We start from the raw sequence: 72,089 nt of genomic DNA on the forward strand, positions 1-72,089 counted from the left end.
TTCATGGTAAGTCTTACTTTTTTTTTTTTTTTTGAAACAGAGTATCTTGCTGTCCCCCCAGGTAGAGTGCAGTGATATCATCTTAGCTCACTGCAGTCTCAAACTCCTGGGCTCAAGTGATCCTCCTGACTCAACCTCCTGAATAGCTGGGACTATAGGTGTGCCCCACAACACTTGGCTACTTTTTCTATTTTTAGTAGAGACGGAGTCTGACTCTTGCTCAGGCTGAACTAAAATCCTAACCTTAAGCGATCCTCCTGCCTCGGCCTCCCAGAGTGCTAAGATTATTAGTGTGAGCCACCGTGCCTGGCCCTAAATCTTATTTATTAAACTTTCCTTTTAGTACTGATATTGCTGCATCTCATAGGTTTTGGTACTTTGAATTTTTGTCTGTCTCCATATATTTTCTAAGTTCTCTTTTGATTTCTTCTTTGATCCATTGATTGTTGAAGAGGATGTTGTTTAATTTCCACATATTTGTGAATTTTCCTATTTTCTTTCAACTATTGATTTCTAGTTTTTCATTCTTTTTTTCTAGTCCTCTTATTGAATAATTTACAATGACCTGCCTTCAAGTTTGCTGACCCCTTCTTCTGCCAGATCTAGTATGTTGCTGAACTTCTCTAGTCAGTTTTTCAGTTTAGTTATTCTACTCTTTATCTCCAAGGTCTCTGTACTTTTTAGAATATTATCTATCCTTTTGTTGGAATTTTTACTTTCTTTGTCTATGCAACATTCTCCTGACCTCATTCAGCATCTTTATGACTTGCATTTTGGATTCTCTGTCAAGTAAGCCATATACCTCTGTTTCATTAGTGTCGGTTTCTGGAGATTTATTTTGCTCCTTTTTTGAAACATATTTCCCTATTTCTTCATTTTCTTTGACTTTTTAGTGGTATGTGTGCACTAGATAACAGAGCTACCTCTCCTGGTCTTCACAGACTGGCTTCCTATAGGAGAAGACTCTTACCTATTAGCCCCATCAGGGATTCTAGGGACCTCTCAAACCTTCCAATCTAACCAACTTTCTTTGCTTTTGGTACCTCCCAGGTGTCTAGAGTATACCAGCTCTCATCACACCTCCACCACAAGTGACACTGAAGCCAATCCCCTCAGGCAGCTTTTAGACAAGCTGGGTTTTTGGTGTTCTTTCCAATTCTGTCTCCCCAGAAAAAGGCAAGGATCTGGGGTTTTTCATCTGTATTTTTTCTACACTGAACTGAGAAGAAGGGCTCTGGTAACTAACTGAGTACTAGATCAAACCACCATCTTTGTTCTCACTGGCGCCCAGTCATCTACAGTATGCCAGTCCCCATCAGCTGAAACAGGCAAAATAGAAACTAGTGCTTTGGGAAGCCCCTGGGATATGGCATCCACCATTTTCTCTCCCTAGGGAGAAGCTTGGAGTTCATATGACACTGTGTATGGAAGAGGAATTACAGTGAGATGATGTCTTGAATTATCCCCTCTGCTCCATGTAGCTGGTTTTGTGCTTGCTTGGAGTATGGGACCCCCTAAACTAGTTGGGTGTATTTTTTTATGAGAAATCAGCCTTCATTTCTTTCATCATGTTTCTCCCTCACATGCACCTGAACCCAGCTTTATGAAATGTTTCTTCTTCTCCACCCTGCTTCTTTTTCCTTCTCCTTTTTGAATGCCATGAATACATGTATTAGTATGTTTGACCACAATGTATGTAATCATGTCTCACCACTCTTCAATGTTCTGTCCTTCTTTTTACATTCTTCTCTTCTTTTTCTTTTTGTGTTTCACTCCATAATCTTTTGACCTATTTTCAAGTTCACGGATTCTTTCTCTGCTGTGATCTGTCTGCTAATAACTCTGTGAACAGTATTCTTCATCTCTGATGTGCTTTTATTCTAGTTTTTCTTTTTGACTTTTGTTTCTAGTTATATATCTGATGGTATTTTTCATTTTTATATGTTATTTTACCCTTGTCACAAAATCCTTTAACATATTATTTATAGCTATTTTAAAGATCCTGTTTAATAGTTGCAATGCTTTGTCTATCTGTGGGTCTGGTTCTGCTGACTGCTGTGTGTTCTGACAAAATGTCTTTTGCTTTCCTCCTTGCCTCATAATGTTTTACTGAATGCCAGAAATTGTGTCTAAAAGAACAGTAGAAAGTGAAGTAGATATTTTTTCTAAAAACTAGGTCTACATTTTCTCTGTCAGAATGTTAGTGTGTCAGGATGAATCAATCTAGCCAATAATGTCCTACTTTGGTGCTATTATTTTTGCCAACAGGGCACCACCATGGTGGGCTCATGTTCCTCCAATAGTAGACTGTTGATACCTCATTCTCCGTATTAGCTCTTTAATACCAAAGAGTTTTTCTAATCTACTCTACTCTCAGCTATCTTTTCCAGGATTGACATGTCTATGACACAAAAAGTGTTTCATTCTTCACTCTTACTTTTCCCCTGTCAACGGATATTACTCATTATTTGGTGGAAGGCAAGTGGTAGGAGCAATGGAATCTCTTACTTCTCCTGCCTCACACTTAATCTTAAGCCCATCTAAACCTCATTGTTTGAGCTTTCTCAGAATTTCTGGCCCTCCTTAACATGGCCAAACTCAGCCTGTATCAGTGGAGGGTGTTGGATAGGAGTGGGTTTCCTGTGCATCTCCTAGTGATTACAGACCTCTGCTAGGATTAAATGCAGGATTCTTGGCATTAATGGGATTCTTGTCCTTCCTCCATAGGTAGATGGTGTTTGCTTCTACCCCTTCCCAGGTGATAATACATCTTTTCTTTTAGCCCCCCGCCCCCACTTATTGAAACAAGTATTCAATAAGTAGATGGATTTTAAGGATTATATGCTCCAAGGAGAGCTTTCTCAGTTCTTTTGACCTGACTGCAATCTTTATTATGTCAATCTGCCAAAGAGCTGTAGAAAAGAGCTGACAAATGACTGCAGATTTTTCTTGTGTTTGGGGCTCTCAAGGATTCTAAATTGTCAACTTAACTCACACTTGACTTTTAAGAAGTCTTTCCAATTTCAGTTATTTCCTTCATGCCTACTATGGCTCCCAACACTTTCTCCTATGCTTAGCCAAATGTACACCAGGCCATGTTTCCCAAGGAGTTTTTCATCCTTTGAGATCTAGTTCACCTCATTGCCCTGTGACCTCTGCTGTCTGATGACATTATACCCCACCTCCCCCCCAAAAAAATTTGGTTGTGATTACATAGGTTATGCACACTTTCTCGCATTTTCTCAGTTGGAGTGACATTCTTCTGAGAATTGCTACATTTTGTGCAGAAACAGAATTTACCTATTCATTCTTTAAAAATACATTTCTGTTGTATAGTGTCAGTGCCAATACTCTGCTAGGTGATTTATTTATTGTCTAACATTTATCTAATAAGTTAGAAAATTTTGATAGCAAGTAGCACAAATAAATTATGCCCATAGTTTTAGAAAAATAACTTACTGGAAAGATATGGAACAGTTCCTCAAACTGAAGGAAACTGTAAAGCCATACAGACAGGAAAGAGAACAGCCTCGGGGCTCTTATTAGACGGAATTAAAGGATAGGATTCTTGGTACATGCATACTCTTTATCAAGGAGAAGATAAAATTCACTGAGCGACAGTCCTCACAAACTGCAATTGTGAAAAACAAGGTAATACTGTCAAGAAAAAGTATAATGAAGCAATGTGCAGACAAATACAGCCATGATCACATTAATTATTTTAAACATTTTCTATTTTGTACTAAAAGTATACAGCTTTTGGGTCATTCATAAATTTAAAATTTTATTTCTTCATTTTGAATAATAGATTAATAAGTCAGATAATCCACTATTCAAATAACAAGGGTAAAAAACAATAAATAAATGCATAGTTCAAAAGTATATAAAATGTGCATAGTTCTCTAATATTTTTATGACTTGACAGGGTTATTCATTAATTATTTCAAGAAAACACCACTCATTAAGCTAATATTTGGAAGACTGAATTATGAAATTGATCTTAGTACTTTATGTACAAGTACAATTTAAATAAGCTAGAGATTGTCATCAATTTTAACTCACCTCTACACATGTTTTGAAAACTATTGCTGGTTATCTGCTGGTTACATGCGAATGGACACATTGAAATTATGAGGATTATGGCGAAATTAATTAGTGAGAATGATGTATAACAAAAAAATTCTTGGTTTTAAGTTCCAGGTTACCGAGATGCTGGTGATTTATTTACCTTTAATATTGATCTATATGTATGTTTCCTACAGGCCACTTCATTATATACATACATAGGCCTGAGTAAGATTTTTCCATTGAAAGGGATGTTTAGCTGTTTCAAAGAATTTCTTTAGACAATTCGGGTTGCATGATTGCTATGAATATTTGCCACTAGGGTTTCAGAGATAAGGAGTAGATTCCATTCAACAGTGCTCACAGTACAGGGAGAGTGATGGATAAATCAGTAAATAATTACAAAATGAATGATGTCCTACATGACACCGGGTGCTGTGGTTGATCAGTAGGTGCAAGGTAGCAAGAGAAAGGAGTGAAAGGCATGAATAGGATGTGCAAAGGCACAGCAATAAGGAGACAGAGGGCTCTAAATCTGAGAACTGCTCTTTGTTTTGTGCAGCTGAACTGCAGAGTGGACATGGCAAGTGATGTGTGCTGAGACCTGAGATGTAGGCAGGGACAAGATGAAATAAGATCTTGAACAACATCCCAAGAAAATGGCCTTTTACCTTGACAGGAGTGAGTATTCCAGGTCAGGGAATGGCATAATAAAATTTATATTTGGGAAGAATTACTCTAGTACTTACATAAAGGACAATTTGAAAAGAGTCAATGAAATAGAAGTAGAGGGAACAATTAGAAAGCTTTGGCCAAAATCCAGATGAAAAATGATTAAACATTTAAATAAGGCAATGGAAATAAGAATAGAAACATAGAGATAATTATTTTAAAACAATAGGAGTGGCTATTGGCTGAGAATGAAACGTACAGGATTAGAACTCTAGAAGTTTTATCACGTACTAGCTTGGTGCACATTCTGTACCTCAGTTCCCATCATCTGTAAAATGGAGTCAGAATTTTTCATTCTCCAGATTATTGTCAGGATGAAAAACATATTGATAATTTATGTGGCTTAGCATAGTTCCTGAAAACTCTTTTAAAAATTCTATTACAAATTTTAAGAAATAAAGGAATATGAAACACTCTCTTATTATCCTTTGATATAAAAATGAATATATAAATTATTGTAATCTTGAGTACAATCAATTTAAAGACATAAATTCTAAGATAGATACAGGAAAGAAATGTTTCAGAAGTATGAAAATTAGATCTTTTAAACTAAACTTTAGAATTAAAGATTTTAAATGATCATATCAACTTGAATTTCTCTTAATATAAAATAAATTAAATGTTTAAAAGACCTTTCATTTAGAAATGTTCTATATATAAATTTTGTAATCCAAAACCCTAAACTTTAATTCTCAACAAGTTTTTCAGTTCTTGGGCAAAGAAAGTATATAGTTTAAAAGTTTTTTCCAAGGTCTAGATTTATTTCAGGGCTTATAAATAATTATTCTTCATGTTTGATAGTGAGTTGCGTGATTTTCTCTGTACAGTACTTTATTGAATTATATAAGTAAGGATAATTGAAAAAGGAAAAACTTCATTCAATAAATATGACCAGGACCCAGAAAAAGGCTGGCAAATTATAGCCACAAAATAAAGTAGGTTTTGCTTGCATACTTGCATACTGATAGAATTAAATTATGGGTATCTTACAACACTGAGTATCTGTATATTAATACCAGATTATATTGAGAATAGCAGGGCAGACATGAAATTGCTAAAGATGACATTTGATATTATAGCAGGCTTTCCAAGCAAACTATAATTCTGATGAGTTCAACAGTGTTGAAAGCGATTGAGAAGACTACGGTAACCAGAGGATTCATTATAAATCAGAAAAACTGATTAACAAGCATTCCATAAATTACAAATGTATGAATGATTGGTAAGTTTTCTTTTCTCAATCTTCTCAGTGACATTTTGATGAAAAGTAAGATTAAAAAAGACACGGAGGTTGATAGTTATTAGTGTTTATGTGTTAGATTGTATCAGTTCTTTCCTTCAAAAGGAGTCAAATTGTTATCCTGACATGCAGTGGAGAAAACAGTCTCATAAGCAAAGAGTAGACCCCTCTTCCTCACCAATTCACTATGGCAATGCTTATTCTTATTAGGAAATTCATATCGCTTTTTCATCACTAACAGTATAGGAACTTCTATCTAGCTATTAAAAGTCACACTACAAAAATGTCCATTTATATAATCCCTCCTGGTGAAGGTTTGCATTAAATAGAGAAATTTAGTAGGTGGCACTCAGTTTACTAAATGGACACCTGACTGATGCTCTTTCAAGCATTTTAGAAAAAGTGTCATAGAAAATTGGGGCCTTTTTATTAGGGTATTTAAATAATGATTTTGCTCAATAGTGGGAGCATTAAGTATTAACCTCAAAAATTTTGTCAAAAAGGAAAACTTATCCTGCCTATTGCCTTGTTCTTCCCCACAAATAATGAAGTAGTGTAAATTGTTTCACTGTTGTTTCTTCCATTATGATAATTTGTCAGTGAAATGAAGTTTCAGGTTTATACAGTTAGTAACATCATGTGGGGTTCACACAATGCACAAGAAAGAAGGATTTGGTTATTATTTGATTAACTTAAGTTTTATAGTAAATCAAATAACATATTTTCTTAATGCTAAATTATTTCAATTGTTTCTAAAGTTTCTACTGATCCGGCATACACATATTTATGTATGCAAATATTTTCCAACAATTTAATTTTTAGCTTGACAATGCCTTTAAATAAAGGTGGTACAATATTCAGTTCATAAATTGTCATGAATTTTTAAGTTAATTCAAATATGACTGTTAATACATTTAATTTTAATGTTTTTAATGATTAGTCCTTTCTTTCTCCATATCAAATATCATGAGATACTTTTTAAATGCATTTGAAAATAAGTTAAATTTCAGAAAGAAAACATTGCTCATTAAGAGTCTTGTTACTATGCATTAATCTTTTACACTGTGAGTGAAAATTGCATTCATAAAAGTGTAGGTATTCTTTCTCTCAGAAAATTTGCCCCTTGGCTCTTGTAATTATTGTTTGCCTTATAGCAACAACTCAGCCCTCCTTGTATTCCACACCCTTGATTTTTCAGTTGTAACTATATTTCATACTTTTTCTTAAGACTGTTTATTGACTAGAGACCCCCTGTTCACATTTGATTCAATACTCATTTATTAAGCAACCACTGTGAATACGTGTTGTTTTATATATTTATATATTTAATGAGTTTAGAAGTATTACAGGTAGATTACTTCTCAGAGAACTTATGATTTCATAGAATAGCAGGACATTCATATATTTGATATATTTAATATTCATTTAGATGACAAATTAATACTAACTAATATGTTTAACATTCCTAATAAACAGGGTTATCTTGAGAAAAATATGCATAGAATAGAGGACTTGAAATTGGTCTGGAAAAATAGATATAGGGGTAAAATAGCCAAATAACAGTGAGCAGCATTCTAGACAGGGGGATTATTATTATTCGTGTGCTCATTGGTTTGGTCATATTCTGTGATAGGACCAGTGGGCATAAACATTTCGACCCTGTGGAGCCTGTGACAATGTGCTGTTCGGATCTCCTGCTACAGGGAACATAATCGACTGATGACCCCAGCTGCTGCCATTCTGGATCTGCCAGCACATTCGTTCCTGGGTGATACTTCCCACAAGCTGCTCCCACTAATTACTGAGTACAGTGAACTTATAATGCAGGTCCACTGCTGGGAGACACTAGGCTCCTTTAAATGACTCCTTTGACATAAAGGACAAGGGAGTCCTGTTGTGTCAGTTGGTCCAGTTGGCACTTTCTTGGAACTACTATGAAATCTGTGATTCTTTTTACTCAATGCTCCCTCCTTCCCCTCACCTTTAAAGGGTCACCTCTGCATTGTGGTCTGAAGGCTCTCCAAGTCCTCTCTGGCTCACTCCTTGTCTTTCGCAGGCATTTCCCCAAATAAACCTCTTGTCCTTCTAATGCCATCTTGTCATATGTTTCTTCTATAACCTAAACTAAAGCAATCCCTACCCTCAAGAATCACACATTTTTTAGTTTTTCTTTTTAAATATGCAAACAAATACTTGCAATACAATAAAATCATTGCTCCAGTGAAGGTATGATTCACTCAGTTAACAAATATTACACTAAACATAGGTCCACTGTGGATCAGAGATAATTCTGGGTCCTCTGGATACAGCAATGAAACAAAATGCCTGGTACCAAAAGATTTATAGTACAGTGAGAGACAGATAAAAGTAAACATATAACTAATGTGTCAGATGTGGATAAATTCTAAGAATTCACCTACGGTCATCGAGAGAGAAAGCTACGCACATATCTGAAGGAACATTGTCCAAATAAAGGGAATAGCAATTGCAAGGCTTTGAGAAGTTCGTTTGAAGTCATGGACAAATAGCAAAGAACACAGTAAGGATGGAGTGAAAGGGAAAAAGGGGGAGGAAGCGTGTAAAAAGTAGAGGATGATATCAGAAAACCAACTATGAGTAACTTCATGTAGGATGTGTAGGGCATGGAAAGGACTTTGGATTTTGTTCTAAATAAAAGAAAACCCCTTGGTGAGTTTGAGCAGAAGAGAATATGATCTGGATTATACTTTGCACAAAAACTAGGGGATGGGGGGGCGGAGCAAGATGGCGGACGAATAACACCGCCAGACAGAGGGTCTCTGCAGAAAAGACCGATTCTAGCAGAAACTAGAGGAAAGAAGCAAGAAGACGAGCATACAGCGGACAAGGGCCGGAAGGAGGGGTACCTGAGACCCCGGGAGACTCCACGGGAGGAGGCTGCGGAGGAGAACTGGAGGCGGAGACCACCGGAGCAGCCCGGAGACCAGCGGCAAGGGTAGGTGGAATTGCCGTTTCCCCTCCCCTGCATTCGGGACTGCTGGTGGGCTCCCCAGCGGGTGGAGAGACCTGCGGACATCAGCCCAGAGACTGCCGCCGCCTGCCAACGGTGAGCCTGTAGCAGACGTGGCACCAGGTTCCCAACTGCCTCCGGGCACCTCCGTGTGCACGGACCCGAGCCGCGCGGCAGGCGCCATATTGCCTCCTCCCCTCCGCCGACCCTACCCGCGGCTGCCCAGAGAGACAATACAGCCACCAGCCGGAGGCACCTCCAGGGAACGGGACCTTCCCGTTTGGGATCCCGCCCGCCCTCCCAGGTGCTGCTGGCACCGTGTTCCCAGGAAAACGGTGCCGACTCAGAGGCTGAGAGACATAGACCCAGCTTGGGCTCCCTGTGGGTGAATTAGGACCGGAAATCCTCTCCCTGGTGGGAATGCAGTTTGAACTCTGGGACCCAGAGGTCGGACCTGCAGACCAGATCCCCTGCACCGAGGGCTAGCATTGCCCAGGGCACAGAAGGGTTATATGTGAACAGCCTACTGAGGTCTGTGTGCCTCCAGGGGCGGATCGGGTCCTAGAGGGCAACCCTCCTCCCAGGAGGAGGCCGTGCGCCCAACCCAGGTGGCGTTCCTGTGCAGGGAATCTCCCCGCCGGCATCACAGTCCGGGGAGGCCTGGTGGATTGTGGTCTGGCCTGCTGGCAGAGGCCCAGGAGTAGCTGCGGAGTTGGGGAGGGTGGAAAGAAGCGAGGCCTGCTGCAGACTGCGGGTCTCAGACAGCCCCACCCCCACACCCAGACTTTCTGGCTGAGCAGGATCATTCCAGCCCCGCCCTGACAGCTCTCCCTGGAAGCAGAGAACAGAACTTTGACCCCTGCTAACGGCCTGAGGGCAGGCTTACCCAACCCAGCTCCGCCCAGAACAAGAGCTGATAACAGGACTCAAAATCAACACCATAGCCTGTTCCTCCAAGCAAACGCCACCTACTGACAGGGACGGCATCTTGCACAGCCTTTCCACGGCACTCACTGACTCAATATACAGGGAGTGGTCCAATTTCACCCACAGGCACCACCTAACGCCTCAGAAACTAAACAAGGTGTGTGAATACCCAAACAATAACCTAAGGAAAGAAACAACAACTGATCGACATGGGAAGAAATCAGAGAAAGAACTCAGGAAATATGAAGAACCAAACGGAAAACACACCCCCAAAGAGGAGCACCAGCCCCCTAGAAACGGACACCGACCAAAATCAGGCAACCAATATGACAGAAGAGGAATTTCGTATGTGGAACATAAGAACACTCACCCAGCTGCAACAACAACTCAATAACCAACACCAAGAAACCACAAAAAATCTCCAGGATATGAGAAAAGAAATAGACACATTGAAGAAAAGTGTAGCCGAACTCCTGGAAATGAAGAATCAATTCAAGGAACTACAAAATACAGTGGAAAGTCTCAAGAACAGGGTAGATGAAACAGAAGAAAGAATCTCAGAGCTTGAAGATAACTCCCTCCAATTAAATAAATCAGTCACAGAAATAGAGCAGAAAAACAAGAGAAAAGAGCAAAGCCTACAAGAGCTGTGGGATTATGTGAAGAAACCTAATGTGAGGGTCATAGGGTTACAAGAAGGGGAAGAAGACAACACTCAAGGGTTGGACAAGCTGTTTGAAGATATAGTAGAGGAAAATTTCCCAGGCCTTGCTCAAAATCTCGATATACAAGTTCAAGAAGCCCAGAGGACCCCTGGGAGATTCAATGCAAACAGGAAGACGTCACGTCATGCAGTGATCAGACTGACCAAAGTATCAACTAAAGAGGCCCTTCTAAGAGCTGTAAAACAAAAGAAGCAAGTGACATACAAGGGAAAGCCAATTCGAATAACATCAGACTTCTCTAATGAGACTTTACAAGCAAGGAGAGACTGGGGCCCCATTCTCACTCTTTTGAAACAAAACAATGCCCAGCCTAGAATATTATTCCCTGCAAAACTAAGCTTCATATATGAAGGAGAAATAAAAACATTCTCAGACAAGCAAAGGCTCAGAGAATTCACCAAGACAAGACCAGCCCTACAAGAAGTACTTAAAACAGCGTTATGCACGGAACATCATAATAATAACCCACGAATATAAAAACAACCAAAACCCAAAGATATTAAAGGCCAGATATTACAATGGCTCAAAACAGAAATCATAGCAACAACATCCAACCCAACAGAATGATCAGTAATCTACCTTACCTATCAGTTCTCTCAATAAATGTGAATGGCTTAAACTCTCCACTCAAGAGACATAGGCTGGCTGAATGGATAAGAAAATACAGGCCAAGTATATGCTGTCTTCAGGAAACACATTTAACCTGCAAGGATGCACATAGACTAAAAATAAAAGGGTGGAGATCAATATTCCAAGCAAATAGAAGCCAAAAGAAGGCTGGTGTGGCAGTTCTAATTTCAGACGATTTAGTTTTTAAACCAACAAAAGTAGTAAAAGACAAAGAGGGTCATTATATAATGGTGAAGGGCACAGTCCAACAAGAAGAGATAACAATTTTAAATATATATGCACCCAACTTAGGTGCACCCAGATTCATAAAGCAAACCTTACTGGAGCTAAGCAAATGGATTAATAGCAACTCCATAATAGCCGGGGATTTCAACACCCCACTGACGGCACGAGACAGATCCTCCAAACAGAAAATTAATAAAGAAATAATGGACTTAAACAAAACTCTAGAACAATTGGGTCTGACAGACATCTACAGAACATTCTACCCAAAATCCACTGAATATACATTCTTCTCATCAGCTCACGGGACATTCTCTAAGATTGACCATATCCTAGGACACAAAGAAAATCTCAAGAAATTTAAAAAAATAGAAATCATACCATGTACCTTCTCAGATCACAGTGGAATAAAACTAGAAATCAACCCTAACAGAAACTCACATTTCTACACAAAAACGTGGAAATTAAACAACCTCCTACTAAATGATTACTTCGTAAATGAAGAAATCAAGACGGAAATAAAAAACTTCTATGAAGAAAACGACAATGGAGAGACAAGTTATCAACTCCTCTGGGACACAGCTAAAGCAGTTATAAGAGGAAAGTTTATCTCCATAAATGCCTATAACCAAAAGGCAAGAAGATCACAAATAGACAATCTAATGAAACGACTCAAAGAGCTGGAAATAGAAGAACAGACCAACCCCAAACCCAGCAGAAGAAGTGAAATCAACAAGATCAAATCAGAACTAAACGAAATTGAAAACAGGAAAGCTATTCAGGAGATTAATAAAACAAAAAGTTGGTTCTTTGAAAAAATAAACAAGATTGACACGCCGTTGGCTAAGCTAACGAAAAGCAGAAAAGAGAAATCTCTAATAAGCTCCATCAGGAATAAAAAAGGAGATATCACAACTGATCCCAAAGAGATACAAGATACAATTTATGAATACTACAAAAATCTTTATGCACACAAACTGGAAAATGTGGAGGAAATGGACAAATTTCTAGAAACACACAGCCTCCCTAGGCTCAACCAGGAAGAAATAGATTCCCTGAACAGACCAATCTCAACAGCTGAAATAGAAACAGCAATTAAAAATCTCCCTAAAAAGAAAAGTCCCGGTCCAGATGGCTTCACACCTGAATTTTACCATACCTATAAAGAAGAACTAGTACCTATCTTGCAGAAACTATTCCACAACATCGAGAAGAACGGAAACCTCCCCGACACCTTTTATGAAGCGAATATTACTCTGATACCAAAACCAGGAAAGGATGCAACAAAAAAAGAAAACTACAGACCAATATCCCTAATGAATATAGATGCAAAAATTTTCAACAAAATCTTAGCTAACCGGATCCAGACACTTATCAAAAAAATAATCCACCACGACCAAGTGGGCTTCATCCCAGGGATGCAGGGATGGTTCAACATACGTAAATCTATAAATGCAATTCACCACATAAACAGAAGCAAAAACAAAGACCACATGATTCTTTCAATAGATGCAGAAAAAGCTTTTGACAAAATTCAACACCCTTTCATGATACGAACACTTAAGAAAATCGGCATAGAAGGGACATACCTAAAAATGATACAAGCCATATATGACAGACCCATAGCCAACATCATACTGAATGGGGAAAGATTGAAATCATTCCCACTTAGAACTGGAACCAGACAAGGCTGCCCACTATCTCCACTTCTGTTCAACATAGTGCTGGAAGTCTTGGCTACAGCAATCAGACAGGAAAATGGAATCAAAGGTATCCAAATAGGGGCAGAAGAGATCAAACTTTCACTGTTTGCTGATGATATGATATTGTATCTAGAAAACCCCAAGGAGTCAACCAAGAAACTCCTGGAACTGATCAATGAATTTAGTAAAGTCTCAGGATACAAAATCAATACACAGAAATCAGAGGCATTCATATACGCCGACAACAATCTAATTGAGAACCAAATCAAAGACTCAATTCCCTTCACAATAGCAACAAAGAAATTAAAGTACCTAGGAATATATTTAACCAAAGAGGTAAAAGACCTCTACAGGGAGAACTATGAAACACTGAGGAAGGAAATAGCAGAGGATGTAAACAGATGGAAATCCATACCATGCTCGTGGATCGGCAGACTCAATATCATCAAAATGTCTATACTACCCAAACTGATCTACAGATTCAATGCAATACCTATTAAAATCCCATCAGCATTCTTCACAGATATAGAAAAAATAATTTTACGCTTCGTATGGAACCAAAGAAGACCCCGAATATCAAGAGCAATTCTAGGCAACAAAAACAAAATGGGAGGCATTAATATGCCAGATATCAAACTATACTACAAAGCTGTAGTAATTAAAACAATATGGTATTGGCACAAAAACAGGAATATTGACCAGTGGAACAGATGTGAGAATCCTGATATAAATCCATCCTCATATAGCCATCTCATCTTTGACAAAGCAGACAAAAACATACGCTGGGGAAAAGAATCCCTCTTCAATAAATGGTGCTGGGAAAACTGGATAGCCACCTGTAGAAGGCTAAAACAGGACCCACACCTTTCACCTCTCACAAAAACCAACTCACGCTGGATAACAGACTTAAACCTAAGATATGAAACTATTAGAACTCTAGAGGAAAAAGTTGGAAACACTCTCCTAGACATCGGCCTGGGCAAAGAGTTTATGAAGAAGTCCCCAAAGGCAATCACAGCAGCAACAAAAATAAATAAATGGGACATGATCAAACTACAAAGCTTCTGCACAGCCAAAGAAATAGTCATGAAAGTAAACAGACAACCTACAGAATGGGAGAAAATTTTTGCATCCTATGCATCCGATAAGGGACTGATAACTAGAATATACTTAGAACTCACGAAAATTAGGAAGAAAAAATCAAATAACCCCATTAAAAAGTGGGCAAAGGACTTGAACAGAAATTTTTCTAAAGAAGACAGAAGAATGGCCAACAAACATATGAAGAAATGCTCAACATCTCTAATCATCAGGGAAATGCAAATCAAAACCACAATGAGATATCACTTAACCCCAGTGAGAATGGCCTTTATCAAAAAATCTCCAAACAATAAATGCTGGCGTGGTTGCGGAGAGAGAGGAACACTCCTACACTGCTGGTGGGACTGCAAACTAGTTCAACCTCTGTGGAAAGCAATATGGAGATACCTTAAAGCGATACAAGTGAATCTACCATTTGATCCAGCAATCCCATTGCTGGGCATCTACCCAAATGATCCAGTGACACTCTACAAAAAAGACACCTGCACTCGAATGTTTATAGCAGCACAATTCATAATCGCAAGGCTGTGGAAACAGCCCAAGTGCCCATCTATCAAACAATGGATTAATAAAATGTGGTATATGTACACCATGGAGTACTATTCAGCTCTAAGAAACAATGGTGATATAGCACACCTTATATTTTCCTGGTTAGAGCTGGAACCCATACTACTAAGTGAAGTATCCCAAGAATGGAAAAACAAGCACCAGATATATTCTCCAGCAAACTGGTATTAACTGAGTAGCACCTAAGTGGACACATAGGTGCTACAGTAATAGGGTATTGGGCAGGTGGGAGGGGGGAGGGGGGCGGGTATATACATACATAGTGTGTGAGATGTGCACCATCTGGGGGATGGTCATGATGGAGACTCAGACCTTTGGGGGGAGGGGGGGAAATGGGCATTTATTGAAACCTTAAAATCTGTACCCCCATAATATGCCAAAATAAAAAAAATAATTAAAAAAAAAAAAAAAAAAAAAAAACTAGGGGATGGACACACTTGAAGCTCTGACTTGAGGGGGGCAAGGGCAATATATGTAACATTAACATTTGTACCCCCATAATATGCTGAAAAATGAAAGAAAGAAAGAGAGAAAGAAAGAAAGAGAGGAAGGAAGGAAGGAAGGAAGGAAGGAAGGAAGGAAGGAAGGAAGGAAGGAAGGAAGGAAGGAAGGAAGGAAGGAAGGAAGGAAGGAAGGAAGGAAGGAAGGAAGGAAGGAAGGAAGGAAGGAAGGAAGGAAGGAAGGAAGGAAGGAAGGAAGGAAGGAAGGAAGGAAGGAAGGAAGGAAGGAAGGAAGGAAGGAAGGAAGGAAGGAAGGAAGGAAGGAAGGAAGGAAGGAAGGAAGGAAGGAAGGAAGGAAGGAAGGAAGGAAGGAAGGAAGGAAGGAAGGAAGGAAGGAAGGAAGGAAGGAAGGAAGGAAGGAAGGAAGGAAGGAAGGAAGGAAGGAAGGAAGGAAGGAAGGAAGGAAGGAAGGAAGGAAGGAAGGAAGGAAGGAAGGAAGGAAGGAAGGAAGGAAGGAAGGAAGGAAGGAAGGAAGGAAGGAAGGAAGGAAGGAAGGAAGGAAGGAAGGAAGGAAGGAAGGAAGGAAGGAAGGAAGGAAGGAAGGAAGGAAGGAAGGAAGGAAGGAAGGAAGGAAGGAAGGAAGGAAGGAAGGAAGGAAGGAAGGAAGGAAGGAAGGAAGGAAGGAAGGAAGGAAGGAAGGAAGGAAGGAAGGAAGGAAGGAAGGAAGGAAGGAAGGAAGGAAGGAAGGAAGGAAGGAAGGAAGGAAGGAAGAATCCCTTTGACAACTGTGCCAGGGCAAGGATAGAAGTTACAGCACCAAGTAAGAAGCTATAGCAATGCTCCAAGCAAGAGGTGATGGTGTATAGGTAGTAAGAAATGGTTAAATTTTAGGTATACAATAAAAATATACAGAGTATATTATGTTTTTTTGGTAAATTTAACATGGAATGTGAGAAAAACAGTCAAGGATGATTTCGTGTATTTTGGTCTGTGTAATTGGTAAAAATGAGTCATTTACTGAAATAATTAAAACAAGAAAAGGGAAAGGAAAAGGTTGGCGATAGAAATCAAGACTTTGGTTTTAGACTTGTAAAGTTCTAGATACCAATTAGTTACCCCGACGGCCTTAGAGAGATATACATGGATAGTCAGGAGGGACCAGGTAATGCTGGTGCTGTACTGAGATGCCCTCAGGGGTTACAGCATGCTCACATTTCCCTGGGTATCTCCAAGGTCTTATCCAACTGCTATTGGCCCTTTGGGGTTCAGTTAATCTAAAATCCTGTCTCCCCTTTCTCTCTCTGGCCACTCACATGTGCATTTTCTCCTGACTGACATTCTGTTTGGATCACCAAATCTTTCTCCATCTCTTTATTTTGTTTTTCCATAGCAGACATAGGAAGTGGGTGACATGAAGGCCCAGGGTTTCCACCATAGAGCAGCATTAAAAATGGAAAAAATTTCTTTTCATCCCTCAAAAGCATTAAAAGGGACATGATTCGTATCCCGTAGCAATACAACCCCAAATCCCATCTTCACAGACCGATTCTCTGGTACCATCAACCTACTCTGAAGACTATCGCGTGCCAACCCCTAAACCTATTCCTCCTCTGACCTATTGTAAATTGTTACTATTTTCTTTCAGATTTCTGTCAGAAATATTTGTGTGTTTTGTTTTTTTCAACGCAGCCCCTCTACTTAAATCCTCTTCCTCATAGATTCTGCAGTGTCTACCAAAAATAAGTGGCCCTACAAAATTCTTTTCTTCAGTGGGTAGTGACACATATGAAAGAGAATGATGTGGTGTTTATGAAAAGGTTCTAGGGGGTAGGAGAAAGGGAGAAACCATTGCAATCATACATCTTGTCTCTTTCCCATAATAAATTATATTCTTATATGGATATATATAGATTGGTGATAAACAGGTGATAGACAGTTGGAGAGGGGGAATTCTGCTAACATTTAGCACAGTTATTCAAAGTGCCAGTACCCAACAAGGTAATAATGTTTTGCTATAAATGTAATGTCAGTGGAAATAGCATTCTTAACGAAACGTCATCGTAGACAAGAATATGTGGGATCAGGCAGTCAGTCCGTTTACCACACCTTATGTCAAAAGGGGCACCGATTTAGTGCATTTTATACACAGGCCTTAACAATAACTGTTTAAGGTCATATTATGGTGATTTTTATCAATATCTCATATATTGTACAAAGATTGCATACCACTTCTATAATTTTTAAATGCCTTCTCCTCTATCATTTTCCTATCTCAGTTCAGTTTTAACATACTTTTGTTCTACTCAGTGCTTAAAATTAGCTAGATCAAACTTATTCTATTTCTTTTCTGATAGCATGTTGTAATAAAATGGTAGAAAAATTGTTACATGCTGGAGTCCATAAAAAAAAATCAATGGATTACGTCCATAGTAACTATACCTCCCTCAAACATTAGCCTTTTATGTCAATGAATTTATTTTTTAAGCTCTCGTTGCACTATCATTGAATTAGGATAGGATCTAATACCATGACATCTTTAAACATAATCCATTGTTCTTACTGAAATTTAAATTTTGTTTCATAATCAGAGAACCATACACTTCTTTAAGTCTGTAGCATGAATGCTGTTATCTAAGGTAATATATGAGGTTTTGTCACTAAGACATAAAGTGTTTTACTTTATTTATTCTTTACAATAAGTACAATTGTTTTGTTGATTGTCTTGATTTTCACCATAAGATTGATAGGGACATTTCTAATTCATTGTGCATAGCATCGTACCATATAAAATCTGCAGTTTAATGCAAGTATCAGGTACAGGTTCCATTATATTGGTGCAGAGTTGTAAATGTCTGAATCATTTGTTAAATTTTATAGCTGATCTTGTTCAAAGTAGTCCCTTTGGTAGGAGACTTTGTGTCTAGATATTATCACCATTCATATCTAATTTCACACAGACATGCATATTAGTTTTTAGGTAAAGATAGAATATGCCTCATTCTTTCTCCTCTTTAAAAATGATATAACAAATTTCGTAATTACTTTAACTACTTTTTTTCACATAGAGGTGTTCATATAAATGTAAATTATAAATTTGATAATACTATAGATAATTCAGAATTTCTTTATTACAAATAAAAAGGAAGCCTACAGATTAAAGATGCAAATTAACTGCTCATATATATTTCAGTTTAGTAAAATTATATACTATACTAATATCACTTGCTTTTACAATAATACTAAACTTTTCTCCAGAAAGCTGGGAACCAAGGTAATTGCACCATTTTTTTTATTTGTTACTACACAAGGGGTCCATGATTAGCAGGTGACCACATTCATTTTCTCAATTTTTCCCAAAGCACTTGCCTACTTTTTAATATCACTCATCACATCCAGGACTTTCATAGAAAAGGAGGTGAAATTTAATCTTGAAGATATTAACTTGTTTACTATTTTGTTCTTTAATAATAATCACCAGTCTTATTAACATGCCTCCATGAGTAATCCCACATAAAATTCTAAGAAATTATAAAATTAAAGTTGATAATTTCCCAGTAATAATGAAAATAATAAATGTATTCATAATTTTATATCTTTTCTAAGCCTTTTTTCATCTAAACTCTAAAACAATCTTGTGATATGGGGATAATTAAACTTAACATTTATTATCTGCATTTAATTTGTTTAGTGTTTTCAAATGACCTTTTTAAGAGCTTTTATAAGACTTCTGAATATGCTTGTGAAAGAACATCATTGCTATGAAAAACACCGTGGCCGGGCGCAGTGGCTCATGCCTGTAATCCTAGCACTCTAGGAGGCCGAGGTGGGTGGATTGCTTGAGGTCAGGAGTTCAAAACCAGCCTGAGCAAGAGTAAGACCCCATCTCTACTATAAATAGAAAGAAATTAATTGGCCAACTAACATATATAAAAAAAATTAGCTGGGCATGGTGTCACATGCCTGTAGTCCCAGCTACTCGGGAGGCTGAGGCAGAAGGATTGCTTGAGCCCAGGAGTTTGAGGTTGCTGTGAGCCATGCTGACACCATGGCACTCACTCTAGCCTGGGCAACAAAGCAAGACTCTGTCTAAGAAAAGAAAAGAAAAGAAAAGAAAAGAAAAGAAAAGAAAAGAAAAGAAAAGAAAAGAAAAGAAAAGAAAAGAAAAGAAAAGAAAAGAAAAGAAAAGAAACACCATAAAAAATTGCTGAATAAATGTATGCACAAGAACATTTGGGGAACAGCTGAAGCAGCTAGGATTTTAGGGGCCAGTATTACAGAATGGGGAGGAGAAACAATATTTAAAGTGAACTGACCATTTGTGCCACTCTACTCCAAAAGTATTTGCCATTACTGGGTTCAAAACATGACTCTGAGAACCCAGATCTTTCCTGGGCAGAAGGCCACCACCAGTAGATAGAAAGTCCAGGCTGACAGAGCTAGAAAAATCAAGATTGGAATCTTGATATCAAAACATTTCAGAGGAGGTTAGAGAACTAAACTTTCTGAACTCTGGCTATTCACTTAGGACATTTTACCAAATTCAAAAAATATTTGGGTAGAATCCTAAAAAGTTTACCAGAAAGGGTAAACTTTTCTAATTCTTATCTCCTTATACATTCAGAGACTGCCATCAGGTGTCTTGAATGTATAAGGAGATAAGAATTAGAATCATGGAATTGCCCAGGAAAATACCACAGTAAACACACAGGCTCTCAAGTGGAGAAATGGAAGGCTCTGCTCTGGTAGCAAAGGAGAATCGTGTCCTTTGTCAATTCTGTCCATTACTGAAATAAGTTGATTAGTGCTCATTCAATTTGCCTAACAGAATAAAGGGCAAATCTTCACAGGAGGAAGGTTACTTTATTTTTTTAGACAAAATTTTCTAAAAATTGTGTAATCAATTCATAAGATAGGACAATAAAAAAAGAAACCAAGGAAAAAACCATACCTAAACCAGATCTTACAGTTAGAGGCAAGAGGTCTCAAGAGACTATAAATATTATATTAAAGACAAAGACCATAGAAGATTAAGAATATAGATAAGAATATGAAGATATATTTAAGTGATTTGGCATATAATAAAAAACAAAATGTAATTTAAGAACTAAAAACAACAATTTATACTCAATAAATGGACTTAAAGACAGGTTAGACAGAGAAGACAGGATTAGTAACTGAAGACAGTGCAATAGAAAATATTTAAACTAAAATGCCAAGAAAAATGGAGAGAATGTTGAAAAGAGAATATTGAAAAAAGAGAATATTGAATGAAATAATATGGCAGTAATAATTGGAGCTCAAGAAAAAGAGAATATGGAATATTTAGAAAAGAGGCAAAGTTTAAAGTGATAATGACCAAAATTTTTTTTCCAAATTAAGTGAAGTTATTAAACTATAGATTGATAAAGTTCTAAAAACACTAATATTTATGAAAACAACACCCTAGCGTATCTAAGTTAAAATGCTGCAAACCAATGACAATGAGAAAAATCGCAAAATCAGCCAAAGGAAAATATAAAATATTTTCAAATAAGCAACAAGAAGATTGATAACTAATATTCAAGCAAAAATGATGGAAACTAGAAGACAGTGGAACGATATACATAAAGTGCTAAGCAAAACAACTGCCGGAGGTGGACCAACATTCATAAGAACCAAAAATCTGGTGAGCAATCACAGTACTTGTTTTAACATCATATCCAGGAAAAAGGCACTGAAGAGGGTAGGGGAAAGACAGTTTTGCATTGCCTACACCAGTCTTCCTTCATCCTCCAACAAGTCCAGGCAGAGAAAGAATCTTTGTGCTTGGTGGAAGAATAGAGAAATGACTATGGGATTTTTGCATTGGAACTGAGCGCTGCCTTGTCACAATGGAACACAACACAGGGCAATATTCTGCTGGTACCTAAATGCTGGTGATATTTAGACCAGCCACAATCAGAAAGGAATCCTCTGCCCCAGTGGTAGAAACCATAGAAACCTGATTCTGGCTGGCTCCATCGCCACTGACTATAGTGGCCTGAGGCCTGGAATAAATCTAAAAGGCAGTCAGGCCACAAGGACTGCGTCTTTTGGCAATTCCTGGTTCTGGGCTAGGCTTGGAGTTAGTGGAGACTTGGTATGCACATGATCCCAGTGAGACACCAGCTGTGGCAGCCAAGGGAGTGCCTGCATCACATCTCCTGCAACTATAGACAGTGCAGCTCAGGGAAGGACTCCTTCCACTTGGGCAAAGGAAAGAGGTAAAAGTACGCAGGAATTTGTCTTGAAACTTGGGTACCAGCTTAGCCACAGTAAAATACAGTATCAAGCAGATTCCCTAAGTTGCCACTTCCTTAGCTCTTGGATGGCATTTCTAAATCCACCCTGGGTCAGAAGAGAACTTACTGCCATGAAGGGAAGGGCATAGTCCTGGCAGAATTTGCTGCCTGCTGACTTAAGAGTCCTTGGACCTTGAATAAACACCAGCAAGAACCAGACAGTTGTCAACTTGGCCATTGGGAAAGACCCAGTACTGTGCTGTCTTTAGGTGTGACCCAGTGCAATCTCAGAAGTGGTGGCCATGGTGGTACTTATGTCACTCATTCCCCAACTCCAGGCAGCCCAGCATGGACAGTGGGACTTCTTCTGTTTGGTAGAATGTGAGGAAGAGAGTGAGAAACTTTGCATTGTAATCCAAGAAATTATTCTGTATCATACTCAAGTCCATGAATGTGGTATCACCAGGAGTCTGCAAGAGTCACAGCATTAATGGCCTTGGGCACCCCCAGTGCTGATACAATTGCAGCGACACACGACTTAGATGACAACACTCAATTCCCTTTGAATACCTGGAAAGCTTTCTCAAGAAGGATGAGTACAACAAGCCCAGACTGCAAAGATTAGAAAAAATACCTAATTGGTCTATGCCCAGACATAGATGAATTTCCACAAGCATTGGGAAGATCCAGGAAAGCATGAACTAACCACATAGACTAAATAAGGCACCAGTGACCAGTCCTGGAGTAATGGAGATATGGGACCTTGCAGGCAGAGAACTCAAATTAGCTATTTTGAGGAAGTTCAATGAACTTCAACAAAACACAGAGAAAGAATTCAGAATCCTATCAGAGAAATTTAAGACATTGAAATAATAAAAAAGAACAAGCAGGAATTCTAGTATTGAAAAATTTAAGTGACAAACTGAAAAATGCATCAAAGTCTCTCAACAGCAGAATTAATCAAGCAGAAGAAATAGTGAGCTTGAAGACAGGTTACATAAAAATACACAGTCAGAAGAGAAAAAAAAAAAGAATAAAAAATAATGCAGGATGCCTACAAGATCTAGAAAATAGCCTCAAAAGGATAAACCTAAGGGTTATAGACCTTAAAGAGGAGGTAGGGAGAAAGATTGCAGTAAAAAGTGTATTCAAACAAATAATAGATAACTTCTCAAACCTAAAAAGTGATACCAGTATTTAGGTACAAGAAGGTCATAGAATACCAAGAAAACTTAACCTAAATAAGATTATATAAGGCATTTAATATTCAAATTCCCAAAGGTCACAAATAAAGAAAGATCCTGGCAGGGCATAGTGGCTCATACCTGTAATCCTTCCACTCTCAAACACTGAGACAGGAGGATTGCTTGAGCTCAGGAGCTCAAAACCTGCCTAAGCAAAAGTGAGACCCCTATCTCTACTAAAAATAGAAAAATTAGCTGGGCATTGTGGCATGTACCTGTAGTTCCAGCTACTCAGGAGGCTGAGGCAGGAGGATCCCTTAAGCCCAGGAGTTTGAGGTTACACTGGGCTACAATGACACCACTACACTCTACCTACAGTGACAAAGGGAGATTTTTCTCATAAAAAGAAACAAAAAGAAAAGAAAAAGAAAAAGAAAGAAAGAAAGAAAAAAAGAAAAGATTCTAAGAGCAGCAAGGGAAAAGAAACATCTAAAGGACCTCCAATACATCTGGCAGAAGACTCTGACTATAATTGCAGTGTTTAAACCACTCATATCTTTGTTGATTTTCTGTCTCAATGATCTGTCTAATGCTAAAAGTGGGGTGTCAAGGTCTCTAGCTATTAGTTTATTGGGTTCTATCTGTCTCTTTAACAGAGAAAAAAACATCAGACTTAAACTATCAACCAAATGACCCTATTAATAATAAATATTTATGTAACATGTTATCCAATAGGCACAGAAAACACATTCTCCTTAGCAAATGGAGCAAATTCTCAAGGCTAGACCATACATCAGGCCACAAACAAGTCTTAAAAAATTTTAAAAAAAATTTAAACCATATCAAGTAGTTTTTATGGCCACAATGGAATAAAACAAGAAATCAATAACAAGAAAAACTTTGGAAAGTATAAAAACACATGGAAATTAAACAATATGCTCCTAAATGACCAATAGGTCAATGAAGAAATTAAGAAACAAATTAAAAGTTGTCTTGAAACAAATGGAAATAGAAACATAATATACTAAAACCTATGGGATATAGCAAAGGCAGTAGTAAGAGGAAAGTTTATAGTAATAAATGCCTATATCAAAAAAGTAGAAAATAGAAAATAAATAACTTAGTGTATCATAAAGAACTTTAAAATAAGAGAAAACAAAACCCAAAATTAGTAAAAGAAAAAATAATACAAATCAGAGCAGATATAAATGAAATTGAAAACAAAAAGTTCAAAAGATCACAAAAGTGAAAAGTTGATTTTTTTGAAAAAATAAACAAACCTTTAGCCTGACTACTAAGAAGGGAAAAAAAGAACCAAATAAATAAAATCAGAGATGAAAAAAGAGATGTTCCAACTGATACTACAAAAATTGAAAGGCTCATTAGAGATTATGAATAACTATGTGCCAATAAATTGGAAAACCTGGAAGTAATGGATCAATTTCTAGACACATACAATCTACCAATATGGAACCAGAAAGAAATCCAAAACCTAAATAGACAAATGACAAATAATGACATAGAAACAGTAATAAAAAGTCCCCTATCAAAGAAAAGCCCAGGACCCAGTTGCTTCATTACTAAATTTCTACCAAAAATTTAAAGAAGAACTAATATCAATCCTACTGTAACTATTCCAAAACATTGATGAGGAGGTAATACTTTTAAACTAATTCTGCAAGGCCTGTATTACCCCAATAGCACAATCAGACAGACACCATCACAACAAAAAAGAAAACTATAGGACACTATCTCTAATGAAAATATATGCAAAAGTCCTCAACAAAATAGTAGCAAGTTGAATTCAACAACACATTGTAAAAGATTTTTCATCATAATGAAGTGGGAATCACCCCAGAATGCAAGGATGGTTCAGTACATGCAAATCAATCAGTGTTATTATACACTACATCAATAGAATGAAGGACAAAACCATATGAACCTTTGTCAATGCTGAAAAAGCTTTCATTTAAATTCAACATCTTTTCATAGTAAAAAGCCTCAAAAACTGGATACAGAAAGAAGAAAACTCAATACAATAAAAGCCATGTAAGAAACCCACAACTAGTAATATACTGAATGGAGAAAAACTGAAAGACATTTCTCTACAATCTGGAAGAGGACAAGAATGCCCTTTTCACCATTGTCATTCAGTGTAATACTAGAAATTCTAGCTAGAGCAATCAGACAAGAACAAGAAATAAAGGACATCCAAATTAGAAAGGAATAAGTCAAATTATCCTTTTTGCAGGTGATATGATCTTATATTTAGAGATACCTAAAGACTCCACCAAAAATATATTAGAGCTGATAAACAAATTAAGTAAAGTGGCAGAATACAAAATCAACATACAAAAATCAGTAGCATTTCTATATGCCAACATTAAACAATCGGAAAGAGAAATCAAGAAAGTAATAACATTCACGATAGCTACAAAAAAAATAAAATACCTAAAATAAATGTAACCAAAAGAGTGAAAAATTCCTATAATGAAAACTATAAAACATTGATGAAATAAATTGAAGAAAACACAAAAAAATGGAATTTATGGGGTACATGTAATGTTTTGATACAGGCATACAATGTGTAATGATCAAATCAGGATAATTACCTCAAACATTTATCAGTTCTTTGTGTTAGGAACTTTCCAGTTCCATTCTTTTAGTTAATTTAAAATATATTATTGAATATAGTAACCCTGTTATCCTATCAAATATTAGATTTATTCATTCTATGTAACTATATTTTTGCACTTATTAACAATCCCCACTTTATCCACCCCTCCCTGCTATCCTTCCCAGCTTCTGGTAAGCATCATTATAGTCTGTATCTTCATGAGATCAATTATTTTAATTTTTAGCTCCCATATATGAGTGAGAACATGGGAGCTTCATCTTTCTGTGCTTGACTTATTTCACTTAACATAATGTTCTCCAGGTCCATTTTGTTGCAGATGACAGGATTTCATTATTTTTAAGGCTAAACAATATTCTATTGTGCAGAATAGTTTCCAGATGCCTTTTGCACTTTTCTGTTGAATGTTTGGGACACTGTACATTCTGCCTGAATGAATAACAGGAACCTTAAGCTCTACACACTCCACTATTCCCCACCAAACTTGCTCCTGTAGTCTAAATGTGTCCCTCAAAATTCCTGTATTGGAAATGTAATCCCCAATGCAATAGTGTTGAACAGTGAGGCCTTTTGGGAGGTGTTTAGATTACAAGGGTTCTGCCCTTTCTTCTAATGGATTAATGCTACTATAAAAAGTGCTTGCAGAAGTGGGTTCTCTCTCTTGCCCTTGTGCCCTCCACCATGTGAAGACACAGCAAGAAAGCCCTCTCCAGATGCTGACACCTTGATTTTAGCCTTCCCATCCTTCCGAGCTATGAGAAATAAATTTCAGTTCATTATAAATTATCCATTCTCAAGTATTCTATTGTAGCAGCATAAACAGATGAAGACTGTTGCTCTAATTATTTTGGGTCGTGACAGTCAATCCACTCAATCACAATAGCAAAAAACTTCAGTAATAGCTGATTCTTCCCTTTTCTTACATTTATTTAGGGTAGAATCTTGTCAATCTTACTATTAAAATATCCCTAAAATACACTACTTCTTCTATTCCTATTGCTACTGTCTTAGTTTACCTACCACTTTTATAGAATTTGTTTATAGTATTTGTATGTTGTTTATAGTATTATTCTTTTGTCATCACTAATCTGATTTTAAGTTTCTTGAAAAGAATGTGACTATACTTAATCTTTTTATTTGTACCTTGCTTATAGTAAATATTTAATTGATTTTATAAATCAAATCAATGAGTAAATGAATAAATTATACTGCTTAAATGTGCATTAATGTCTGTACTTATGAATAAGATCTAAATTATTCTGGTTTGAGGCAAAGCTATTAACATATTCATATATTTCCTGTATATTTCATTTTTCTGTGTTTAGTTGTTGCTATGTCTTAAAATATTGCTCACCTCTAGAACATAAAATTTGTAGATATTGCATACAAATTTTTGACAGAAAATTGACTTAGTTTTACAAATTGTATTTTTCTCCAAATAGCTCAAATGACATTAGATCTTTAAACCTACTTCATACACATAAATTCTTAAACTGACTTGTGTAACCTGAGCCCTTTACTTTTAACAAAGTTTTATTAAAGAATAACGTACCGAGACACGAGTTACATTAAGTCGCTCAGTCAGTTTTAAAAAGAAATAAATTCTGTCATTACTAAGCTTAAATAAATAATATAAGACCATTAACTACAACATGGTTACATATAAACGAGACTCAAGATCAACTCAAAGTATATTCCTCTTTTTTGTTTTCAATTTTATAAATGACCCTGGATTCTCAGAAGAAAGGCAAACATTCTAACTGCTTGCTTGCTTGCTCTCAACTTTAATTCGTAAAAGGATGTTGTCAGTTTAAGTGCATAATGTGTGCTGGATAATTCAGTTAGCCTTAATAGAAGACAGTGACAGCACACAATCAACTCTATTGATGTGTATACTTTGTAGAAAATCACAGAGGAGCTTCAATCTTTTAAAGTTTGTTTTTAAAAATCTGTGTTTACTGCTTGGATAAGAGACTTGTCATTTTATTGATGATGAGTGACTGGTTTTCACCACATGTGAAAAAAATGTGACATATTGGCAGTAACAGTCACGAGGCCAAGCAAATGTAAATACAGTCATGTGATGTATAACGGCACTCAGTCAATGGCAGACTGCATATATGACAGTGGCTTGGTAAGATTATAGTACCATATTTTTACTGTACCTTCTCTATGTTTAGATACAAAAGTACTTACCACTGTGCTTTAATTGCCTACAGTATTCAGTACAGTAACCTGCTGTACAGGTTTGTAGGCTAGGAGCAACAGGCTGTAGCACATAGCCTAGATGTGTAGCAGGATGTACCATCTAGCTTTGTGTAAGTACACTCTATGATGTTTGCACAATGACAAAATCACCTAATGACACGTTTCTTAGAACATATCCCCTTGTTAAGCAAAGCATGACTGTACTTATAATTTTAAGACATAATCTGCCGGGCGAGGTGGCTCACGCCTGTAATCCTAGCACTCTGGGAGGCCCAGGCGGGCGGATTGCTCGGGGTCAGGAGTTCGAAACCAGCCTGAGCAAGAGCGAGACCCCATCTCTACTATAAATACAAAGAAATTAATTGGCCAACTAATATATATAGAAAAAATTAGCCGGGCATGGTGGCGCATGCCTGTAGTCCCCTCCCCTACTGGGGAGGCTGAGGCAGCAGGATCGCTTGAGCCCAGGAGTTTGAGGTTGCTGTGAGCTAGGCTGATGCCACAACACTCACTCTAGCCTGGGCAAAAAGTGAGACTCTGCCTCAAAAAAAAAAAAAAAGACATAATTAAAGCTCTCAAGATAGCAATTATAAAAAGCCAGCATGACAAGGTAAATGTATGTTGACAGAAAATATTCATATTGATAAAATATATGTAAAATTTCATTTTTACAATATAGATTCCTATCATTTTTTGGAGGTCACATGTGTTTATGAACTGTGTGTAAACATAGGCCAGACTTGTCTCTTTATCTTATTACAAGCAACACATGGGTAATATACTTAACATAATACAAACTATTTTCACTGTGGGTACATTCTCTGTAGGAGTTTTTTAGATTTAAAAAACAAATTCATGTGGCATTTTTTTTCTCTTTGGCTTCAACAAGACATCAAAAAGGTGTTAATACCTAGAATACATAAAAAAGAAAAAGTTAGGTAAAAGAATTTAAAAGCTTCCTGAAGTTTTGCCTGTCAAATTTCTTGTGACTAAACAATAAACTTTAAAATTTTAATATCTTTTAAGAATTTACACTTTAAGAAGTCAAAAGAAAAATAAGAACTGTCATAAATATCTAAATAACTGGAATAAGCCACTTATAACATGTTACAAAAGTGGCATTTAGGATAAATTGAAAGGTATGACCTCAGCTAATCCTGGAGAAAAATATAAATTTTATTTTGATATCAACTTCCATTCTGACGTATCTTTCTAAGAGTTCTTTTTATCTGCATATGTTTCCTCTGTATCCTATTGCAACATAATATGATTTCCTATTTATTCTGTGTATATATAAGTCAGAATCAAGGTAACTTAAGCCATCAAATAAAGGTAAAATATTGAAATGATAGGAATTGAGATGAATGATTTTAACAGAAACATTGATCACTTGTTAATTTGCATGGTCACTGTTTTAAGCCATAGATGAACAGTCAAAAGGGTCTCATATTGCCAAGATAGGAGAAAGTAAACTCTTCTTACTACTTTTCTCTTAATGATTCGTCTTTTATGCTGCTTAGATTAAAGAAAACATTTTAGTCTAGTATCCTGGTATCCTAATTTATCCCTGCTAATGAGTAATGCGAGAATATTTTTTTTTTTATCTTGGCAATTTTCTAGGATGAAATTAGACATTGACAGTTTTAAAAGTATAATTACATATAGATGGGAAGGAGGGAGGGAAGAAGAGACAGAGAGAGAAATAGAGAGAGAGAAATAATGGAATGATTAGATGAGTATAATAAATATATAAATGTAAAAATGAGCAGCTTCTCCCTCCCTTTCTCTTTTTCTTTTTTACTGAAACTTATACATACATACACCCCTTCCTCCTATGTGCACATGGGGAAAAAATAAATATTGAAGATTAGAAGTTTATTGCAATTGCAAAATGATCTGTGAAACATCCTATACATACATACCTTTGGTCCTCATCCCACCAAAAAAAAAAAAAAAAAATTAGTCAATATACCTGGGATCAATATATCTGGTTATCTTGGATTACCTAGGGTTCCTTTTATTCTAGCTTCCATTTTATTAGAAGTAATGCTGTACATGGCCTGGGCATAAATTACGATATGATTATTTGCAGGGAAGTGAAGTCTTTACAAAAGGTTGACTATAAGTTTCCTTTAAAGGTCAAATCCTCACATGAATTCTAATTAATTCAAGTGGAAAAACATCTTGATTTACAGAGAATTTTTTTAAAGCTACTGAATAAAGGTACATTGATATCATTTTTGTTTTCCTAATTTGATCAGTCTTGAACTCCATTCTAATAACATACAAATTTTAATTTGTCAGACTACGCCACTTCTCAGATTAAAACTTGGCAATGACTGCACATTTCTCTAGAGTAAACACTAAAGGTAGTTTATTGGCACAATGATCCATGACTTTGTTACAAAGCCTCACTACCTAGGTTCATTATACTCCACCCCTTGTTCCAGCTCACAGAACATGCAAACCACATTTCCGCCTCAGAATCTTTGTCCTAGTTTCCTCATAGCTTATATTGCCCCAGACATCTGCTACACTAGATCCTCGCTATTTCCAGTTTTGCTCAACCTCCTTGTCTCCCGAGGATTACCTACCTATTCGCTATTTCAACCTGCCCAGTCACTCCTAGCACTTTCCAAACCTCATACTTTGGTATCTATTTTCTTTAGCCCATCAACTTCTCATATCCTATATAACTTACCTATCTAGCAACTTAATGCTTATTGTCTGTCCCTCTGTACTAAAATGTAAGCTCCACTAAGTGATCTTGGCCAGTTGTATTCTAGAGTGCATGCCAAAAATCTACATCAGTGCATGGTGCACAGGTTGAATTAATTATACATTTTAAAAATTTATTTCGAATAAATAAATCTAATTTATTTTAATACCTTATAGTGCAAACATATTACTTTCACAAGTATAAAGTAAATAAAATACAGATGTTTATAACAAATACTTTCCATGGGACACTTTTGCCTATTAGCTCCTCAAAACTCTCCTCCACTAAAGCTCATTACATCTCAACTGAAGAAATTAGGATTGAATTTGAGTTGATTGTACCAGTGCCAGACAGGGTCCCACAACCTTAGAAATACCGGCCTTTGTCCATATATCTGTCTCTTTAAGTCACATGCTCAGAAAATTTTGACAGTCAATCATGAATCCTTTTCAAAATGAGAAGAACTTGATAAAGAATTCTTGCAGGCGCAATGAAATTTCTTTTTTGGAAAACTCTAAAATTGAACAACATTGGAATAAGGAAATAACAAGAATGTGATTTTACTGTGACTTTTTTTCCATAGTCACCAAAAGAATAAAATATAAGTAATATGCAGTTCAAAATTTATTAATTATAGGGAGAGAGAGACAGAGACAGAGACAGACAGAGAGAGAAAGACAGAACACCGCAGAATAGAAAATAACATAATTATTACTTTATTGCCATATGTCCCAGAGTGGTTAAGGAGAAAAACAGAAACAGTGTTTTATGGTGCCTCAATTCTTTAGGTAACCCTGTGATCCTTATTCTCCCTTACCGCTCTTAGCACCAAATCTTAACATTTGTAGAAAGGAGAGAGTAGAGCATACCTTCTAGGAAATAACTCAAGAATTAACTAAGCTCTGTTGTTAAACTGAATGTGATATTTGCAATAACACTGAAGAGAAAAATATACACATATAGATGAATGTGTAGCTAAAATTCAAACACAGAAGCATCAAAAGAGAAAGAGAAATGAAAGATGATATGTAAGGAGAGACAGAGACGAAGAAAAATGTGGAGACAAACTAAGTACAGACTTCATGACTTCTTGTCACTTTAAAAGCAGTAATCCTTTTACTGTTTTCACATACAGTCATTTGCGGAATCGAGTTTGCATTGTTTTAATAGACACTAAGTCTAGAGAATAGAATTATCTCCCTTATTTTACTCCAAGTGCTATTGATTAAAGCCCAAGAAGAGCTCCACACAACATATACAATTAATGCAAATTAGAAAAAATATTATAGAAAATGAAGCTCAGGAACATATTATGAAAAGAAACAGCCGTGTTTCTATAAAGTTAACAGGGGAATCTCTAACCAAATATAACATCAAGGTAAATAAGAAATAATCACAGAAAAAAACTGCCATGAAAAAGTCCAAATATATGTTAGAGCTGTAATGTAAAACAAAATACATGATCCAACAAATTCTTGTGCATGATATCTCGGGTTCTCTCTAGTCTTTTTTCTGGCAAGAAATTAACTCCCTTTTTAAAATTTTGCTAAGCCTACACCGGTGTTGCAAAGGACAAAAGTTAACAAATTTATGTGGGAAGGAAAGATAGAAATTTTGAAAGAGAAAGCATTAAGCCAGGCCTTTAGAGGATAAATGTTATAAGCAGTGCGATGTGAAAATTATTGTATTGCTCTTTATAGAAGTGAAAACCATTTACCACCCACCATGTCATTTTTGATGCAGAATCACACTTTGCCTTGTTCTTTTCGACTCAAATATAATTATCCCTTGTGTTTGTTACAGTAATAAAGATAATAATAATTTGCTCTCATAGCATACTTTTCCTCCTAAGAGTTTAAGCGCTTTACAGCAAACTATTCCACTCATCTTCATAAGAACCCTGCAAAGTAGGTATATAGAGATAAATGGCCATAAAAGATGAATAAAGGAAAATATTTTAACCTGGAGAGTTGGATTCTTATTCAGCTTGGTTGTCTGAGCCAGAGAAATGGAGTCTGCATCATGAATATAGACGTGAAATTCTCCCAAGATTCCAAATATTTTTTCCTTGATCTCCAAGGTAAATGGTGAACAGTTTTATTGCTTGAAATTTTGTCCTGACTTAAATTGAGATATAGTGTCAAATTTTCCATCTAATGGTATTTTACTGAAAGAATAAAAATACACTTATTTCAAAGGTTTTGGCATAGCTAGTAGCATACTTTAGCCCATACTTTAAAAATACAGGCTCATTTAATATGCATGTGTTTCCTCATTACAATAAGTTTCATGTATTAATTAAGGCCAGGAATTAATAGCTATTTCTGGCTCATGATTCCTAGGAATGTTGCATTTAAATATTTCTGAGGAATCCATACGTATAACATGATCCTTTACAAGCTATGTCAAGCCATCTCTTGAACCAGCAAATGAAAATATGGTCATCTCCTTTCTTTCTAAAAGAATATTTAAGGATTACTTCTGTTGACCCTCAGATGTGAGTTTGATTAATCCATCCTGATGCATAAATAACTTAGCTAAATTTTTTAGCATTTGGAATAGTCAAATTTAGTTATAAGTTCAAAACTTTGGGGAATGTGTTCAGATAAGAGAAAAATCCAAGGTTTAGCTCAATCTGCTAACTCCTCTTTTGTTTTATTTTGTGAAATATAGTAAATCCTATTGTTTGCTTCCTATAAATTAAAATGAGAGTGAAATAAGAGCAATCAACTAACTAATTTACATTTAAAAATATGGAAAATGGGTGTTTAAAAATGTGTGATTTGTAGCCAACAAAACTGAAGTTTTATTCATTTTTTTATTCTTTTGAGCCAGTGTATTATTTTTGTTATAACATTTTGTATCATAAATATTATAGTCCATAAAAATATTTTTAAGAATATCAGGACTAGGCCGGGCGTGGTGGCTCACGCCTGTAATCCTAGCACTCTGGGAGGCTGGCAGATTGCTCAAGGTCAGGAGTTCAAAACCAGCAAGAGCGAGACCCCGTCTCTACTATAAATAGAAAGAAATTAATTGGCCAACTAATATATATAGAAAAAATTAGCCAGGCACGGTGGTGCATGCCTGTAGTCCCAGCTACTCGGGAGGCTGAGGCAGGAGGATTGCTTGAGCCCAGGAGTTTGAGGTTGCTGTGAGCAAGGCTGACACCATGGCACTCACTCTAGCCTGGGCAACAGAGTGAGACTCTGTCTCAAAATATATATATATATATATATATAAAAAATTTAAAAAAAAAGAATATCAGGAATAAGTAGTTAGTCTACATGCGTGTTTTCTTATCCTGGCTCCATAAAGAAATAAATGCAAAAATTAAGGTTATTTCTACATTGGCAAAATGCAATGTACATGTTGCAAAATGTCATGTTCTGTTTTGCATATTTGACACTATTATAGCTCTCTTACAAAATGTCATTCATTGTACCCAGGCTGCCAGCTTTATCAATTCCATTTGATAATGAAAACAAACCTAGGGCTTACTTATCATGATAATATCGAAGCAGGTACAACCATATTCTAAGTTGCCACAAAGAAAAAAAAGCAGTTGAAAAGCATACTAATACAAAAGGGCTACATTCACTCTTTTTTTTGATATAATTGATTGGCTCTTTATTGGCTACCTTTCAATTTTAATATCTTATTTGCCCTTTGTCTCATTCCTTATTTTCTATTACATTGTTTTGCATTTCATATTGCATTTTAGTTATTAAAATCTATTTCCAATTTCATGTGGTAACATCAGGTAAATAGGTAGGCAGGTAGATAGGCAGACAGACAGACAGACAGATAAATGGATGGATACACATGGTGGGGTAAGGAGTGACAGATAAGGGAGAGAGAGAGAACAGAGATAGGTAGGGAGAAAGGAAAACATCATAAAATTTCATCTAAAGAACCACAGTAGAAAATGATACTGTTATCCTTACTCGATAAACTGAGAATCTGAAACTCAGAAGAATTAAGCACATTGTTCAACATTAACACAGTTAATATGTAGAGGAGTCAGTAACTGCAAGTAGATCTGGAAAGCATGAAGACTGATGAATAGATTCATGTTTAGATTCTCACTCACACTAAGTATGCATCGACATCACTAAGCGTGTTAGGATTGGAGATCAACTGCAATTTCTCATACATTTGTAAGTCATAGAAAGATAAAGCAATATCAGAAAAGAGGGATTCTAAATTAATTTAGTGAATAAAACACAATAGTTACCTTTCAGAACTTGAAGATTAGTGGTATGTTTTAGGGACCAAATTTAAAAATCAATTTATTTACATTTTCTGTTTCATCTTTGGTGTAAAATTGCTCATTTGCCATCCAAACAAATGAACTGGAAAGAAATCTTGCCTTTTTGGCAATTTTTTCTTCCTTTCAGCATCTGAAAATTCTGTCTTAGATTATAATTCTTCTTTTTCATTGTTGAGTCTGATAAATTGAGAACTTCTCCCTTACTATTTTTTTTTAAAACAATCTAAGATCACACAGATTGTGAGGTTCCTTGAGACTGGGAGTCCCCCCATTGTTGTACATGTACTGTTTCCTTTTTATTGCATGCCAGTGGGTCAATATTGCTTATAAGTGAGGAGCTTCAGGCTACCATAGAGTGTATTATCCCAGATTTCTAGATGAGATCATCAACTACATGATAGTTATTCCTCTTCTACCCCATGAACTAAGAAATCTATCCAAATAGTGTCTCCCATATAAAGCTGAAAATTTTTGTTGAAATTGGCCTGATGTTACAGAAAGTGCAAAGAAAAATACTTGCCACGTGATACCATAGTTTTCATGTTCTTAAGCATCTGTTTCTAAGTTTGACTATTCTAAAATACCAAATGTAATGCCTCTATTTCCAAATCTTAAAATTCTGTCAATTATTTGGCTTCGCATATTAGAGTTGCTAGATAGATTCAATTTTTGGATTTGGAGATGATGTCTTTGATGGTAACAGATGAGCACCTGGGTTTTGTATATTTCAGACAGAAAACAGTTCATATCTGACAAACAAATGTAAGGTCTCAGTAGTAATAGGTAAATGCCTTAGGAAGGTATCTTTTATATAGCCATTTTTTGTGGATGACAAACACATTACCAAGTTACCAACAATTCATAACATTATTAATGCCAGGAGATAAAATTAGGCATCAGTCTAGCATTGTGGATCCTGTGATATAATCAGTATGATAAATAAACACTATTTTATTATAAATGACTTTCATATTATTTCATTTACAGCATGGACACATAAAAGCTTATCTCTCAAAAAAATACACTAAGTATTTCAAACCCAAGAGAAAAGTACAATCTTGACTCTAAAAAAAGAAATTCTAGTGCCAAAGACTCGCGATCTAATGAAGTTTTGTGTTTAAAATTGTATGAAAGAAGCACAAAACAAAAATATAAAAAAAATTGAAATGACTTCAGCTAAGTCAAAGTTCTCATTTAACTCTGGGCTTCATGAAGGCTGTTCTGTGTTTATGGACAAAGCTTTCTGGCAAGTGAGATGACAACTAAATGGTAAATATGGTGCTCTTTGTAGAAAGCCTTATTATCATTGACCAACTATATAAAGAGTTTATGTGCTCATCCCATAGTGGCACAGATGCAAATCAACATTTCAAAGAGCCAGAATCATTGTTCTCTGAAGTTGCCCTGTTCAGACCATAATTCAAGCAAAAGGAATGAAACAGATTAAGAGGTTCAGCAATTTTCAACATCAGAGTCAATTCCAAAGACGGTGCCTGCTCTAACAAAGATCTGGACGTTGTTTTAGCCAGCACATCGATGGTACTCAAAGAGCCACAATGCTGCCCTCGGCTGTGGCTATGAGATAAGAATTCTGGTTAATAAGAACAGTTCTAGGACAGGCACAAATGAGATTACAGGACAGAATCCCAAGTTGTGCCAAAACTCAGGCTGACGTTTTTGTCTTCAGCTGTCACAGATGGGATGGCTGAAAACACGCGCATACCACATCATCTTTAAAAAAAAAAAAAAAAATCATGAGGGGAGAAAGAAAAAAGGTTTTCAAGGACAAAATGTTTTAAAATGACTGAGAATTTGGACTTAGAGAAAAAGACCAGAGAACTAAACCTATTACAAAACTGGCACATTACAGTGCAGGATTTTGGCAGGACATATTTATAACAGATTTCATGTAGTGGATAGAATCCAAAAACTACTCCTCCCCTAATTATGAACTGAATTTGCCCCTCTTTAAAAAAAAAAAACAGAAGAAGAAATAAAAATAACTTTATTTTTGGATTATATGGAAATTTGAAAGGAATCGGCCCAGAAGGATGGATTACCAACTGGAAAATTTGGAAGGAATATAAGGTCTGGGATTTCGGACTCCAAGCTGGTGGACTCTGAATTTGTCACAGAGGTTAGTTCTGTCTCCAAAAGGGAGCCAGCCCTCCTGTACAAGAGTACCCCCTGTTGGTTGGTTGGCCAGAGAACATTGGCAACGCCTGCTGTGGCAGCTGCTCATTTAAACTTCTACCCTGAAATTTAATGAAAGAAAAGCAAGAAGGATTTAAGAGAGGGGACAGGGACGAGGAAGGAAGCAGGAAGGATACTATAAGAAGGAAAGGTAGGGATGGGATTTTCCTTTCATTTTTTGTTAAGGTGGGACAATAATCAAAGGAGAGTACAGAAAATAGAGGGACAACACTGTGACTAAATCCCATCCAAAGACATTAAATCATTGGGAATGCCAATGTGTTTCAAACCATGGCTTTTGTTACCATAATTGTACCTTTGAATTATTACAGTGTAAGTCAAATCATTATCCTTCTTTGAAACACTTTTGTCAGGTGATTCAGAGGTCAAGGAATATATTTTTATGCACAAAAAGATTATATTATTTTATTGCTCTGAAGGAAGCAAAGAGGATCTGAAAAATTCCTCATCTATTTCAATATTGGAACAATGCTAGGAATAGACTGAAAATTAACAGAATTCTGAGATAAGTATAGCTACCTATTGAAAACACAGCTGTGACCACAAGATAATTCTCCATTGGAAGCTGTGTCATATGCTACCACTTTTGGTCAGTCTGAAGCTAAATCAGATGCAAAAAGAAGTCCTGGAAGGCAAAACAACAGCAGCAATATGTGTTTGTGCTTACTGATATCCTCTGCAATCTAGTCCTGCCATTTTTGTTTTAGCAATACACGTAATTCTAATGAAAATAATTCTATCATAAGAAATTTAAACAGTGCTGTGCTGAGATGGAGTATTAGCAAATGCTAGTAGAGTTTGAGTCAGACTTGTTGTAATCTTTACAGAGAGGATACTCTGGGGTTCTAAAAGGTTAATGAACCACTTGTGGTAGACCTTTCCTTCACATTTTAACTCTGTTTTATTCCTGATAGAACCATTAACTTCTACACTAACCTTTCTACTTGTTACTATTACACACATTCTACCCACTAAAGCTTTCTATTGATTTTTGCCAGTGAGGTTTTATAAAATGTAGCTTTAAATACATGGTTTCTGCAATTGTGTTAGCATCAGCCAGTGTATGTGAAGACAAAGATTAATTCTCTGGTTTTAATTTTCTTTATATTGTCATTTAAGTACTTTTTGTTCATGGTTGTTTTCATGAGGAATCTTTGCTAAGTTTTCAGATTTGTGCTTTTTAAATTGTCTGGAAAATACACTATTATTTCTTATTTTTAAATAATATGTTTAACCTAAATATTCTAGAAGGTACATAACTTTATTTTCCTGTTGTTCAGTAGAAGTCTCCCCAGATTTTCAATTACTGCTTCTGTGTGTGTGTGTGTGTGTGTGTGTGTGTGTGTGTGTGTGTGTGTATGGAAGATTAAGAACAAGAAATCAAAAACAGACATACAAATAATTCTTTCATGTGATTTTTTATTTCAAAACCTACATAATTTGCTAAAATAAATGCATGACATTCTTAAAAATATTCAATACTAAATTTGAATCTGTAAAAAATCATGTGAAAAATACAAATTTAGTATGTCTCAAATAAAAATACTACAAAGATGAATTAGCCCTTCCATTTTAGTATGAGTTCCTTGCTTTGTTTGGAGGATTTTTAATTGGTTTTGTTATTTTTATAATTTTAAATGTCACCTTAGGAAAATAATATACTTTTTAAAAATATTTTCAATTTATTATTTGTTCAGTAACATATTATCTTCTAATTTATATCAAAGTAGCAAGTAAGAAGAAAAATAAGTATTAATCTGTGTATATTGTTATCTTACCTCTGAATCAAAGAACAAATGTTTTTTTCCAGGCATTTCACTGACTCAAACTAACTAAAAAAAAAAATTCCTGGCCGGGCGCGGTGGCTCACGCCTGTAATCCTAGCTCTCTGGGAGGCCGAGGCGGGCGGATTGCTCAAGGTCAGGAGTTCGAAACCAGCCTGAGCAAGAGCGAGACCCCGTCTCTACTATAAATAGAAAGAAATTAATTGGCCAACTAATATATACAAAAAAAAAAAATTAGCCGGGCATGGTGGCGAATGCCTGTAGTCCCAGCTACTTGGGAGGCTGAGGCAGGAGGATTGCTTGAGCCAGGAGTTTGAGGTTGCTGTGAGCTAGGCTGACGCCACGGCACTCACTCTAGCCTGGGCAACAAAGCGAGACTCTGTCTCAAAAAAAAAAAAAAAAAAAAAAAAATTCCTCTTATAACAAAGTATACCATGATCACGTGCAAGGCAGAGAATTACTTAATAAATAGGCATTAGCTTAATGGCTACTAAAAACATTAAAAGTTCTTTCTAGACATAAGAAATCATTAGTGTGAATTTTTGAAATTAGGATGAACCAAGTAATAAAATAAAACCCTTAAATGTATAGAGTAGTCTGAGAATGAAATATTTAGATTATCTGAAATGATCTTTTATTTTGTTAATAAATTTTTTTGGTTTTAATACTTACTGTTGAAAACCTTTCAGAATCTTATCAGAACACTTTCCTAAATCTGAAAATAGAGGCTACCTTATTGTTCAGCATATTCATTTTAAGGTGATTTAGGATATTTTAGTTTTTCAAACTCATGATAATGTACACCAACTCTTTTACACAAATTATTATGAATTTGGACATTTGGTAGATTGAATTCAACAGAACAGAACATGTATATTGCTCTTAGTAAATATATTAGCATACTTTGTTGTCATTTCTCTTTTGCCTGAAATTCTGTGAAGTATAATAGAATTGTGTTATGGATTACACATACGTATTTAACACATAAATATGTATATAATGTTAAATTACAAATGAATTATGAACATTATAAATAAGAAGATGTGAAGTACACCCCAAGGTCCCTGCACATGGTATGAGGCACATCACAGAGATTCTTCACATTAACCCATCCCCTGAGATATTTCCTTAAACTTTCCCTATATCTTGATATGTATGTTTCTATTACAATGAATGCCTCCATGTGAACCCTTTCAAAGCATCTCAAATAAAACGTGTGGGTTTGACTGCAAAATGGAATCATCAGTTTTCCTCTCACGTAGGCCTCTATTTTGTGTTTTTCATGTCTGATAAAGACGTCACTAATTATCCAGTTTCTAAGGCTGTAACTCCAGCTACTTTAAATTTTTCTACCCATAATGATTGGCTAAGAGTGATGATTGTACTTCCAAAATATTAGTCTTTTCCTCACCACACTCTTACTTTCCTTCACATCCTTATCAATCTATTGCAATAGCCTGCTCTCCAGATGTCGTGCTGACAGTAGACACCCGCTGCATGCATGGCTCTGAGCATGCCACCCCTCTTGCAGTACCCTTCAGTGAGTCCACATTACCTAGACAATAAAGCCCAAATATACCTCTCACCATTCTCTTTGAAGACACTAAGCCTATCCTACTAAACCATTACCTAATTTTATTTTCAAATACCCTCCTGCTTAAATACCCTCATGACTTAAATACCCCTCTAGGTTCTTTCTACAAGAAAGAAGGGCATAGAAGACTCTCTCCTTGTGTAGTCCTGAACTGCCCTTATATCTGCACTCCAATCACATAGGCCTCTAGTCTCACACTGTTCCAAGTGCCCTGAAGGCTTTCTAGGCATGCGTCCTTCTGCCACTGGGCCTTAGCACATGCTCTGTCTGCTCACTCTAAAGCCCCACTACTCCCACAGCCATCACTAGTTAACATCAACTCCTTTTTGGGTCTCAGTTGAAACATGAGTCTCTCCTGACTTTCTCAAAGATGTTAAATGTGACCATCTTTTATTCTTACTGTATCATATACCTTTTCTCCATAACAATTACTCTAAATTCCTTTTTATGTTTATTTATGTGGTGATATAGTTAATGGGTTATTACCATTGCACAGTAGCCAGGGTCATGCATGTGTACTTTATTATTATATCTAATATTAATGAAACATTATTTACATAATTTTTTAGTTACGTTAATTTATTTTAAAGCAAACACTAAGAAAAATTGGGGTTGGTGGCCAATTCCATATAATTGAGAGCATCAATGTGTCCGATAAGGTGCACTATTTTATTACCTTGAGCTGTTTCCTGAGTCAAATCTTCAAGATTTAATGTTTTTGTGTGTTTGTTTCATTTATTGTTTGTGTTTAAAGGTCTCCTTATTTTAGATTCTGTGACTATATTAATATGTAGGGCTGATTTAATATAGTGTTTATCCTCAGGCAACTATTCCAAACTTTGACATATAAAAATAAATACTATAGTCCTAAAACAAGAAGAAGAAGAAGAAGGAGGAGGAGGAGAAGAAGAAGAAGAAGAAAGCAAAGAAAAAGAAAAAGAAACATAAAACTATCAACATAAAGAATGTAAATGTATCCTGCAAAATAAATTATTAGAAACATTTTATTTTATTTTATTTTATTTTATTTTATTTTATTTTATTTTTTTTTGAGACAGAGTCTCGCTTTGTTTTCCAGGCTAGAGTGAGTGCCGTGGCGTCAGCCTAGCTCACAGCAACCTCAAACTCCTGGGCTCAAGCGATCCTCCTGCCTCAGCCTCCCGAGTAGCTGGGACTACAGGCATGCGCCACCATGCCCGGCTAATTTTTTTATATATATATCAGTTGGCCAATTAATTTCTTTCTATTTATAGTAGAGACGGGGTCTCGCTCTTGCTCAGGCTGGTTTCGAACTCCTGACCTTGAGCAATCCGCCCGCCTCGGCCTCCCAAGAGCTAGGATTACAGGCGTGAGCCACAGCGCCCGGCCTATTAGAAACATTTTAAAGAGAAAATTCTGATATATATACATATTAGAATTTCTGATATATATATATATATATATATGTATATATATATATATACACATGTGTGTGTGTGTCTGCGTATCTCAGAATAAACAGATAACCAGAGAGAGAGGGAACAAGAGAGGAAGAGAGAAAAGGAGGGAGGGAGGGATGGACATAGAGAAAGAGAAAAAAGAGACTATGACTATCCTAGTAAGATAGTAATTTGAAATCTATACACATCGTAACAAACAACCCAATTCAAATAAGAATACATACAGACACCCATTAATAAAAAATAAATATTTATCATAGTCATTCTTTTATATTTTTTATTTATATATGTAATACTTAGAATCTGGTTAGATTATTGAGTATCTCCTGCCTGGATCATAAATCTGAAGGCTGGGGATTATCCTGACTCCTTTTAAAATTTGATATCCTTGCTCAAAATTTTAGTATTTTATCCTTAGACAACAAATATTATCACAAAATTTTCCTGATATTCAAAACTATTCCTGATATTCCTGATACTCCTGATATTCAAAACGAGTCAAGAAATATTTATTAAAGAATTGTATCTACTCACAAAAATGAGGTATAAGCAGATATGAGTCCAGAAAAATGGGATAGTCCCTTGAGTTTAGGAAATATCATGTTGGCAACAGTCTCTCTAGAGGTGACAGAAAGCCTAACATGTTAACATAGAGACAAGACAAGCAAAGTACAAAGTTAAACCAGTCATGAAAATTAACAGAAATGACTAAAAAGGTATTGTTCATTTGTAGTAACAAATGTCTAGATTTGTAGTGCAGCTCATAGTGAGTGTTAAATAATTAACAGAATGTATGTGTGTGTTTATGTAATTTTTCAACTTTGGAAGGAATGATTATTAAATGCTAGCATTGATTACTTTTCTTTCAATTAGCCATGCTTTGCGGAAAGCCTAAATTTCTGAAACAGGAGGTGATAAAGTACCCACTGCCAACAAGTTATCATGAACTAACTGAAGAGCAAGTACATAAGAAAGTATTTTGTTTGTTAGAGGTGTTCTTATTATGCATCCCTGCAAAATGATAAAAAAACATGGATAGGCCGGGCGCTGTGGCTCACGCCTGTAATCCTAGCTCTTGGGAGGCCGAGGCGGGCGGATTGCTCAAGGTCAGGAGTTCAAAACCAGCCTGAGCAAGAGCGAGACCCCGTCTCTACTATAAATAGAAAGAAATTAATTGGCCAACTGATATATATATAAAAAATTAGCCGGGCATGGTGGCGCATGCCTGTAGTCCCAGCTACCCGGGAGGCTGAGGCAGAAGGATCACTCGAGCCCAGGAGTTTGAGGTTGCTGTGAGCTAGGCTGACGCCACGGCACTCACTCTAGCCTGGGCAACAAAGTGAGACTCTGTCTCAAAAAAAAAAAAAAAAAAAAAAACATGGATATATTAATATTTCAGTTTTAAGATGATAACACCATACAAGTGTTAATTCATCCTCTTTAAAGGAATACATTTTCACCATAGGACATTGGAATGTAAGTGATCAGCAATTGTTTCACTTGTAGGTTATTTAAGAATCTTCACCATCTGGAGATCACTAAGTATTAGATATCTTTCAGGTTGCAAACCAGCAGGGCAATTTAGAAATTGTGAAATATAAAATGATATCTTTGATCAGGTCATTTATGTCAGGCCACTTATGATCAGAAGACGATGACATGACGATAGAAGTCTTACAGAGGAGAGAAAGACAAGGTGCCAATTGACCAACTGACTTTCAGTGGACAATCTGGAGCACAGGTGGGTGATAGCAAGCAGGAGATCTACCAAAAGGAACATGAATATTGTTATGGGTTGAATGTCTGTGTCCCTCCAAAATTCATACATTGAAACTCTACCCGCTAATGTGACGGTATTAGGATGTGGGGTCTTTGGGAGGTGATTAGGTTTAGATAAGGTCAAAAGGGTGGAGCATCCAGGATGGGAATAGTGCCCTTAATAAGGGGCAGGGACATCAGAGCTTCCTCTCTTCCCAGCGTGAGGACACCCAGAGAAGGTGGCCATCTGAAAGCCAGAAGAAGGACCCCACCGAGAACTGAATCTGCCAGCACCTTGATCCCGGACTTTCCAGCTTGCAAATAAATGTCTGTAGAGAAATAAATGTCTGTTGTTTAAACCCCCCAGTCTACAGTGTTTTATTATAACAGCCCAAGAAGACTAAGACAAAAACAAAAGCAGTTTGTGTGTGTGTGTGTGTGTGTGTGTGTGTGTGTGTGCATCTTTGTTTACTTTTTCTAAAAAGTACGTGAAAGAATTATCTGGAACCTATAGTGTACTTGATCCCATTCTCCTTCCAATGCTGAGGAGTGAGAAAATGAATAACATCCCTAGCAAAGGTCGCAAAAAAAATTATTGTCCTCGGGAGAAAGCCGAGATTTAGGTAAGCCAAAAGAGGCAGGGGGACGTTTCAGAGAGGGATCTGAGACCTATGACTTCTTTTAATACAGGCTGCACCGTGGAACTGTGTGGGCAGAAGGGAAGAGAAGGAAATAAATAAAGGCAGGTCTAGATTTCCAGAGCATTGAGTGGCATTGTGTAAAGTAAGACCTAATTGTTTCTAGTCCCCTGGGTCTACCTAACATAGCCCAGATGCTACCTAAAACATGGTCCAATTGTACATAAGATGTGTGGACATAACTGACTTTATTTTAAGTCTTCAGATATAATCAGCTGCACAGGAATGTGGTTAGGAGTGTCAGAATACAGCTGTCAGACCTGAGTGTGTGTGAGGACCTTAATGTGGGAGAGGGAGAGTGATAGGCAGTCCCCCTAAGTATAACATCTAATCTCTGTACATTGGTACATTGGTTAGGGGCCCCTGGTTGTCACTGCTCTCATGGCTTGACACGTTGTCAGGGGCCCGGCATCTTTGCATAGCTGTGTGTGATTTGTAACGGTGTTTGGGCCGGCAGCTGTGGTATCATTTGCATTGCTGCTAAGCTTCCAAGTCCTCTTCCTCGGTCATGTGCAGACCAGTTCTCTTCCACTTTGAGGGGTCTGTTTTCCACACATGACTACGGCACAGGGTAAGGTCAGTCAAACTAGATCGCCCAAGTGCTCATTCATTAGCACCCATGAAATATTAGTAGTAACTAAATGGATCACATTATTTTACTAAAATTTGACCTGTAATTGATAGAAAAAGGTGCATCTGTCCTTGGAAGCAGGTAAATGTGTCTGTGGTATTAGTAAATCCATTATCTAAGACTCTGTGCCAAGTACTTGGTTTAAAAAAAAAAAAAGATGAGCAGGAAAAAGTCTGTCTCTTCCAAGAGCTTACTATCTAGTTGGGATGACAGAGAATTTTAATACAGTATGTATGTTCTGTGACAGTGGTTGTTGAAGGTATACATAGAGCACGTAGGAAGGGGACTTATTTTAGTCTTAAACGAGTCAAGAAGTATTTATTAAAGAATTGTATCTACTCACAAACATGAGGTGTAAGCAGATATGAGTCCAGAAAAATGGGATAGTCCCTCAAGTTTAGGAAATAACATGTTGGCAACAGTCTTTCTAGAGGTGACAGAAAGCCTGACATGTTAACATAGAGACAAGAGGAGCAAAGTACAAGTGAATGGGCTTCAACAATGTTAGCTAATTTTTCATTACTTTCACGTCTACTATTACTACTACTAATTATTATTATAATTCTAGATGCAATTCACCAGTATATATATATATATGTATACTGGGGTGTGTGTGTGTGTATATATATATTCTTTTATGTATATATAAAAGAATAGGAGGGTAGTTTTGAGCACAATAAAACTAAATGAAAATTAGTAATATCAACATCACTGAGTATCTTGTGCCCATAGGTGAGAAGACGTCAGGCCCAAAGCAGGAAAATTAGAAAGCAACTAGTTGAGATAAGAAGATCATGAACAGTTTCCCAATGTGATTTATTGTTGCTACTAAAATTATTTTTTTAAAGATGTGTATTGCAATTTTACTCAAGGAGAAATATATGATGGAGGATTAAAGAGCCTGCCTACTCCCACTCCTCCAAAGTATTCTGCTACTACATAAGACCTTCCAGAACATAGATGACACCCTGGCAAAGGAGGGGGAGGCCAGAGTCCTAACCGAGATTGGATTTCCACCATATTGGTGGAATGAGGTTTATCCACAACTAAATTAATGTTTTAAGAAATATTAATAAAATTAAAGGTCCTCCAACTAAGTTTCTGAACACATACACAAACATATACATATAATAAAATGATTGCCATTATGCTGATATTTACCATTATTGTATCTACTATACAAGTGGACTCTCCCTCTAGCTTCTCTGTTCTTTGAGAACAGTTTAGTACACCTTCATCATCATCTTAATGTTCCTTACTTTATTCATGGTGGAGGGTGCTCAGAGAAAGCTGCACAAATAAACAATTTTGTAATTATGTAATCTTCAAGAGCCTGGAATTCTGAAAAATAGGTGGCAGAATATTTCAGAGTCTAATTGTTCCAAAGATAAGATTAAATGTGTGAAATTGTATAGGAAGAGTGAGTAGATGCAGAGTAGAACAGGATGTTTGTAACTTTCATGCAAAGAGAGTTGAAATTATAAATATGAGAGAATTAGGTCTTAGTATTTAAATCTGTGCTATACAGAAAAAAAAAAAAGCATTTTGAAAAATAGCTTTCACAAACACATTTACTACCATAACAGGCCATAAACCATGCATTTCTCTTTCTTCATTTTAACTGTGAGGCGATGAAAGCAAATATGTTTCATAAACTCACCTTCTCCTGAAGATGATTTGTCAAGTCATTGCCCTTAACTTTTGACAACTTAATGAATCCATGAAAATAGAACTGGTCCACATGCCCAAGGCCTAAAAGAAGTTAGTTATAAGTCCAATGGAAATCAGGTAGAGTGCAAAAAAAGAAAAATCAGTTCCTTTACGGTTTTCATGACAAGCTATGTCTATGACCAAAATCTGAAAATAGTGCTAAAGGCTCATGTTTGTCATTTTTTTATTAAAATGAAAGATAATAAAGATGGTCAGAATGGATAAGATGATAAAGTAGATTCTAGTTATTGTACACAAATTAATTATAATTTGTACTAGATAAAGCTTATAAATCAAAAGAATTTGAAAATATTTAGCAAAGCAGCTTGGTAAATGGCCCAAGGCATATGTTATAACAACACCAAAGAAAAAATATGCTATTTGCTGAGAAATAAACAACAGTATCTAAGTTTTTAAACATTATCCAGGGAAAGAATAATCTATAACAATAATCTAATAGTAATGCACAAATATTCAAATCTTAAATAAAATTTGAAGGCTGAGGAACAGGAAGGATGGATCAATAAAAATGTAGTTATGAGTATTTAATGAATAAAGAGTATCAATCTACCAGCCAAAACAATCATACCCACAAACATTTATTAAGAAGCACCAACTATGTGTCAGGTACTATGTTAGCTATTGATAATATATACAATTTCTGTTTGAAAACATTGATAGTCATGAGAAAAATGCTATATCAGAAAAAATAAATAAAAAGAAATACAACTATTGTCAGTGAAATTATAAAAATCTAATGCAAAATGTCATGGAGTTTTCATTTTTATGGAGAAACTGATTGCAATAGGAAACAGGAAAAGAAATTTAATTTTATGATGATATATAATTGAGCAAATTAGCTATAAAACATACATAAGAACTTTAGAATAATTCATAATTATATCATTGCCCCTATCAATAAAAATAAGAGAAAAGCAACAGAATATAAGCTAGATAGAATTTTCTTTTTTTTTTTTTCTTTTTTTTTTTTTTTTTTTTTAGTGGGGAAAATGATGTCAGAAGAATTTTCTGAATACACTCTTCCAAGTTTCCCATGAGGTGCTAACAGTTTTAAAAGTATTTTAGTATACTTAAAGTATATTACCTTTTCATAAGAAATCATGTGTATGCTGGTAATTGTCAGTGAGAGTACTACTGTACAATCCTTGTCATCTTGAATACATATTAAGTAAAATATCTTGGAGAAATGCGTTATTGTTGTTTCATGAAACTATTCTGCCTGGGTCTGTATGGCAGAGTGATCAAATTTGAGCAAATGTTTAGCATACTTCTAACCCGCAAAGTTTTATGATTGAGACTTATAGACTTTTCTAGGTAGAATTGTGCTTACTGGTGAATCTCACTGATGTAATTGTTCAATTTTTCTTCTCATTGAACCAAGATGGATAGACAAAAATATTGCAGTAATGTTTGCTTCAATAAGATTGTCTTTCTGTAAAGTGTCACAGTGAAAGTATTGGGTTATGATGTTGGTAATACGGGTACTAGATAAATATGAACTTGAGGAAAAGTAAGGTCAGGCTACTTTTGCTGCACCATTTTCCTTCAGCCTCTGGCCATCTGAAAGCAGGGATCTGAAGAACTGTTTTGATATCATACAGTAAAATCCAGTTTAATTCTAGTTTAAAACTAGAATAAGAATGTTAAGCTGCAAAAGCTTCATGTTTATATACTTAACAACATTGAAAACAACGGAGGGTTTCTTTTCTAATTAATCCAAAGTACTGGCAAATATCTTTTATATAAATATAGTTTATATAAACCTGAGGCAAAACAAAATATATTTGTAAGAGTATGTATTAAATGCAAAAGGGAAATGATCATAGGTAAAGGGCAGACATGGAAAGAATAGTACATAGGTGACTGAACTATCTTCTTTTAGACCAGTGATAAATGTAAAAGTTTGCTTAAAAAAATAACTACTGGGCAAGTAGATGATGGAGAAAGACCTTGATTAACAGAAAATCACACAAACAAGTGAGAACTGGTGGTTTAGCTTCCCCATGCTCATATATACCCATAGTGTTGTGTGGCTGTTTAAAAATTTGGAGTCTAAACTGATAACTGTAAAGGGGAATGAGATCAGAATTAGTATACTTCCAGCTAGGAGAGGCCATGCACTATGACAATGAGCGTCAAGGGTCTCAACTTGCTCCACCCCTGTAGTTGGATGGCATGAGTTCCACAGACATAACTCCTACCTGTATCTGGGACTATCCATTAGCAGTGCTTCACCATATGCATTCAGTCTTGGGCGAGGTAGAAATTTGGGTCCAATACACCATGGCTTGATCCTCAAAGCCACCAATAATGCTGTCTCTAATAACCTCCATCTGAGAATAAGACCCTGCATGGCAAAGCCCTATTTAGTGAGTTAGGGAGTAGGACCATTAGGTTTCCTTATTCCAGCGTACCCTTCATCCAGTGAATAAGTGAGAGGCCTCAGTAGAAATTCCGAAAGGTATAAACTTCTCAGCATCCTCTATCTGGAGCTGGCTCATGAGTTCAGAAACATTAGGAATCCCCCAAATTCACATAAGTTTATTATGTAATATTCATTGGAAATCTTCTTGGAGCAAAAACATAGACCTCAGGCATTCTACTCTTATCTCTGTATGGGCCAAAAAACACTGCCCTCTCTTATATCCTGAGCATAGCATTTATTTTCATCCCATACTGGGAAGGACCATAGGAAAAGACCTCAATACCGATAGGATGGATGTTCCAATAATCTTCAAGCAGTGGTCTGGCCTACTTAAAGAGGCACTGTCCTCTCAGGAAGTGGGCTCAAAGTGGCTCCCTGCAATCTTACAGTTTATTATATCGTAGCAGCATCATTTCTTAGAAAGGGAGGAAGGTCACCAACACTGCAGAATTTCTCTGGGTCTGGCAGCTAGTGACACCAGAGACTAGACCATACTCTCCACTTTGAACACTGCTCTAAATTAGTTCTCCTGCCCCTGAGGGGCACTTTTTTGACACATGAACCCTGTAAAAGCATAAAATTGAAACTTGTCTACTGGAAAGCTTCTGTGGGAAGCCAGGGTGTGAGTCTAAGAAGAGTGTAAATTGGTTATGATTGCTTTAGAAAATAAAATTTTGCCTATTGGTTAGAAGATAGAGGCTTCCCATTAGAGCTAATCATAAATGGATCGGTTTCCCTCTTGTAAAGAATTTTCCACTCTTTAGCATTGCTTAAGCAGAGATAAGAAAGCCACCTCTTACTGACCTTATAGAAGATTTTAATTTTTTTCCCAAACCACAAGCTTTATGTTCTATAAAGCTCTAAAAAAAAAAAAAAAAAATCAGTGGTAGCTGAGCATGGTGGTTCACACCCATAATCCCAGAACTTTGGAGGCTGAAGTAGGAGGATCACTTGAAGCCATGAGTTTGAAACTAGGGTGAGAAGCATAAAGTAGCTGGGAATGGTGATGCACGCCTGTAGTGCCACCTACTTAGGAGACTGATGCAGGAGGATCACTTGAGCCCAGGAGTTTGAGGTTGCAGTGAGCTGTGGTGATGCCACTGTTCTCTGGTCCAGGCAAAAGAGCAGGAGATCGTGTCTCAAAAAAAAAAAAAAAAAAATTCAGAGGTATAAAACAATTCCCAAACTAATATGACAATATCATTTCATTTTTAAGTTCATAGAGTTCAAGAATTCCTATAAATCTCTTTGTAAAGAGCCAAGCACAGCACAATGATGAGTAAGGACTTCACAATTATTTTTCTGATAGAGATCACTATTGAAAATGTTTTAAATGCTGTGCTCTATTCATTAATCTAGTTTTTAAAAAGTTACAAAATTATATAATATAACTAATTCAAGTTTAGCATTCATTACTAATTAGTTTTAAGTATAGATAGAAGTCCCAATCAAAATCATTCTCTAATTGGTACATGTAGAATGTGTCCAGTAAGTTAGATATTTTAAAAATTCAAAAAATAAGGAACTTAAAAGTTTAATAAAGTGAAGATAGTCTACATTTATGATTAACTTTTATCAGCATATTTTTATGGTGCTAGAGAAAGACAAAATTATTTTAGAATGGTTTCAGTGGTTATAAACTTTGAACTCAGGAATAAATAGATCAGTGAATTAAGTTGATTCTTTTTAATACGTTTATGACCAAATATTGAGGAATTTTTCTACTCAGATTTCATACTCAACTGGATTAGAATTTAGAAACTTTTGGTAATTTCATCCATTTTTCCCTTTGTCCTCAATTACTTACTTTAACATTATTTATATTATTTTGAAATTTCCATTATATTTTGTTCACCCACACATTGCACCAACTTTGAAAAAAGTTACTTATATGCAATATCATTGCTACATAAAAGGTAATGAAAGGAGTTAGCTATATTTTCTTAAGCATGTGAGAAGTTATTTGCTGTTTTAGGGCAATACACACATACTCATTCTCACAGAGTTCTTCTATTATGTTGGGAAGCTCACAGGGAGATTACAAAATAACCTTAAATTGGCAAATGAGTCAAGTGGGTGGCATTATCAGTTAGTGCACATTGTCAAATTGCGAAGCATTGGACTTTCACAATTGCACTTTAATTCTGCTTAAAGGAATTGTTTTTTTCTTCCAATTTGTAAACCTACAGTCTCCTTGAAAAATAAAACTCTACGCTTGACATTTTCAGATTCCCCTTATCCCATTTCCATTAAAGACAAGCCTGACTTTGGGAGCACTAAGAATTTCAGAGAATTGAATTCCAGAGAGAAACTCCTACCGGAATAAAGTCTGCCTATCCAGGAACACAGAGGACAGCTTTTTCTCACCCCTGCTAATGAAGAGCTAGACTAATGTCCCCTCTTGGGGGTTGCAGTAATACTCTCATGGAACATTCATTTGCCAAAGCTGCTGAGTTAACTCCGAAGTCCCCCTTTCCCATAGCAAGTTGTCTATATAGACAGTAAATTTAAGGGGTCATGATAATGGTGTCTCCCAAGACACTGAGTAAAATGTTGCAAGTTCTCACACCCCATTTCAAACTCTCCTATGGATTGGCGATGGCAAGATGTGCGTATCTTGAAGAGGTCACCTCCAAGAACTTTCTACATAGCAGTTAATATAAGACTAGATGGCTGTGGAAATTAAGGCACTTTTCTCAGACTTCCCTTTCTGGTGCAATTAAAGTAGATATCGTTACTGTATATTACAAACAAATTAAGGGTGTGAGAGACCTCATGTTAAAGGTAAAGGGTAATAAATGAAACCATTAGTATAAGCACTTTAAAGAAAAGACATTTAGCTTTCCCTAGTAAGCCCCTCAGCTTGAAATAGGGTTTTTCATAAGGGGAAAAAGGAAGGAAGGAAGGCAGGGAGAGAACAAAAGAGTAAGTAGAAAAGTTTGTATTATGGCTGTTAGGGCAAAAAAGTTATAAAAAATGTTTTTTGCCCACATGCATTAGGCTTTATTTTCAGTTATTTGATAATGTTCCTGAATATTTTTCCTAATAAATGTATTATGGGACTAAAATATAAAGCCAGATGCTGTGTATGAGAGGAAATTGAACTGAAGCAATCTCTATTGTTGGCTGTGAAGGGTTTCTTTGTTGTTTTTGGTTTTTGTTTTTTTTTTCTTCTTTTTTTCCCCCAACTGAGTACTGTGTCATCAGCAGGAGGTCAATTTATGGTCTCTTTAAGGTGGATAAATCCAACAGTTTTTCTTTCTTTTCTGTTATATTTTTTAAACCTGCCTTAGAATAGTGAGAATAAACTTAATATATGGACTTCAAGAATGATTTTCTCTAAAGAGGATGCTTTATGCCCAGAAGTGGATCTCTCACTGATACTCATTTTCTGGGGCCTGGTTTGTGATTCTATGTAACACTAGCTCTTTTAGTAGCCACAGGAAGAATTAGTTAAAAATTGACTTTGAATGTAATTCATTTGCTACAAAGTGGTCTTTCACCCCCTGCTCTTCTCTTTCACTCGCATCCACATTTTCGTTTCTAGTCCTTTGTTTAAAAATGAACTGCACAGCACAAGCATGTGAGAATAAGGATTTCTGAATACCATCAGGCACACCATGGAGTTCCCGGCACTTAGCCATTAATGCATTGCTGCTGTCCTGGGCTAGGTGAGGGATGAAAGAGAGTTAAAAGCAGCAGCTGGCTAAGGAAAGACCCAGGGATGAGCTCCCAGAGACACTTACCCAGAAAGAAGAAAGCAGTAACCTTCATCTTGCCTAGTGTCCTCTTGGGTCCCTGCACTCAACTCCCAGGGATGCAGCTTGTTGCTGGTCATGCGACTACCTTCTGTGTCACTCTACACAAACTCAGCACAGGCAAAACTGAGTGTAAAATGCCATCTTATTGATCTGCTGAAACTTAAATCAGTAATAGTTTGGGACGAACCCTTTGTAGAGCTAATTATGACCAAACATTTGAATTGGGTAAACTTTGCTTAGGCTTAGTTGTTTGTGCTCACCTCCCTTTTAAATAACCAATGTTCGTTTACTGTCTTCTTTCTTTCTAAAATTCCACCATGAATACCAAGTAAGGAGATTGTGGTGTAACTTAATGCAAATTTAAATCAGTGATAATACCCTTGAACATCTACTTAACTTAGAAATTTAGTTAAGAAATCGTTACTGTTAAAAGGAATTGCAAGCATTGCTTAAGAACTGGGAAGCAATCTTTTGGATCACTACAATATTTTACTCATAAATGAGCTGGGAAACATTTTTTTCCTTTACATCTACCACAAGCAAACTATGTAGAAGTAGGAACAACTTGGATTAATAAAAAATATGGTTTAAACTTACATCACTAAAGTTTCCCAGTCCTTATAGAAAAAAAGATGATATTAATGATTATCTCAGAGTTTAGACAACTGGAGAATTTTCACTGATAGAGCAGGTTCTTCATAACCTTTAATAATGGATCACCATTGCTTATTTCATCTGCATAGCATTCTTGGTCCTGATTCTTAGCTGTAATATGTAATGTAAAGTGAAAACAATCCCACCATTCAACTATTTTTGTAAGATAGATAAATATTAACTAGTAAAGGCAACTGAAAGAGACAGTCAGGTAAATGCTATGTTTAGCATTGATTTACAGTTGCAAAGTAGGTGCAAATTGTATTCGAAAATAGCAAATAAACATTCTTAAAATTTTTTTCTACTAGTGTCATCATTCTTAAGAGAGTCTTGTAGAGTAGTTTATTACTTTAGCTAATTGAATCCACATCATTCAAGAGGAAAGTTAGATAAATACTTTTTTATCCTATTGTATAGAGTATTTATCAATAAATGTATAATTTTGATAAAAAATGAACAGTTTATATAGAGAAAAGAATAATAACTAATACATCTGATCACACCTCAGAAAATATAATAGAGCTTTTTCATTAAAATAGAAAGTTTAATTCCAGTTATAGAGAGGATCTAAATCCTTTAAGAATAATTTGTAAGAACAGGGGAAAAAAGCCAATAATTGGAAGATTGAGCCCTATCATGTAACCATTAGTGCCTTAGGCCATTTGTGCTGCAATAAGCGAGTACCACAAACTGGATAATTTATAAAGAACAGAAATTTACTTTTCACAGTTCTAAAGGCTGAGGCATCCAAGATCAAGGTGCCATTGGTGTCTGCTTCCAAGATGGCACCTTATTGCTGCATCCTCTGAGGAGGAGAAACACTGTGTTCTCACGTTGTGGAAGGCAGAAGGTCAAGCTGGAAAAGCTCTTCATGAAGCCTTTTTTATAAAGGTTTTAATCCCATTCAGGATGGAGAAGCCATCATGGCTTAATAGCCTCTTAAATGTTGCACCTTTGAATGCTATCACATTGGCAACCTGCAAATTTTGGAGGGGACACATTCAAATTATAGCATCCCACTCCTGGATCCCTAAAATGGTGTTCTTTTCAGATACAAAATTACATTAATTTCTTCCCAACAGCTCCAAAGGGACTTAACTCATTCAAGCATCAACCCCAAAGTCTCATGTAAACATCATATGGATAAGAACCGAAGTACAATTCATTTGAAGCAAATTTCCCTCCAACTATGATCTGTGAATTCAAACAAGTTCCAAAATACCGTTGTGGGATGAGCATAAGCTAGACATCCCATTCCAAAAAGTAGCAACAGGGAAGAAAAAAGGAATAAGAGGTCCTAGGCAAGCCCAAAATCTAACAAGGCAAACAACATAAAATCTCATGGTTGAAAACAACAATCCTCCTCTACTCCAAGTATCACCATCTGGACACACTGGGGCAGAGGTTGGGCCCCCAAGGCCCCAAGGGATGATCCACCCCAGCTTTTCTGGGTGCAGCTCACATACCACAACTCTCAAGAGCTGGAATTAGATTCCTGCAGCTCTCCAAGGCTGGTATCACATGCTAATGGCTCTACGAGTCTGGGGTCTTAGGGCTGGCCCTATCCCTAATGGCTTCACTAAGAATTGCTCTTACTAGGGCTTTCTGAGGTGGCTCCAACTCCATAGTGCCACTGGGCATTTCTGTAGTGGGGGCTTTCTGTGGCAGCCCTGCCCCTGTGGCAAGTCTCTGCATTGGCCTAGAGATTGTCCAGCCTTAAAATCTAGGTGGAAGCAACTACACCTCCACAGATCTTGCACCATGTGCACCTGCAGAATTAGTACCACATGGGCACTGCCAAGATTTATGGTGGTGCCTTCCAGAGCTGTGGTCCAAGCAGCACCTGGGCCCATCTGAGCCACAGCTGGGGTAGCCAAGGAGTGCTGCAGCATAATGTGAGGAGCAGAGAGTTGAAGCAGTTTGTGGAAGTGAGCCCTGAGGTCCAACAGACAACTTAGGATGGGCTTCAAAAATGTTCTCTCAAGGCTTTGGTAATGTGGACCTATAGTGAGTGTGGAAGCTTGAAAGATCTCTTCATTCTGTCATTGTGAATACCACCTGACTTCCTTCTATCCACAGGAATCTCCTCAAATTGTTGCTGTGTTGCTTGAGCACACTCTTAGTTCTCTGTCCTAAATATGCTTTTTCGTTCTTTAAATGGCCAGGCCAAGAATTGTCCAAACCTTCACATTCTGTTTCACTTTTAAATTATAAATTCCATCTTTGAGTTATTTCTTTTTTTCTCACACTGTACTATAAGCAGTTCAGAGAAGCCATGCAGCACCCTGAACACTTTCCTTCTTAGAGATTACTTCTGCCAAATATCCTAATTCAACCATACCATCCAGCAATCCCACTACTGGGTATTTACAAAGGGAAACCACATCAATATATTGAAAAGATACCTGCACTTCCATGTTTATTGCAGCACTATATTTTTCCTTTTTTTTTTCTTTTTTTCTCTTTGTTTTTATTGTCTTTTTCTTTCTTTCTTTCTTTCTTTCTTCTTCTTCTTCTTCTTCTTCTTTTTTTTTTTTTTTTTTGAAATAGGGTTTCTCTCTGTTATCTGGGCTAGAATGCAAGGGTGTGATCATAGCTCACTGCAACCTCAAGCAATCCTCCTGCCTCATTCTCCTTAGTAGCTGGTAGTACAGAAGCATGCCATCACACATGATCTATTTTTTTTTGTAGAGATAGGGTCTCAGTATGTTGGTGAGGCTGATCTCAAACTCCTGGCCTCAAGCAATCCTCCCACCTCAGCCTCCCAAAGTACTAGCATTATAGGCATGAGGCACTGGGCCCAGCCCATTGCAGCACTATTCAGAATAGTTGAGATCTACCTAACTGTCCATCAAGAGATGAATGCAAAAAGAAAATGTGATATATATATATATATATATATATATATACTCAATTGAATACTATTCATCCATAAAAAGAATGAAATCCTGTCATTTGTGGTGACATGAATGAGCCTGGGTAACATGTTAAATGAAATAAGTCAGGCATAGAAATAAATACTGCATGTTCTTGCTCATTTGTTTGAGCTTAAAAAATTGAGCTCATAGAAATAGAGAACAGAATTGTGATTATTAGAGGCTGGGAAGGATGGGGGGATAGAAGACAGGGAGAGATTGATTCATGGATACAAAATTACAGCTGGATAAGAAGAATAAATTCTAGTGTTCTGTAGCCCTGTAGGGTAAATATGGTTAACAATAACTTATTGTATATTTTATATAAAATATCTAGAAGAGAGCATTTCAAATGTTCCCCACAAAATGAAATAATAAACGTTTGAAGTGTTGGATCTGCTAACTACCCTGATCTGATAACTACACATCATATTCATGTATTGGAATATCCCTCTGTACCACATAAATATATGTGATAAAAAAATCCAAATATCGTAGTTCATCAGTTGTAAGTTTTGCCTTCTACAACATTTGAGGACACAAACACAATTCAGCAAAGTTGCCAGAAAGAATGACCTTTCCGCTATTTTCCAGAACTTCCTTCTTCATTACCATCTGACACCTCATCAGAATGGGCTTCACTGTCCATATTTCTACTAATATTCAGTTCAAGACCACTTAATTTCTAAGAAGAATGAAGCTTTCCCTACAGCTCTTCTCCTCTTCTGAGCCCTCACCAAAATGTCAAATCACTCATAAGACTGTAATCATGGCACTCTAGGTTTTTTTCTAGCCTGCTCCTTCAAACTCATCCAGCCTCTGCCTATTACCCAGGTCCAAAGCTGCTTCCACATTTTTAGGTGTTTTTTTTTAAATAGCAGAACTTCCACTTCTCATTACCAATTTTTTCTTAGTCCATTTGTGCTGCTATAACATAATACCACACACTTGGTAATTTACAAATAATAGAATTTTTTTCTCACAGTTCTGGAGGCTGGGATCAAATTCTGGAGTCCAGATCAGGGACCAGCAGGCTTGTTGCCTGGTTAGGACTGCTGTCTGCATCCTATATGGTATTTTATTGCTGCATACTCAGAGGGGAGGAACCCTGTGTTCTCAAATGGCAGAAGCTGGAAGGAAAAGCTAGTTAACGTGTGTGTGAAGCCTTTTATAAAGATCTCCATCCCATTCATGAAAGAATAGTCCTCATGTCCTAGTCACCTCTCTAAGGCTCCACCTCTTAATCCTATAATTTTGGCAACATTTGTTATTTGGAAGGAGGACATTCAGACCATAGCAGTCAGTGACAGAGTTGTTATTGGAAAAAAAAATGCTATCCACATTTCTGATATTTACTTAAATATAAAGAAAATACAAATGTATAAGGTTTCATTCAGATAAATGAAGACAACATTTTACCTGTTATCTATTGAAAAGAATGTAATTATTTTATGTGATCTTCTTTTAGATTTACAGAAGCCTAAATTCTATTTATGACTAAATGAAGTAGCATACATGATTAACATTCATATTTGGTACAAAATAATCCCAAATATAACCTACCCCATTATAAGGGGATTCATTATTTTAACAGCTCTAAACCTATTAAAGGACTCAAAGTGACAATTATTGTGTCAGTACAGGAAATGGATCTTCAAGGAAAAAAAAAAAAAAAAACAGCCTTAACTCAGAAGCTTAAAATTCACCTGCAATTAGAATAATCCAAATGGATATTTATGTCTTTAGGCTTTTCATGATGCTCCAGATGCACATTTGTAATTTTTTTTCTGGGTTTCCCAAATTAATGTTCCATATTGTTAATAACCAAATGATATTTATAGTGGTATTTTTATGATAATCCAGCATTTTTTCAATATATCCTTTTGGCGATTTTGGTATATCAGAAGATGCAATATTGAGATGATATCTGTGTGTAAGAGAGAGAAAGAAAACGAGAGACTCTATTCTCTCTGCATGGTCATACTAGAGGCCCAATTTTGATATTATTTTTTAATTACATAAATCTTAAAGTTGACGAGATCTAAAATGCTGAAATGATAGTGAATATTCTTAGTGCAGTTATTGGAATGAAAGAGATAGAGAGACTAAGACCAGCTGGCTAGTTATGTCCAGTATGTAGAGTTTTAGGTCATTAAATAAGATAATTGGAGAATGAATTAGAAAAAAATCCTTAAGCAAATTTTCAATTAACCAAAGGAGGAAGAAAAGAATCAAGATATGATGATAATGGTTACTTATAGTACATGTAATATGGTTGATATAAAATAAATAATAAAAGAATTCTTAATACATGTTAACTATTCTTATGATTTGTGTCGTTATGCAAATCAATGGAATTTTTACAAAGTGTAGTTACCTTAAAATAGTAACACTTTCAAAGACATATTCCAGGCAATGGAGATATGAATCATAGTTAATAATTAAAGAATGAGAAGTTACTATAAGACAGAGCTTGCATACTCAAACTTGTCACAAATGTCCTAAAGAAAATAACCACTTAAATCACACTTGATATAATTGCTCACATCAAGAATTCTTTAAGAATGTTGAGGGCTCAATGCTTTATTTTAAAATGGCATTTGGTTCAAATTTAAAATGAAGAAATTTTGTTAAACATTGATGCTTCACATTATTGCAATGTTGTAGTGAGAATAAGAATTTTTTCTGGAAAAATTTTCTCTCAGGCAAGAACTCTAAGAATTATGCCAATATAAAAGTTAGAGAAATATTATTTGGATTATGAGTTCATTCTATTTTGTTAATTTTCCTTATTTTTCATGTTTATGTGGGCATCTGTTATTCCTTAATAAAATAATAAAACAACCTTAGTAAATACTGGGTAAAGAGGTGTTATAAAAAGGTGAAAACAGACATAAAAATACTATGAGTAAAATGAATACGGGCATTTAAATTTTTTTAGAGGTATATGGAAGCCATTTGAAAGTATGAGCTCAAAACTTGCAATTAACAATTAATCAATAAGCAATTAACAGAAACAAAAGTAAAAACTACTATTTATTTCAAAATTTAGTGATTTTTATAGATATTTAAAGTAAGTTAACATAAGAGATGTATAGAATATTTTTAATTTTGCTCCAGAAAAGAAAATGAATATTCATAGATTAAATTTATTGGAAGATAGATTTACTTTAACCTAGAAAATACAAGTGATAATATTTCAAAATGGAATAGCAGTTCCACTTTCATCATGATAAAATAACCAATACTGATCTTGCTACCCAGCTGTATTTAACTATAAAACTGGAAAATTTTTATGAAATAACTGTCTTCATTCATTGAAGAGTAGGCAGCAAAGTATTGTGAACCATTATAGAAGGAAAACGACAGATGAACCTATGAACGCCTTGGTTTTCTGCATGGAGCTAATTTCTGGACCCTGGCACAAAGAAAAGTGGCATAAACATGGCTTTGTAATCTTGCCCAATTGAGTAGACAGAAATTTAGAGGACTGGTATTTGCAAGAGAGAGTACTGACAAAGGCAAGCTATTCAGAGAGTTTCAAAGATCTGCCTAAGGGTCACCTTGATTCTTTGGCTGGATACTAAGTTGCACATATATAGAATGACTCTGCAAGCTCAGGCAAAAAATAACTATTACAAAAATACAACTATCATAGAGTCAAAAATAAAAAAAAAATCCAGAACTCTCCTAAGGTGGGTTTGAGTTTAACCAAACAAAATTGAGAGAACTCACGAAACACATAAGTATTATGTGGAGATGCCAAATGGTTTACGCATTAGGATTATGGCTAAACTAATCACAACATAAAGCTACTCTAGACCTTACCAGGGATTCTTGGAGTCATTTTATAATGATTAAGTGGGCAATCACTTAAGAGAATAAAAAATACTGAATGTGTACACACTTAATACTATAGGCTCATTGTACATAAAATAAAAACTGACAGAACTAAAAGAAATAGACAAGTCTACGATATTGGTTGAATTATTTCATCTTCCCTTTCTAAGCATTTCATAGAATAATTACAGAAATAATCAGTAAGAAACCTGAACAAGACTCTTAACCAAAATTTCCTAATTGTTACTTGTTTTTATAGCTTTCACAACATCAACAGCAGAATACATGTTACCCTCAAGTGTGCATAGAACATTAGCTAAAATAGGACATATAGTAGGCCATAAGACAAATTTCCAAAAACTTAAAAGGATTTAAATTATTAAGCATATATTATTCACTAAGAAAATTAAATTAGAAGAAATAGCAATATGATATCATAAAAAGTCTCAGATACTTAGATGCTGAACAAAATACTTCTAAATAGCCTATCTATCAAAGAAGAAATCGCAACAGAAATTAGAAAGTACTATGAATGTAATGATATTGAAAATGAGATATTAAAATTTGTGGATGTGAACCACACAGTGCTTACAGAGAAATTTAAGCCTTTAAATTATTATAGTAGAAAAGAAGAATAGTCTGAAATATATGGACTGAATTTTCACATCAAGAAGTTAGAATAAGGAGAAAATATTAAACTCATAGTTACTAAAAGGAAGGAAAATAAACAAAACATCGGATATAGATGAAAGAGAAAAAAAAAACAGTAAGGTGGGAGGGGGATAATAAGGGTAGGTAAACTCACAACTAATGGATGCGGAGCACACTGTATGGGGGAAGGGCACACTTGCCCTGGCTTGGGCAAGGCAAAGGAATTATATGTAACAAAAATATTTGTACCCCCATAATATTTTGAAATTAGAAAAAAGAAAAAGAAAACTGCAAGTACAAAGAAATATCAATAAAATGAAAATCATTCTCTTTGAAACGATGACTAAAACTGATAAAACTTTATCTACTCTAATGAAAAAAGGTAGAAAAAACAGTCAATTACTAATAACACGATTAAAAATAGAATATCATTAAAGGGCCTATAGACATTGAAATGATAACATGGGATGTTCATGAAAAAATATGTCCATTACTTTAATAACAGATAAAATGGACAAATTTTTAAAGAAACAAATTAATAAAATTGACATAAGAAGAAATAGAAAACTCACATTACTCCATATGGATTAAATGATATGTAATTACAATTTAAAATATTCTCTTTCTCTCTTTCTCTCTCTTTTATACATGCACATACTCTTGCACATATAAATATATTTAAAAAAAAGAACATAGACTCTCCAGGACCAATTTCCTTTATGAGTGATTTCTATTGACTATTTAATAAAGACCTATGACAAGTTATATATAAATCTTTCAGAATGTGGGAATATTTCCAAATTTAGACAAATATATTACAGGAAAAAATACCAATACCAGTTATTAATACTGGTAACCCTTAACAAAATGTTAATAAATTAAACTAGCATTGTATACAAGGAAACTACATGATGACCACATCATTTTTATCCTGGGAATGGAAGGTTATTTAAATATTTGAAAATCCATGAATATAATGTACTACAGAATGAAAGAACTTATATTTAACATTGTACTGGACTTCCTAGTCAGTATAATTTATGAGAAAAAAAGAGATATAGATCTATAAAAATTAAAATTATCTTTATTTTTGGATAATGTGATTGTGTACATGGAAAATCCTAAAATCTACCAAAAATTAAGATAAACAATAAGTGAATTTAACAATTTCAAATAAAACAAAGCCAGTATATAAAAATACACTTTATTTACAAGGAAAAACATTTTGAAAATGAAAGAAATTTTAAAATCATTATAAGAATATCAAAAAACATAAAATATTTAGGTATAAATTTAACAAAATATGTACAAAAATTATACAAAGATTATTGCTGAAATATATGAAGCCTTAATAATTGAAGTTATTGAAAAATTGAAGTGATGTTTATGCATAGAAAGAATCAAAATTTTAAGATATCAATTCTTTGTAAGTTGATTTATAGATATAAACAAATTCCCATCTGACTTTTATATAGAAATTGAAAAACAGATTTTTAAATTTTATATGACAATGTTCACAATGTAGTGTAGCCAAACTAATCTTGAAAAAGAACAATATACGCAGAGAACTTACACTTTCTGATTTCAAAATTTAATATAAAGCTATAGTAATTAAGAAAGTGTGATTTTGAGACAGTTTATATAGACATCAATGAAATGAAATGAAGTGTCCATACATAATCATGCACAGATATGATCTTTGTGTTTCAACAAAAGAACCAAGGAAATTCAGCAGAGGAAAAAAAATCTTTTCAACAAATGATGCTGGAGCATTCTGGATATATCTGGTTGAAAAAACTAGTAAAACTTGAACATTTATAAATATTGACTCAAATATGAATTATAGTTCAAAATATAAGAGCTACAACTGTAACAATCCTAGACAAAAACATAATAGAAAATCTATGCAACTTTGGAATAGAGAAGGATTCCTAGATAGAACACAGAAAGTATTAACCACAAAAGAAATAATGCTTAATTGGACTTCTTCAAAATTAAAATCCTATGTGTATCAAAAACACCATTATGAAAAAAGTAATCCATAGAGTAGAAAAAAATATTCCCAATGTATATTTGTTAAAAATGTTGTACCCACAATAACTATAAAAACTATTATACCTCAATAATAAGAAATCAAACAGCATCATAAAAAATAATGGACAGAACATTTGGATAAATATTGTATGAAAGAAGACATATGAATAGTCAATAAATATGTGAAAAGGTGGTTAATGTATAGATTGTTAGGGAAATGTAAATTAAAACCACAATGTGGTACCACTATCTATATACTAGGATGACTAAGCTTTGAAAGACTGACTATACAAATTGTTAGTTTGGCTATAGAGCAGGGGTCCTCAAACTTTTTAAACAGGGGGTCGGTTCACTGTCCCTCAGACCGTTGGAGGGCCGTGGGAGAGTGCGGCGCACATTCCACACATGCGCACTGTGGGCCCGGGATGAGTCGGCTGCTAAGCAGGACAGGCAGCAGCAGCAAAAACACTGGGTAGGCCAGATAAATGTCTTCAGCAGGCCGCGTGTGGCCCCAGGGCCGTGGTTTGAGGACCCCTGCTAGAGCATGTGACATTCTCATACTTAGCTGGTGAAATTGAAAAAAAGAACAACACTGTTGAAAGTTTGTGGTTTCTAATAATGTTACATATACTGTTACCATATAATTCCAAGTAATCCCTCTAGTATTTGTCTCAGAAATGATAGCAGATCTTCAGAAAAAAGACCTTGTAAACAAATTTTTCATAGTTGATTTATTGATAAAAACCCCAAATTGGACTCAGCCTAAATCTTCTTCCATGAATAGGTAGCATAACCATAAAGTGCAGTAAAGAAGAACAAAACAATAAAAAGGCAGAACCAACTGATAAATGCAAGAACATGGAAAATCTCAAACCTATTTAGCTCAGTGCACAAATTCAGGCCTCAAAGACTATGCATGAGTTCTATTATATAAATTTCTCACAAGAAAAACTCATCTATAGTGAGAGAAGTAGTATGGTAGACGGGAATGCCAAGTGGTAGGGACTGACTGCAACTTGTGAGGGAGTGTTTAGGGGTTATGAAAATGTTCTACATCTTAACTGGGATGGTAGTTACATGGGTTCATACATTGGTCAAAACTCGACCCAACTATTCACTTAAAAAATGGCTGCATTTTATGGTATGTAAATTGAACCCAGTAAAGTTGAATAAAAATACACAGTAAAATGATGATTACACTCGTTTTTTTAATCCAAAATTAAAATGGAACAGATTGTAGTTACCTTTACATCACTGATATTCTCACAAAGGCTCAGAGAGATATTGGTATCTCTGCCTCTCACATCTAATGTATTTAATATGCTTTACCTTTTGGATTCTCTATCTTGATTTGATACCACCCTCAGAGCAATTTGTTATCTGAATATTTTACATGATATAATGAATCAAAGGGCCAGAACCAGATGACTAATAAACTCTCGATGCTAGCAAAAGTATTATTGCATTGAACATGAGGCTTTACCAAACCACTTCTTTGTCTCTAATAATATTAATAATTGCTATCTTTCTAGATAATCACTAGAAATCACCGTTCTGTGTTACCTGTGGGATTTCTTCTGAACCCTCTAGGATTCTGTGCAGCATCAGGGGGGCAACAGACTTGTTTCTCTTCTGCAGGTCAATAGGTTGCAATGGGTTGATCCAACCCTACCCCCAGCTGGCCTCTCTTACTACAGGTTTTCTTCTGTGAAAGTGGAATGTCTGGTGTTCTAGTTTTTCTATTGGTGGATGGAACAAATTGCCACCAGCTTAGATTCTTAAAACCACACAAATTTATGATCTGTAAATTCTGTAGGTCAGGAGTCCAGGTACAGGAAAGCTCAAATAGTCTCTGCCTAGAATCTCACAGGGCGGAAATCAAGGTATCTGCAGTGCTGCCTTCCTTTCTGGGGGCTCAAGGAAAGAATCCCTTTCTAGGCTCATTCAGGATGATGGCAAAGTTTAGTTCTATGAGGACTAATAATTCCATTTCTGCTGTCTGTCAGCTGGGGTTGTTCTCAGGGTTATTCTCCAGTTTGTAGTTCCCATCAAAGTCAGCAGCGGCAAGTCGTGTTCTTGTCATGCTTCAATTTGCTCTGACCTCACCTCTGCTTGATCTCTTCTGCCACAGCCTCTGACAGACTCTTTTGACATGTTCTGTTTTTAAGGGCTCATGTGAATACAATGGGCACAACCAGATAATCCAGGATAGTCTCACTATTTAAAAGTTAGGTGACTAGTAACCTAACTTTCATGGCAGTGCCTAGATAGGTGCTAGATTGCATAATCAGAGGTCAGGAATCTTATGAAGGAGGTCAGCTTTAGAATTCTACCTATTCACATCTGGGTTCATAATTCTTTAAATCAGTTTCTTCAAGTATTCTCTGATGAATGCTCATCAACTTTGTCAAAGTTCTTTTTTCCTCATTGTATGCTATTTTAACTTCATTTTTCCCCTTAAGCGTCTTTAGTAGACAGGAAATCACTGACATGATATAAAAATTTACTACATGTGAATTCACAGTCTAATATCTTAGGGCAATATATAGGGAACAGAAATGAAGTATATTATGGGGGTACAGATTTTAAGGTTTCAATAAATGCCCATTTCCCCCCCTCCCCCCCATAATATGCCAAAATAAAAAAAAAAAAGGTAAAAAAAAAAAGAAATGAAGTATAATATTCTGTCAATCTTGATCACTCTTTCCTTCCATAGGTTCATACCTTTACTTATTTTCTTTTTTAATTTCAAAATTTTAAGGGGGTACGAATGTCTTGTTACATGGATAGCTTTTATAATTCATGAGTCACAGCTATCAGTGTGCCTTCACCTGAATAGGGTTCACTGTACCCATTAGGTCAGTTTTACCCCTCACTTCTCCCCTGTCCCACCTTCTTGATTTTCAATAACTTTTCCTTTTCTCTGTGCCAATGTGTCCCCATTGGTTAGTTCCAACTTACTAGAGACTTACATGTGGTATTTGTTTTTCCATATTTCACTTAGGATAATGGTCTCTAGTTCCATACAAATTGTTGCAAAAGACATTAATACATTCCTTTTTGTGGCTGAATAAGTACTCGATGATATACATATACCACATTTTATTAATTCTCTCATGGATTGATGGGCACTTAGGTTGATTCCACACCTTTGTGATTGTGAATTGTGCTGCAATAAATATTCGAGTGATGGTGTCTTTTTGATAAAATGACTTCTCTTCCTTTGGGTAGATACTCAGTAGTGGAATTGCTGGTCAAAACATAGGTCTACTTTTAGATCTTAGTAATCTCCACACTCTTTTCCATAGAAGTTGTATTAACTTGCAGTCCCATCATCAGTGGATAAGTGTTCCTTTCTCCCTGCACCCACAGCAGCATGTATTTGACTTTTTTTGTACTTTTTAATAATAGCTATTCTGTCAGGGGTAAGGTGATATTTCATTGTGGTTTTAGTTTTCATTTCCCTGATGATTAGTGATGCTGAGCATTTTTTCATATGGTTATTGATGCCATCCGTCTATCTTCTTTTGAAAAACTGTTCATGTCTTTTGCCCACTTTGTAATGGGTTCTTTTCTTGCTGATTAGTTTGAGTTCCTTATAAATTCTGGACATTAGCCCTTTATCAGATGTATAGTTTGCAAATATTTTCTCCCATTCTATAGCTTGTCTGCTCTGCTGATTATTTCCGTTGCTGTACAGAAGCTTTTTAATTTAATTAGGTCCCATTTCTTTCTTTTTGTTGTTGCTATAATTGCCCTTGGGGTCTTAGTCATAAATGCATTGCCTCAGCTGACCGGAAGTCATAGCCAGAGCAATTAGGCAAGAAAAAGAAAGGGAATCTGAATCAAGGAAGAAGAAGTCAAACTACCTCTTTTTGCTGATAATAGGATCTTGTATCTAGAAAATCCCAGAATGTCCACCAAAAGACTCCTGGAAATGATAAATAAATTCAGCAAAGTCTTAAGTTACAAAATTAATATACACAAATCAGTAGCATTTCTATATACCAATAACAGGCAAGCTGAGATTAAGATCAAAGACAATACCATTTATAGTAGCTACAAAGAAAATACAAGATTTAGGAATATAATTAACCAAGAAGAGTGAAATATCTCTACAAAGAGGACTACTATGAAACACTGAGGAAAGAAATCGCAAAAAATACAAACAAATGGAAAAACATCCCTTGTTCATGGATTGGTAGGATCAACATTGTTAAAATGTCTATGCTGCCCAAAGTGATTTACAGATTCAAAATATCAATGTCATATTTCACAGATCTAGAACCAAAAAAGAGCTCAAATAGCCAAAGCAATCTTAAGCAAAAAGAACATATCTGAAAGCATCACATTACCATGCTTCAAACTATACTGCAAGGCTATAGTAACCAAAACAGCAAAATAGTAGCACAAAAATAGAGACATAGACCAATGGAACAGAACAGAGAACCCAGATACAAAACCAGCTACCTACAACCAACCAATTTTCAACAAAGCAGAAAACTGTATACACTGGGGAAAAAAAGCCCTATTCAATAAATGGTGCTGGGAAAATGGGATAGTCACATGAAGAAGAATAAAACAGGACCCCTATCTCTCACCACTTACAAAAATTAATTCAAGATGGATATAAGACTGAAGTGTAAGGCATGAAGCCATAAAAATTCTGGGAGAAAATATAAGAAAAACTCTTCTAGACTTTTTTTCTTTATGTTGTAAAATTAACTCTGTGTATGAGAGAAAGAACTCAATAATTAAGTGCTTGTGTTTGAGTGAATTTTAATGTAAGGGAGTTAGAGTCATGAGTAAGTTAAATTTGCTATTCTATCTTAAGATATTCTATGACATCTTGTCACCTCTCCTCCAATCATTTTTTATTTATAGAAAAAAAATATGATTCCAGAGAACATAGAAAAAGTGTCAAATTTAAAGTTATTAAGACAAAAGTTTACCAAGTGTTACCTGAACCTCACACAGATCCAAGAGAGAGATTTCTGTCTGGAAATGGTGACCCAGCTGGACTGAGTCAGGGAAGAGCTATTATGACAGGTCTTTCCCCATATCACCCAGATGTCAAAATCACCTGACCAAGTCCAACAGTGACAATCTCAAACTTTCTTATTGTTTTATGTACCAGTCTCAAAGTCATATCATATTAACATTATAAATATTAATACATGGACAAGGAAAGAGAAAAATTCAAGAAGTAGATGCACACAAGTAAGAAAGAAAAGCCACTTTTCCAGGGCATCTCAGAGCAAATTAGTCTTCAACATTCCTAATCCAATTGCAACAAAACCTAATGGTACAAGTATTGGTTTTTGTGTTGCTTTATGTACTATTTCTCCTTGACTACCCTGATGAGAATACTCAGCATGTAGCATGTTCAGTATCATATCAATTATAACATAGTCCATGGAGGTTTTCATGACTGATCTTGTTGGAAGACCTTTAATGGTTTCTGTGAACTACTAGATTCAAACATGAAATGCAAAGAAATCACTATCCATTTGCCATCTTTAAAATGAAGTCAAAATTTGCTTATGATAAAATCTTAATACCTTAAAGCAATACAAGTGAATCTACCATTTGATCCAGCAATCCCATTGCTGGGCATCTACCCAAAATATCCAATGACACTCTACAAAAAAAGACACCTGCACTCGAATGTTTATAGCAGCACAATTCATAATTGCAAGGCTGTGGAAACAGCCCAAGTGCCCATCAATCCAAGAATGGATTAACAAAATGTGGTATATGTATACCATGGATACTATTCAGCTCTAAGAAATAATGGTGATATAGCACATCTTATCTTTTCCTGGTTAGAACTGGAACTCATACTACTAAGTGAAGTATCCCAAGAATGGAAAAACAAGCACCACATATACTCACCATCAAACTGGTATTAACTGAGCAGCACCTAAGTGGACACATAGGTACTACAGTAATAGGGTATTGGGCAGGGGGGAGGGGTGCGGGTATATACATACATAATGAGTGAGCTGTGCACCATCTGGGGGATGTTCATGCTGGAAACTCAGACTTGTGGGGGACGGGGGGAGGGGAAGGGCATTTATTGAAACCTTAAAATCTGTACCCCTATAATATGCTGAAATAAAAAAATAAAATCTTAATAAAATTATTTCTCAATATTTTCTAGTTATTTGACTACATTTCATCCATATACGTGAGTCCAGGATGTGTATTTCATTATGTTAATATTATGAACTCTAAAAGCCTACAGACCCTCCTTGTGTCAGTGTCAAACATCCAATAGAGTTTCAGGTCCAAAGATGTATTTCAGAAAGTTATAAGTGATTCCTGATGAGCATGGCATTCAAAATCCTTAAACTAAGAAGAGTTAGGTATAATGAACTAATGACTTAAAATTTAAAGTTATATAATCCTAATCCTAATTATTCAATTACTCTTTCACTTTAAGAATATGTTCCTTTTTGTATGTGCAAAAATGGACATCACAGTAATTTTGCAAGGACTAGTTAACAAAATATAGATTATTTTCACTTTAACATATAATGCACAGCAGATATGTATGGCCAATATGTATAAAAATATCAGAATGGAGTGTCTTTTTAATATGATCCTTAAATATTGTTGTTCATTCTAACATCAATTTTTCCAAAACTAACAGAAAAAATCAGAATTGAGCAAAATATGTATACGAAACAAAATTAGATGTCTGGAGTGAGGTTAGTTAAATGAGTGTAAACTATCTGTATAATTTGCATTTAGACTTGAAATACTATTGTGCGTGCATTATCCTTTAAAAATAAAATGTAAATTAAACTTAATTCAGAAGTCCCATTTCCTTCCAATGTTATTTCAATCGTTCTGAAGCTTATCTCAGTCAGAAACTGCATGTAGCTGAGAAACTGTGCTGTTCTAAAAAAGCCCTTTAGAATAAAACTGCTCCACAACTTGTAAAATATTATCGTTCCTTTTTGCCATTTGGCTTGGGATTTTCCCATCATTTTGAATTGTCTTTCTTGCTTCCCAAGATCTCTCTGCTTCTGACAATAAGAACGGATGATCCCTTGGGTAAAATTCAGACAGACCACGTGGCTTGACAATTTGAACTTACTCTTTGCCTTTCAACTTCTCCTTCCACCTCTCTCTTTTTCCCAAACTCCCCAGGGATACACAAATTTCACCTTCACTCTGTGAAGATGTGTTTGGGGAAAAGAGGAAAAAGTGTTTTTCACATATAGTTGAACATGACCAAATTATATCAGTGGAAGCTGATGAGAAATGTAAAAAAAAAAAAAAAAAATGTTAAGAGATAAATCTTACTCTGCTTTATCTGGAAGAAAATTTATATGGCTACTATATAAAACTTCCCACTATTTATTTAAGATTATTTTATCGGCCTTAGAAATTAGTGTAGTTGTTGCAGAGGCTGGAAAATCACTGTGAAAGAAAATATTTCTCATTATCACTTTACTCGCATTCATTCTGCTTTTCATTGGAAGCAAAACATAGTTGGAGTATGAGGTTCAATATTTCTTTCTAGCTCAAAAGAAGAGTTGGATGTTATTTATTACAAGAGGTAAATAATGGACTAATTCTCTAAGGTCTGGCTTTGGAGTTGAACCTAATGCAGTGTAGAAAAGTATGATAAGGCAGAAAAGTATGATAAAAGTAGGTAAGGGCCGGGTGTGGTGGCTCGCTCCTGTAATCCTAGCACTCTGGGAGGCCGAGGCGGGTGGATTGCACAAGGTCAGGTGTTCAAAACCAGCCTGAGCGAGACCCCGTCTCTACCAAAAATAGAAAGAAATTAATTGACCAACTAAAAATATATATACAAAAAATTAGCCAGGCATGGTGGCGCATGCCTGTAGTCCCAGCTACTCGGGAGGCTGAGGCAGCAGTATTGCTTGAGCCCAGGAGTTTGAGGTTGCTGTGAGCTAGGCTGATGCCACGGCACTCTAGCCTGAGTAACAAAGTGAGACTTTGTCTTAAAAAATAAATAAATAAATAGTAGGTTAACATTATTTATCATCATCATCATCATCGTCATCATTGGCTAACCATTATTTAGTACATTCTCTATACCACGTGCTGTTTCCAGTGCTCTGCATCTATTAATCCATTTAAACTTTACAATAGAGGTTTCCGTGTGTCTCCCTTACAGCACCTTGTCCTTTTATGGCTTTACATTAATATATAACACCTTCCCTAGGTATTTAGACATAACGTATTTTTAAATTCTAGCTCAATGTTTCTGAACTGAACATTTTCTTACAAGCTACCTAAAAAAAAAAAAAAAAACCTGTCTTTTTTGATGACACACTGACACTCCCAGCTCAAAATATTTCCTCCCCCTGTATTTGATTACTTGACAACATGAATTCCTTCAGTCATCCCACATGGCTCTTTCTTTTACTCTTAACACTAATCATTCTTTAATCCAATTAATTCAAATGAATACCATTTCTTTTGATTATCCTTGAGTTCCCATCCCCACAGCAAATGTTTTAAGCAAATATTACCCTTCAGCACCCTAGGAACAATATTATTTAGCCATCAAGAGTGCAAACACTGGATTCAAGCATACAAGGGTCCAAATCCCATTTTCACTGCTTTCTGGCTGTATGAACTTGGACAAGTTTCTTAACCTCTGATACAGGAGTATAGATATCTTTATCAATCTAATAAGATGAAGGAAAAGCAAAAAAAAAAAAATAACTTGATAGTAAACAACATCAAATGAGATGTTAAAAATAAGTTCGAATAAGCCGGAAAACAAAAGAAACAAAGGGTTAAATATTCTTACAAAATGTCAGAGATTACAAGACTGAATTTTCAAATATTCATTTGTATGTTACATATAAGCATAACACCTAGAACAAAATGCAACAGAAAGGGATGTAAAAGTTAAGATGTACCATGAAATATCAACCATAAGAATGCCAGTATATCAAACATAAATGTCATTATAGAATCATAAACCATAAATGGAACTCAGAGCTTGTCCCTCCTTCATTTTTATATCACTAGGGAATTTTTGTGTCAACTCATAGGTACATAATTGAAAATATTCTATATAAAACATAGGCACCATTGGCTTACATACTGGAAAGTTCAGTCATGGATTTGCTTGGCCATGGCTGTACTTAGGGGTTAAATGTGGGGGTCATTTTCTCCATCTTTTGGCTTTACCACCTTCTCCATGCTGCTCTAATTCAGCAGATAGATTATCTCCACATGGCAGGAAAGATGTCTACTGTGAGCCCGATTCACAACCTGCCAGCTTACCAATTCTAGCAGGTAAAAAGGGAAAGAGATTTCTCTCTTTCCATGCCCATATAGCTACCAT

This window comes from Microcebus murinus, chromosome 10 (genome assembly GCF_040939455.1).
Source record: "Microcebus murinus isolate Inina chromosome 10, M.murinus_Inina_mat1.0, whole genome shotgun sequence".
NCBI classification, from domain to species: domain Eukaryota; kingdom Metazoa; phylum Chordata; class Mammalia; order Primates; family Cheirogaleidae; genus Microcebus; species Microcebus murinus.